At 36.0% G+C, this 72,089-nt stretch overlaps 4 protein-coding genes across 5 annotated transcripts; 2 read left to right on the plus strand and 2 right to left on the minus strand.

Moving 5' to 3' along the window:
• Positions 1 to 10,973: 10,973 nt before the first annotated feature.
• LOC104888608 (3-oxo-Delta(4,5)-steroid 5-beta-reductase) lies at positions 10,974 to 12,402 on the plus strand. The gene has a single exon (XM_010673632.2). The coding sequence runs from the start codon at positions 11,107 to 11,109 to the stop codon at positions 12,226 to 12,228; it is 1,122 nt and encodes a 373-aa protein (XP_010671934.1). The 5' UTR covers positions 10,974 to 11,106; the 3' UTR covers positions 12,229 to 12,402.
• A 5,118-nt stretch (positions 12,403 to 17,520) lies between these two features.
• On the plus strand, positions 17,521 to 19,082 carry LOC104888399 ((S)-8-oxocitronellyl enol synthase CYC2). The gene has a single exon (XM_010673358.3). The coding sequence runs from the start codon at positions 17,521 to 17,523 to the stop codon at positions 18,640 to 18,642; it is 1,122 nt and encodes a 373-aa protein (XP_010671660.1). The 3' UTR covers positions 18,643 to 19,082.
• An 852-nt stretch (positions 19,083 to 19,934) lies between these two features.
• Positions 19,935 to 29,373, minus strand: LOC104888400 (hypothetical protein). 2 transcript variants are annotated; one of them, XM_010673360.4, is made up of 7 exons: positions 29,094 to 29,373; positions 28,858 to 28,939; positions 25,610 to 25,672; positions 24,720 to 24,767; positions 23,948 to 24,007; positions 20,413 to 20,475; positions 19,935 to 20,241 (listed from the first exon to the last, which is right to left on the minus strand). In XM_010673360.4, the coding sequence occupies exons 2-6, from the start codon at positions 28,912 to 28,914 to the stop codon at positions 20,422 to 20,424; spliced, it is 282 nt and encodes a 93-aa protein (XP_010671662.1). In that variant the 5' UTR covers positions 28,915 to 28,939; positions 29,094 to 29,373; the 3' UTR covers positions 19,935 to 20,241; positions 20,413 to 20,421. The 2 variants fall into 2 exon arrangements, with proteins under 2 accessions (XP_010671662.1, XP_010671661.1); XM_010673359.4 differs by having other exon boundaries at positions 28,858 to 28,928; positions 29,094 to 29,367.
• An 8,453-nt stretch (positions 29,374 to 37,826) lies between these two features.
• On the minus strand, positions 37,827 to 46,702 carry LOC104888401 (beta-D-xylosidase 1). Its single transcript, XM_010673361.4, has 7 exons — positions 46,165 to 46,702; positions 42,188 to 42,469; positions 40,504 to 40,673; positions 40,293 to 40,390; positions 39,569 to 39,919; positions 38,781 to 39,194; positions 37,827 to 38,662 (listed from the first exon to the last, which is right to left on the minus strand). Exons 1-7 carry the CDS (start codon positions 46,555 to 46,557, stop codon positions 38,064 to 38,066), a joined length of 2,307 nt encoding a protein of 768 aa, XP_010671663.1. The 5' UTR covers positions 46,558 to 46,702; the 3' UTR covers positions 37,827 to 38,063.
• Positions 46,703 to 72,089: the final 25,387 nt, after the last annotated feature.

Consider the following 72,089-nt stretch of genomic DNA (forward strand, 5'->3'; position numbering starts at 1 on the left):
TTCTTTATGACGAGGTGATCCCTGCCAAAGTGTTTGAAGAACCAAAGCGGAGCATGATCTACGTCTTCCCCACAGTTGTACATACTTGTTTAAAGCTTTTCGCCACTTAACAACAAAATCTAACAGGTCAGGTGTCACTTTTGAAGAATGGTGTCGTTTTGGTTCCGTGACTCTCCCAAGTACTCAGCACCACCCAAAAGCACACGAAAAAAGGCAATTTACCCGTATATGCCAAAGATTTTTCAGCATTTGGGAACCCTCAGCCATGGGGCGACACTACTCATGGAGCGCTTCTTGACCTAGACATTCCGGAGGCTCATCGTCGTGAAACCTATCTCGCAGCTTTCCTTTCATGCTGGATTTGCTCTTTTGCCCTTCCTTTAAAGAATCAGGGTCATATTCGTCCTGGGTTTTCAAACCTGCATCATACCTTGCAAGCGGTCGTGAAATTTCCTTAGCTATTCCTGTCCTTGCGAGCATTTATAGAGGCATGGGAGAGCTTTGTATTTCCTCTTCACCAGGCAAACATCCGGGTTCATTTCCTGCGCATTTTGTATATGCTTGGATCGCCAGCTACTTTCCAAGCCATCGCTCAACCGCACATGTTTCAGTTGGTGCCCGTATGATTAATTTTCACGGTCATGAAGCGCCTTATCTTTCAATAGCTCAGAAGCAAGGTCTCTTATCCGATCGAACAAGTCAATTTCTTGGCTTGCTACTTTTGTGAACAGAAGCAGGGATGAAGATTTCATTGATGATAACATGCAATCCCGTCAGACCGCTGGACTATTCCTTAGTATGAGATCTAGCTTTGTAACCTTGAGGCATGATAATTGCTTCGTGATTCAGCAGTACAACCCTCATAGGTTTAGTCGACAATTTGGTTTTTACCAAGATTTGCCTGGCGAGCTGGAGATCCAAAGATTTCCCAGACAGGATCGCTTATTTAGCCTATTCAGCACGAGTGTTCTCCTTGGGACCAACTCCTCTTTCCTGATACCTGGTCGTTGTACTAGCATCCAAGCTCGGACTACCCCTGCCTTTGTATCTTGGTGGAAATCGGTCTATTCACTAACTTATTCGTTGCGCCCTTCGAGTCCTCCAGATGTCTCTAAAACTCGTGGCCAGAGTAAGTTAAGAAAAAGAAAGGTGAATGATTCTCCTAGTTCACCAAAGGAGAAAGCTGCCAAGATTCTCATCGAGCCTGAAGAGAAAGCAAGCTGAAGGTCAAGCTAACAGTCATTGTGTACCTCCCCTTCCGCGTGAAGTTGTTGCAAAAGGTGGTAAAGACGAGAAATCGGTTTTTGACACATCTTCGGTAATGGCTATGATGAGGAATCAGATCATGAGGAAACACAGTAAGTTGCTTAATGTTCTACCTCATTCTCCTTTTTCTTTTGTTTTTGATTCTTACATCCTACTCTTTCTTTGTGTATTTAGGATGACCAGAGTGAAATGGACATTGCTGAGGAGCTTCGAGCCTGCAACAATACATTCGCTTCTCCGGATCAAGAGTTGATTGAGCCTCCATGATCCTGTCATAGTCCAAACTGCCGCCTGCATTTTGATGCGTGATTCTAGCGACATTGTTGATGTCCCTACTGTTTCTGCTAAGACGCCCTTCAAAATGTTCGAGATGTGATCTTACGAGCAGACGACATGCTGCGAGCTATATGGTCGATTCCATTAAGAAGAAGCTATTAGAAACCCCTCTGGATGAAATTCACGACTTAAAGAAGGAATGTGAAGAACTTTTCCAGTATATTACAAGCAAAGGTATCGATATTTCCTTCTTACAAGGGCTTGCTGAAAAGTACATAGAGTGTGGCTTGAGATTTCGTTCTCAACAAAAGGCGCATGCAGAGAAACCTGCTTTGAGCGTGCTTGAGCAACAACTTTTGACAGCAGAATCAGACTTGAGTAGTGCTGTGAGTCGTCGCCAAAAGGAAGAAGAACGAGTTCGGACACTTGAAGGAGAGATGAAAGACATCCACCAAAACCAAACTCGATTGAAGGCAGAACTCGCAGAGCTGACCATCAAGGAGAACAATCTTGTGATAGTCATTGCAGATTCAAACACCTTCTTGAGGAGCCGCAACAACAGTGAAAGTCTTGACAAAATCACATACTTCTCTTGAAGAACGAGTTGTCGATGTCAAGCGAGTGGAGACTGAGCTATCGGCAACAAAGGAGTGTCTTGATGAGGTCCATGAGGCGTTGAAGACCTGCATGGGAACCTAGATCACTCTTTTCTTCCACTCCTTTTTTTGTTAGTTTTGATTTATGAGACTAGTGAATTGTCTTAGTTTGTTATTCCATTTCTTTTGTGAAATAGAACACATGACCATTTGACTTAGTAATAAAGAATACTTGCAATACACGTTTGATTCTCTTATAAGACAAATGTCTGAATGTTTATGTTTTATTTATTTTTTTAAACCGTTCACAGTTTATACTCTTGCGGGCCAGGAGTATTACATTTTTTATTTGGTTTTCGCCGTTCACAGTTTATACTCTTGCGGGCCAGGAGTATTACATTTTTCATTTTGGTTTTCGCCGTTCACAGTTTATACTCTTGCGGGCCAGGAGTATTACAATGAAGGGTATTTTTTTTTTTTTTTTTTTTTTGGTGGGGCTGGACTTGAAGTATAATGACTTCTTCAAGCTGCCTACGTACCTGTGAAGAAGAGGAATTCACTCCACAAGTTCAAGCCAACATAGTTCGTATAACACTAATTTTTTTTGTGTTTATTATATGAATATGCAGTTTATACTCTTGCTTAGGAGTGTACATGGTGAAAGACTTCAAGGATAGTAACGCTTCAAGAACTTCCCGTTGATAGGGCCTATGCGCAATCCATCAGCATCAACAATCTTGTAAGCTCCATTTGTGTATACTTCCTGAACCACATACGGGCCATCCCATTTTGAGTCGAACTTGCTCCCTGTTTTGCGAGAGACAATGATGGGCCTCTTCACGGCAAGGACCATATCTCCAACTTGAAAAGAACGTACTCGCACCTTCTTATTGAATGCACGTGTCAGACGGGCTTGGTAGCATCCAACTCTGTTGTGCTTCAAGTCTTTTTTCATCAAGTGCTTCTAATTCTGCCAGCCGAATCTTAGCATTTTCTTCCGTCGTAAGATTTTCTTGAATGGCTATCCTCAATGATGGGACTTGTATTTCCAATGGCAATACTGACTCTACTCCATACACGAGTGCATAGGGTGTTGATTGAGTTGGTGTTTTATACGTAGTACGATATGCCCACAATGCTTCACCAAGCTTCTCATGCCAATCTCGCTTATGCTTCGATACAACCTTACTGAGCAAAGTGCAAAGTGTTTTGTTGAAAGCCTCAGCCAACCCATTAGCAGGAGCGTTATACATCGAGGACTTACGTTGTGCAAATTTAACTTCTCACAGAGACTTGTCATCAATCTGTTGCAAAATGGTGTGCCATTGTCTGTGATTATATAACGAGGTACACCGTAGCGATATATGATGTAATTTCGAACAAAATCAACGACATTTTCCTTCTTAACTTCTCGAAGAGCAACTGCTTCTGCCCATTTGGAGAAATAGTCTGTGCCTGCGAGGATGTAGGCGTGGCCGGCCGAGGACTTTGGTGTGATTGGACCAACAACGTCGAGACCCCACGCTTCAAATGGCCAAGATGTCACAGTAGGATGCAGTGGCTCCGGAGGCTGATGAATGAAATTGGAATGATACTGACAAGCTTCGCATCTTTTTGCAAATTCCATGGAATCTTGAACCATGGTTGGCCAAAAATACCCCAATCTTTTGATCCGATCGTGAAGCTTTGGACCAGCTTGATGGGCACCGCAAACTCCTGAATGAGCCTCTTCTAATGTTTTGATCGCTTCTTCGTCTCCAAGGCACCGCAACCAGGTTCCAAGAAATGAACGTCTATAAAGCGTCCCTTGTAGTAGATGAAGCGCGGAGCTCGTCGTCGAATTTCCGTCTTGTGTTTAGGATCACTTGGCAACTTTCCATGTTCTAAGTAATCTATGAGTGGTTGACGCCAATCATTTACATTTACTTCATAAACTGAGACTGCATTGGCACCTTCTTCTATTCCATCTTCAAGAGGTGTCACCACCCATCGATTGCAAACCGGGACTGACATGCTTTCTTCTGCCCCCAGTGCCAATGTGGCTGCAAGGTTAGCAAGTGCGTCTGCCATCTTATTGGCACTCCTTGGAACGTGCTGTAATTTGACGCTGTGAAATGTCCCCAACAATTGTGAAGCATGTCTGTGGTAGGGTATCAAATCCTCTTTCTTGACATCATAATCATTAAGCAGCTGATGTATCACCAATTTGGAATCTCCATAAACATCCAGGTCCTGGATCTCCATCTCTTTGGCCATTTGAAGTCCAAAAATAAGCGCCTGGTACTCAGCGACATTATTGGAACAAAGCTCGGTAAGAACAAAAGAGTACGTGAGGATATGTTTTTCAGGAGAAATAAGAATCACTCCGGCCCAGCACCATCTTGTCGCGCAGCGCCATCAAAGTACATTTCCCATGGTGGCAAGATGTCGATATAGAAGACTTCCTCTCCAGGTAAATCGTCTGAGAGTTCCCAATCTGACGGGGTTGGATGATCCGCCAAGAAATCCGCCAAAGCTTGCCCCTTAATCGCCTTCTGAGAGACGTATACAATGTCATGTTGGCTTATGAGAATTGCCCACTTCGCGATTCGTCCGGACAATACTGGCCTTGACAAGATAACTTATGGGATCCGCTTTGGAGATCACCCGCACGGTGTGTGCTTGCATGTAATGCTTCAATTTTTGAATGGCAAAAATCAACGCTAAACACATCTTCTCAATGGGAGAATAATTCAGTTCTGCGCCCACCAATGTTCGACTAAGGTAGTATAGACTTTCTCTTTACCTTCATGTTTTCTTGTGCACATAATGCCCCCAATGATCTTTCTTGAGCTGCGATGTAGAGAATGAGAGGCCTTCCTGGAACTGGTGCCCCCAAGACCGGAGGTGTAGATAAGTACTTTTTGATGCTTTCGAAGGCCCTGTGACATGACTCGTCCCATTCGAATGGAGCACCTTTCTTCATAAGATGACTAAAGGGATGGCATCGCCCAGCTAAGTTTGAGATGAAGCGTCGGATGTAGGCTAGCCTTCCTTGGAGTCCGCGTAATTCTCTAAGATTTCGTGGAGGTGGCATGTCTTGGATTGCTATGATCTTGGATTGGTCAATCTCAATTCCCCTATGTCTCACAACGAATCCCAAGAACTTACCAGAGGTGACCCCAAATGCGCACTTCATAGGATTCATCTTTAACTGATACCTACGCAATTTCTCAAACACGTTACGCAAGTGAAGTAAATGATCGCCTCGCTTCTTTGATTTGACAACAAGATCGTCGACATAGCACTCAACCGTCTTGTGCATCATGTCTTCAAAGATCTTTTGCATTGCACGTTGATAGGTGGCTCCTGCATTTTTTAAGCCAAAGGGCATCACCTTATAGCAGAATATGCCTTTTGGTGTGCGAAAAGCTGTTGCTTCTTGATCTTCTGAGCCATCAGGATCTGATTATACCTGCAGTGCAATCCATGAAAGACAAGGCTTCATGGCCGGTCGTAGCATCAATCATTATTTCAGTGACTGGCAACGGAAATCATCCTTGGGACACGCATCATTCAGGTCCCTGAAATCTACGCATACACGCAACTGACCATTTTTCTTCCTCACAGGGACAATATTTGCGATCCATGTAGGATATTTGACTTCACGAATGAAACCTGCATCGATGAGCTTATTAACTTCATTTTCAATTTCAGGTATTAACTCAGGTCGAAAGCGTCTTGAGGCTGCTTCTTTGATGAAACCCCTTTCTTTATGGCTAAACGATGCTACCACTCTTGGATCTAACCCGGGCATCTCTTTATAGCTCCATGCAAAGACATCTTTATACTCCATGAGTAGCTCAAGATACGCCTTTTCTTCTTCGTGGGTGAGCAATGCACTGACAAAAATTGGTCGTGGCTCATCTGGAGTGCCAAGACTCAACTCTTTTAGATCATCGACTGTGGACTGACCTCCATCTTCGAGTGTTTTGGGGCCTCGGCCGTTTCCACTTCCTCATCTTGGCCTTCAGCTTCACAAACCGTGACATGATTGCAGGAGGCGGCCGTTTCTTCATCTGACCCTTCATTTTGGACAATAGAGGGCTTTTGATTTGTGAGAACTATGGTGTGGCCTCGCACAGTAAGAGACTTGCCCATTTTTACCTCTAAAGTTGAGAAACGCTTCATTCGAGATGGTATGGTACTTCTGACCTCCTTCTCCAATTTGAATTCACCTTCCACCTTTACTACATCCTTCCGTCGCCATTGTTGTTTGGAATTAACTTTGCTTTCTCCAATTCGACTGAAGACAGATTTCTTGCACTGCGTGTCTTTTCCCAGTCTGTTGAAGACGCTTCTTTTAGATGAATATGGTGTTGCATCCTTGCGCCTTCCAGCTAACCGTTGAAAGATCGACTTGACGATGGAGACTTTTCTCGTCCTTCAAGCCTGTCAAACACCGACATTGTGGTTGAATCGAAGCAGGTTTAATCCTGTCAAAGACAGATTCCATCTTGATTGGCAAAGTATTTTCTCCTTCACTTTCCTCCAATTCTTCAACTGCAATGTATTGTGTTGCTTGTATTGGTCTTCGTCGTGCTGTTATTCTAACCGGCTTAGATTCCGTGAATCCCAGGCCAACCTTCTTCACAAAAACACGCTCTCCTTGCTTCTGGAGATTTTGCTGAGTCTTGCTGAGGCCATAAGCTTTAGCTTCTATGACCTTCCCCATAGGCTCTGGATTAGAGAAATCGTATCCAGAGTTCTCCATAAGCTTATACGCAACCGGATCAAAACCTTCTTTTCTCGCGCTTGGCGTTTCTGATGATTTCTCGAACCCCGGAAGTGGCACGCTGCTTATTTTTGAGTCGCTTATCTTTGCACTGGTAAAGTCATTCTTTCAGAAATAACTTGTTTTCTTTCACCCTGCGGGTACAGGTTTCGTTTTTGCTTCGTTGCCCCCACATTGTGCAAAAGGAGATTGACCTTTCTTACGCCTCGACATTGGAATATAGCGCAGCACTGGCGCGTTGAGGTAGATTGGCTACATCTTCTTTCAAAGAGACCTTCTCATCCTTGCTTTCATCAATCTCTATGATCTCTGCTACTGCAAGCTTCTTCGAATGAAACTCCGCCTTGATTGGCTCTTGCTTGACAACAACACTCTTTCCTGTAGATGCAATCTCTACTGGCATGACCTCTTGAGGCTCCTGCTGCTCAATATAGAACTTCGCATCGGCAAAATGTGACTCAGCTTCAGAGAATGGGTTCACATCTGCACTTACCTTTCTTTCGCCATTTCTATAGTATTTGAGGCATTGATGCAAGGTTGATGCCACAACGCCATTTTCATGCATCCAGGGCCGCCCTAACAACAAGTTATAAGATGTCTTCGAGTCAATCACATGGAAGACTGTGGTTGCCATCATCTCCCCTATAGACAAATCAACTCTGATCATCCCCATGGCTCGTTGACCTCCTAAATTGAATCCTTGTATCATCAAGCGGCTTTCCGACAAATCCTCCCTAGTGATCTTCAATTTCTCCATAGTAGCCTTAGGCATGATATTGACTGCGGACCCTCCATCAATAAGAATGCGGTTGATCCTTTGCTTTCGAATATACCCACAAACAAAGAGTGGTCTGTTATGGGGTTTTGACCCCAACATAAGATCAGCATCTGTGAATGCCAAGGCTGCGCTGCATGCTGCACACGGATCAGGATGGTTGTCATAAATTCCTTGCTCAATATTTTCCTTAGATGTATAATGAGTAGGATTTTCTATGGCGCGTGCAAGAGCAAATCGCATTTCTTCTGGGAGGGAAAGAGCTTGTCGCCATCCCATACGTGAAGGAACTGTTTCCAACAATGCAAGAATTTTGGCGTCTCTTACAGGATCATTACCATGATTGAGATTTTCTTTGGGAAGATGGCTTTGTCCACCTTGCTCCTTTCCTTCTTCTCCACGTCACAGGTCACCATATTGACTGAAACTTCTTCGAAGTATTCTTCAGGAAAGAATTCGTCTAAGGTGATGGGCATTCGTGCCTCCTGTTCAAGAAGATCAATAGGTAAGACATCATATTTCCTAGTTGGTTTTGCTCCTTCTTCACCTTAGAGCGTCTGGGATGTTTCTTCTTTTGATGTCGTTTTCTTTGTCGAAGAGGTTGTGCTTTGGCTCACCTTCTTTTTTGCTTCCTTTTGTGACTAAAGTCCAGCCTTCTTCTTCTTCATGAGGCATGGGAGCCAAATCCGAATACTCGTGATGCAATGTGCACGCGAAATCCACCACTTCCACCATGACTGGCTCCAGACTTCCGAACTGAATGAGTCTTATTTGCTTCACTTGGTCGTTGATGGGAAGGCTTCCAAAATAACTGAAGCATGATTTGATTCCACCGTATCATCAAGATCTAGAACAATCTTCCCGTCATTGGCAAGTTGCATGATCTTCTCCTTCAGTGTGATGCACTTCTCGATAGGATGACTTACCAAACGGTGGTAACGACAGTAGTTCGGATCAGATGTTCTCCCGCCTCCTCTGGTCGCTTGAATCGGGCAATTCTATAATTCTCTTCTCGAGCAGATCCTCCAACATTCCTGCTAAGTCAGAATCTGGGAAGGGATACTTCTTAGCCTGCAATTCTTTCAACGTGAGTCTATCTTTCTTACCATTCTTAACAAATGACCCTTTCTTTTGTTCATTTTTGGTTTTGCAGATATCTTCACCGGAGCAGACGTAGTGGTGACTGCAAAAGACTCCTTTGCAGAACTCTTGAAAGGCTTGTCATTCTTCTTGAAGTCCTTCTTCTCCTTCTTGTACTCTGAAGAACTTCCTTACGGTTGGCGATAGTAAGCTCCATATCATGGGCCCTTGTTGCCAATTCCTGGAAAGATTTTGGTTTGATACCCTGCAAAATGTACAAAAGATCCCATTTCATACCTTGAATGCACATCTCCACAGCAGAAGTTTCTGACAGGCGATCCTTGCACTCTAGACTCAGAGCACGCCATCGATTATGTAATCAACAACAGGCTCGTCCTTCCATTGTTGCGTCTTGGTTAACTCTGTCATGCTTACTATGCGACGCGTACTGTAAAATCTGTTCATGAACTCTTCCTCCATCTGGTCCCAACTGCTGATGGATTCTGGTGAAAGATCTGTGTACCAATCGAAGGCGATTCCCTTAAGGGAACGAACAAATTGCTTAACAAGCAAATCTCCTGTGGTCCCAGCATTGTTGCAAGTCTCCACAAAATGTGCTATATGCTGCTTAGGGTTTCCCTTGCCATCAAATTGTTGAAATTTTGGAGGTTGATAGCTACTTGGCATTTTCATCTTGTCAATCCGCTTGGTATATGGCTTTACGTAACGATAATTGCCATGAGAATCTCCAACCAATTGCATTTTGAGCGCACTGGCTATCATATCCTGGATTTTTGAACACTTACTGCATCACCATCGGCTTTTCACCCTTCGAGCTATGTTTGGATCCGCGGCTTTGATTGCTGTCGGCATCCGAATCACTTTCACTAGGGCGTTTTCCAAGCTTCTTCTGCAAGGCAGCAATCTGGGCGTCTTTTTCTTCTCCATCCTTCATCATCCTTTGTATGAGATTCTTCATCTCGACCAATTGTTCTTCAATTGTTTTGGCTTCATGTACCATGACAGTAGCAACGTCGGGCTCTTGCATTGCTTTGAACAGATGCAGAATTGACGGATGTGATGAGGAGGAGAAACCACTGTTACAATCATCATCATCGTCGGGCACGTTCCTTGGTTCAAAACAGGGGATTCGAGGAGAACCCTTCGAGTAGAGCATCATCTGAATCTGACTTCTCATGTGTGAAAGGTTTGCATTGAATACAGCAACTTCACGCGCTCCAAGGAAAAATGGCGCCATGGATGATTCCGAAGTGGATGAAAGACTTGGTTTAGTGCGCAATTTGGTAGGTATAGATGCCGCGCGCAATTGAAGCAGCACTCCTGATAGCAGCCTTCTTGTACCCCTAGTATGGAAACCAAGGGTTACATCATCAATAAAATCACCCAGAGTCATGGATTTTCGCTGGAATTGATCAGGATTCTCCACATCAGGATGAGAGATGTTCTTCTTTGGTGTCATTGCTTGGAAAAGATTTGAACTTTGTTTGGAGAAAGAGATGAGTGGTAGAGATGTCCCACCGAGCGTGCCAAAAATTTGTAAACACAAATTTTAGATGTCTGCAAAATGGAATCAAAATATGTGAACAAATGATAATTTTATTAATGTAAAATTATGAGTACAATCTCTAAATTAAATATCCACTGATTATCTCCACGAATGATTTGTTTTCTTGAATGAGGGCTCCGGCTTGATCTCCTTCAAGTATGTTTTTTAGAATAGAACGGCTTTGATGCTTGTTGTTCTTCTTCTAAATTGGATGATTTGATTTGATTTGAATGCGTGGAGTAGGAGAGTTTCTGAACTCTGGAGCAGCTTTCTCTCTCTTTTTAGTCTTCTCTCTTTTTTTTTCCTCTGACAAATGAGGAGGAGCTCTCTATTTATAGAGTTAGGAGAACCCTAGGGTTTCCACTTGACCTGCCTCTTGGGCCTCACAGACATAGTCCAACTTTCATTTAATGAGTCCAAAACTCAATAATAAATGATTTAATTAAAAATAGGCCACGTTTAATGGTGAACCCAAATTAATTAATTTAGAAGATCATTTATTAATACAAGTCAACATTTGACTTTAATGTGTGACATGGCATATAATAACAATTTTATGCCTACACATACAAAGTTACAAACCTCCAAATTGGCTTGGCACTTATTGCAATTTGCGACATGTTTACTTTGTGATAAATTAATAGTATTGATCGTGCACTAGTCTTCTTTTTCGTTTCTTCCATTAAATATTATTCACTAATTCACTTCCTCAGTTGTCAGTCACTTCCTTGTTCTACTTCACATACACAAAACCAAAACTCAAATTCCTCACATGTCTACCACTCAAAATTGTGCATTAGTAGTAGGTGTAACAGGCATGGCGGGCCTCAGCATAGCCCAAGCCCTACGCAATCCAACAGCCCAAGGCGGCCCATGGTTAATCTACGGTGCAGCCCGTAGGCCCAAGCCCACTTGGTTCCCCTCCTCAGCCGTTGACCATTACATAACCTTTGATGCGGTCAACTTTGACGACACCTACACCACTCTCTCTCCTCTCTCCTCCCAAATCACCCATGTTTTTTGGGCCGCTATATACGTGGGCCAAACGGAGGAAGACAACATCAAAATTAACTCTATTATGTTATCCAATGTCCTTAAAGTTCTCACGGCCCATACTCGGCCCATTAAGCTCCGCCACATCACCTTACAAACGGGAACTTCACAATACATAGGCCCAATCCACTTTACGAGTCCATCAGATGCAGCCCAACATGAACCTCCGTTTCATGAGGATATGGGCCGGTTACCATATCCAAACTTTTACCACGTGCTTGAAGACGTGGTGAAATCGTACGGTTCAGATTTAACGTACTCGATCCATCGACCGTCGATCATCATAAGCGCATTGACTAGAAGTGTTTACAACTTCTTACTAACATTAGCAGTTTATGCGGAAATATGCAAGTATCAAAATGCACCATTTAAGTATCCTGGAAATAGGTACACGTGGGAACATTTTTGTGACATGAGTGACGCACGTGTATTAGGGGAGCAACACGTGTGGGGTGCTACTAATGAGAAGGCTAAGAATGAAGTGTTTAATTGTACAAACGGTGACGTTTTTAGTTGGAAGAAGATGCGGGGTTTTTTGTGTGAGGAATTTGGGGTTGAATTTGTACCGTTGGATGAAGGAGGAGGGTTGTTTGATCTTGTGGAGGAGATGAAAGATAAAGAGAACGTATGGGATCGGATTGTGGAAGAAAAAGGTTTAGTGAAGTTGAAGATGGAGGAAATTACTTGCTTTGCTGCAGTTCAGACTGTGTTAAGGTTCAATTTTCAACTGGTTAGTAGTATGAATAAGAGTAAGGAATTTGGTTTTTTAGGCTATGTTGATAGCTTCAAAAGTGTGAGGTTTTGGATTGGAAAGCTTAGGGACATGAAAATAATACTATGATAAAGAATTGGAATAAAAAACCTGTTGGGGAATTCTCAATGGTTCCATCTAAGTATTCACTTTAGTCAATCGTACACAATTTTTAATTGGCTTTCTAATGGTACGTATCATAGTACGGTAGTAGTATTGAGTTGTTGAGTGTTGTGAATTGTGATCAAACCGTCAGTTTAATAACCATGGTATGATAACCAAGGATGTCTTGGCCTAGTGGTTAAGATTGAGGTGCTGTGAATAATAGGTCACAGGTTCGAATCCCCTTCCCCTTCTTTGTACTTTGTACTGCCTTTGTGGCTCATATGAATAAAAAGATAAAAATAAATAACCATGGTATGATTGTAGAAGATAATATCAAGAATCATCGTTGATATTATCTTCTTGATTATAGCCTTGATATTATCTCCCTAATTATTATCCTTGATATGATTTGTCGTTTTGTCCTTGATTATAGCCTTGAGATATTATAACATTAGATGTATATCTTAATATCTTTGTATTATTTACGTTTATAACTTACAACTATGTATAAAATATCCCTTGGTATATTTTTGTATTTACTTAATTACCTGTGTAATGTATAAATAGCAGCTCATGAATATAATTAAGTTTTCTCATAAACTGTACAATGATAACATAACTAATTGTTAGAACACTATCTCTAACCTCTATAGTGCAATTTGTAATGCGTAGAGTTATTACATGCGTTTTTAGTTATTGTATTTAGTTCATTTGGACGTGATTTCCTTATAAAACTGAGTGTGTTGTTAGAAGCCAACACTAACCAGAGTAAGCTCAAGTGCTAAACAACTTGATATCGTTTGAGGAAAGTATCGAGTTCAAGCCTCATTGTATGCAGAAACTCTTGTTGGAGACTCACCCATCATGGCCATCAAAGCCAAGTGTGCAACCTGGACCGGACTCGGGTGTAATCGGAGCAAAGCTCCGATGAACCAGGTGGGAAAAAAGAAGAAGTTAGAATTGAAGCAAGCCAGCTTAATTTTATGTTTGAATGTGTGAATTTGATTAACAAGTTGAATATCTCTGTTGTCGCATAACTTCCATTTATTTCAAAACCCTGCTCACTTCTACATCTAAATATTAGCAAGAATTGCAAGAAGAATTGGACTTTCTTACTCGGATTCTCGCTCTCACGTTCTATCAGGCTGATTCTGGAAGAACGCCATTAACTCTTTGTGAGGTGCAGAGCAGTTATCTGTTATCTTTCTTGTGAATGTGTCACTTACTTATAGAAAAAGAGGAGGCAAATCATTATGATGGACTATGGAGCTCATCTAGCTATTGAAGCAAATCCTTTATAAATAGTAGTTTGACATATTTCTCTTGAAAGTTTTCTTTGTTATATTGATTTGATTCAGATGTCTAGTATGTCCTTACAGCTCATATCATAGCCTATTTTTATTGTAAATAGCATATGAATAAGCTAGTGGCCTAGTGCGCAAGGAAAGGTAAAACCTTAATGGCCCGTTTGGTAGTTGTTCATAAATGGTGGTAATGGGAATGAATTTGTGTGTAAATTTGCGAAAAATATCATTGTTCATTCCCATGGTAATGCTAATGGGATATTCTATATGGTGGCCTCCAAGTTTCACTTTTTCTACATGGTGGCAAAGCAAAAAAAATATTATACAAAGTGACTCCTAACTTGAGGAGTTTCTACATAGTGACCAATTTTTAGTAATTAATGGTTCAATAACTAAACCCTATCTTTTCTCACTTAGCCCAACACCTTATCACTACCAACCAACCACCAGCCATGGCCACCACCTTCTTCTTCCATAACCATCCACCGCCACGACCAATCTCTGGCACCGCCTTCTTCTTCTATAACCATCCACCGCTACCACCTTCTTCTTCCACAACCAGCCACTGCCACCACCTTTTTTCTTCTTTCTCTGCGGATTCTCTCTATGCGAATTCAGGTGGGTGGGTTTATGGGTTTGTGGTGAAACCAGATTTGTGGGCGGTGGGTTTTGTGGGTAAGGGGTTTCAGCGGTGGGTGAATATGATTTGGTTTCGTAAGTTTGTGAGGGTGGGGTTTCAGGGTGTGGTTTTGCGGGGTGGGTTTCCGGGTCGGTGAAGAAGCTGGATCTTTGGCTGGTGGGCTTCGGCAAGGTGGTGGGTTTCCTGGGTAGAGGGTTTGTGGGCGTGGGGTTTCGTCGACGCGGGTTTGCCGGGGTGAGTTTCGTGGGTGGTGGGGTTTCGTCAGGCGGTGGGGTTTGGGTTAGGGTTAGGGTAGTGGGGTTTGGGTCAAGGTGGTGGGGTTTGGGTCAAGGTGGTGGGGTTTGTGTGTGAAGCTGGGTGATTGGGTTTCGTGGGGGTTTTCGGGGAGGTGGGGTTTGGGTGGGAGTGGTGGTTCTTTGGATGGGTAGAATAATGGTTGGGTGTTTGTGGTGATGGTTTGGTTGTTTTGTGGTTGAGGTTAGAATAGGCTAGCCCACTAAGGTCACTAGGTATAATTTCTCAAAGTTGAAGGTCACTTGGTATAATATTTTTTTTGACCTGCCACCACATAAAAAACTTAAAAATAGGAGGCCACCATATAGAATATCCCATAAAATTACACTTAAAATTCAGTCCCATTACCACAATTTATTAACGACTACCAAACGAGCCGTAAGAGGGTCAAGTGTTACGAGCCTAAACATTATATTAAAAGTTGATACATTAACCTTTGCGGTACAAGATTTTCATACAACATACGCATTAATGCAAAAAAATTATCAAGATCGGACTCCAAACTCCTACCAGTCCTAATTAAGATCCTCCCTATTAATTACATATAAATCTAACAAGGCTATTATGTGACTGATTACACTTCTTACTTCTATGATTGTCGTGATCATTACCACTGTAGAACGTACAACTACAATCATGGGTCAAGGACATAATCCCCATACACTTTCTCAGCTAAGTTGTATTCTTTGTTCATGATTTTAGGTTGTATCTTCTGCACTCAAGAGTCGAGACTCTAGCATTTTAGGTTTTAAGCGTCTTTTGATTATTGTATCTGCTTCATTTGAACCTAATTTCCTTAAAGAAATGAGTACGTTGAGTTAGTAGGCTATTTTTGTTTGAATGAGTGTGTATCTGATAGGTGGTTTTTAAAACTAGTCAAATATTTTTGTCGTCCCTATTTTTTTTAAGAGGCAAAAACTTCTATTTCTTTCAAAGTCTCAATTTTACATATTACACTAGTTATTCATTTAATATGTTGAATATTCTTAGGGCCTGTTCTCTTCGACATAAAACAACTAAATTGAACTGAACTGAATTGAATTGAACTGAAATGAATAGTGATATGTGAGAGTAAAAGTATTGTCTAGAGTTGAATTGAACTGAAGTGAATTGAACAGAACTGAACAGAACATAACTAAATTGAACTGAACCGAACTGAATTGAACTGAACTGGAAATAAACTGGGGAAAACAGACCCTTAGACTGAGAAAAAAAAAAGCAGAAGAGAAAAAGAACAGTATCAATTAGCCAAAATTTTCTCCAAGTGAAATATTGATTGCTACTAGCTAGCTAGAAAGAGTACCTTTTTTGTTTTCTACTGATTTGTTCAAGAACAATTGACGTAGGCAGACTAGCGGAAAAGTTCGAAAAAGATTTGCGGAAAAAGGCCTGAACTGTTTTGCGGAAAATGGGCCGTGACGTATAGGCGTTTTAGGCCATCCGGGTCCGTTTAAGGCCCGAAATAAGCTTTTTAATTATTTCCTTGATTTCGTTTTAGGGTTTTGCTTAACGTATTTAAACATTATTAGGTCAATGTTTGGAGGCAGTTTTTGACTTTTAATAATATCACAGAATTTATACTCTTTCTGGTGGATTCCGGAGTTTTTACAGATTCATCGCTTGTGAATCTGCTTGTTCTTAATTCGAGATTAATGCTTGGTAATCTCCATAGTTTCCGACTGCGTCAACAATTGTATATGAAAAGTGAAAACTACAATTTCCTAGTCAGTAATATGAAAATAGAATTAATACACGTAACCTTGAGGATATTAAATCTACACAATGAACTAATTTAGACGTACTTTTTACTATTTCTTTCGTGAGGGTTAGAATTTCGTAAGCAAGTGGAAGACTTGCCTCTCTTAAATGTGTCGGAATATAAAACAAATGGAGTAATTGGATCCAAAGACTTCAAATGCTAACAACTACTAAAAACAATTTTAGCATCTACTTCTAATATGATCGTTAACCGGCAACCGCTATTATAAAAACTACTTTTACCCAATAAGCAATGAGAAACTCCAAAGTTTCAGTCTTGGAGTGTCACCGATAGGTGGTGAGAATCGTAATTTGGAGTTATTGAATACTTCCTCCGTGTTTTTATTCTTGCTACATAGAGAAAGTGGGGGGTTTTTAAGAAAGGTAGAGAGAAAAAGTAGGGGACCACCACTTTTTGAATAAAAAAACATTTGTTAAGGAAAAAGTATGAGTATTTTAAAAGAGAAGGTGGGGACCACCAACTTTTTAATAGTATTTTAAGATTTTTATGGTGAAAAGGAATCCATTTATGGTATGTAGCATCTATTATGACATTTCCATTTAAGGGAAATGTAGCATCTATAAAAAAACGGAGGAAGTAGATAAATAATACAATCTTTTTTATCACTCAAAAAAAAAAATGGTAAGCTATTAATTTTTTTTTTGATTGGCCTAATAATTATCACCCCTTGTCTCAACGTAGATCCTCCATCGTAAAATAGACGGTTAAACTTTTTGAGTGTACAAATACGACAAATATTTATTTTGTGTTAGTAATACGACAAACCATAATCCACCCACCTAATGTTTACATACAACCTTAAAATTGCCTCCGCAGTTATTACGATTTGTGAAGTGATGTTTAGAATTGTAATACTTCCTCCGTTTTAAAATAGATGATACATTTTGACTAAAACGCTTATCGATGCACTACTTTGACTACTAATATCTTTAATTATGTATTAGAGTAAAGTATAAAATTTTGATTTTCTGAAAATATACATTAAGACAAATCCAACAACATATTACATTATAACATTCGATTTTATCTAATACCAGTAGTAAATAATGCATGGTCAAACCTTATTGAATAGTGAAAAAGTCAAAATGTATCATCTATTTTGAAACGGAGGAATTATTGTAGTTCCGTGTACTTAAACTATTGTTCTTCGTTTGCATTATATATTAATCACTTCCTAGTTCCTACTTTTACTTCATTAATGATAAAGCTTAACTTCAATCTTCAACACACAACAAAGCAAAAAGCCCATAATTCCTCTCATGGCCACCACTCAAAACTGTGCATTAATAGTAGGTGTCACCGGCATGGCGGGCCTTAGTATAGCCCAAGCCCTGCGTAGCCCAACAGTCCAAAGAGGCCCATGGTTAATCTACGGTGCAGCCCGTCGGCCCAAGCCCACTTGGTTCCCCTCTTCAGCGGTTGACCATTACATTACCTTTGACGCCGTCAACTTTGACGAAACCCACACCACTCTCTCTCCTCTCTCCTCCCAAATTACCCATGTTTTTTGGGCCGCCATTCACGTGGGCCGAACAGAGGATGATAATATCAAAGTTAACTCTGCTATGTTATCCAATGTCCTTAAAGTTCTCACGGGCCATACCCAGCCCAATAAGGTCCGCCACGTCACCTTACAAACAGGCACTTCACAATACATTGACTTAGTTTACTTTATGGGCTTTGCAGATTCGGCCCAACATAAACCTCCGTTTCATGAAGATATGGGCCGGTTACCATATCCACACTTTTACCACGTCCTTGAGGACATGGTGAAATCGTACGGTTCAGATTTAACGTACTCGATTCACCGACCGTCGATTATTATAGGTGCATCAACTAGAAGTGTTTACAACTTCTTACTAACATTAGCAGTTTATGCGGAAATATGCAAGTATCAAAATGCACCGTTTAAGTATCCTGGAAATAAGTACACGTGGGAACATTTCTGTGACATGACTGACGCACGTGTACTAGGAGAACAACATGTGTGGAGTGCTACTAATGAGAAGGCAAAGAATCAAGTGTTTAATTGTACAAACGGTGACGTTTTCAGTTGGAGGAAGATGTGGGGGGTTTTGTGTGAGGAATTTGGGGTTGAATTTGTGCCTTTGGATGAAGGAGGAGGGTTGTTTGATCTTGTGGAGAGCATGAAAGATAAAGGGGAAGTGTGGGACAAAATTGTGGAAGAGAAAGGTTTGGTTAAGACGAAAATGGAGGAAATTACTTGCTTTGTTGCATTTCAGTATGTGACGAGGTTTAATTTTCAGATGGTTAATAGTATGAATAAGAGTAAGGAGTTTGGGTTTTTTGGATATGCTGATAGTTTCAAAACTGTGAGGTTTTGGATCGGGAAACTCAGGGATATGAAGATAATACCATGATTGAGATTTGGAATAAAACTTGTTGTGTCGTTTGAGTGAGTGATATGACCTAACACGATCTTTTTGTTTGACGAGTTTGGTTAGAGGTTAATTTTCATACACAAACACGACACGACAACATGTTTTGTTGTTAGACTATTTTATTTAATGGAGGCTTGTGATACTTTAAGAAAATAAATTAAGTGGTTTGAGCTGTTGTATTTATGGATTTACTTTCATACAACAAAATCGTGTTTGTAAAATAAGTTAAAACGGGTTAAACGATCATTTTGATATATGGGTTGGTTTAAGTTGTGGATTGCTTATGGTTTAAGTTGACTGTTCATGAGTCGTGATATTTTTAATAAGTAGGCCGAGTTAAGATCATAAGCTTAACATGGAGGTGCCATAACTTGAATAATATTCCAACTTGCCTCAGGCAAATATCATGTATTGTCATTAGTTATAGATAAATTTTGATTAAAGCTTACAATAAATGACAAGAGAAAGAGCCTCGTGGTCCACACATTGAGTTCAAATTTGTTAAATTGGTCACCTAACGCAGGATTGTCTTCTTTAATTTAAACACAAATTGTAAAGAAAATGAAAATCTATAAGGTGTCGATTTACAAAGGTCGACCGTTCACAGGTTCAAATGGCTCATGTTCTAGCTACTCGTGCCAGACAAGGACAACTACCAAAACTCCGCACTTAATTGCTTTCTTGTTTACTTTATTTCATGTACGTTTGTTTGATGTCCAAAAAAAAAAAAAAAAAAAAAAATCTATAAGGCTCCCGGCTGCATACTAGTACTCCCTCCGTTTCAATTTAATCTACACACTTACACTTATCAAGTATGTCAATGCAAAACTTTGAGTACATATATTTTTAGTTTTTGTATTTGATAAAAATATAAAAAGTACATATTAATAAAATACATGTTATGATGAATCAAACAAGATCCCACATGACTATATATTCATCCACGTATAAATCACAAATGATGGTCAAAGTGAAATTTGTGAATAGTGTAAAATGTCAAAGTGTGTAGATTAAATTGAAACGGAGGGAGTATGAACTAGCATGTGGTTTGGATGTTTTTTCTTTTCAATTCACATTATATATGTACTATTTTATTCGGAAAAAAAATCGCATTATATATATATATATATATATATATATATATATATATATATATATATATATTCTATATGTTGAGACTTCTAAACTTTATTAATTTTGGGAATTAAGAAAGTGTTCTTTTTTTTTCCAATCAGACTTCACATCAGAGATCGATACATCTATTCACAGGATATACTAATTGTTATCCATTAAACATAGACAATTCAAGAATTATTAACAATGCTGAGTTAACTCCACTAATTTTTCGTATCTATCTCTAATGGATAAGTAACCCATTGGATAGACAGTTTTTTCCTCGGAAAATTTAATTTACACCAACATTCATCCCAAAGGAAAAACTAGCAAAAACGTTTTTGTATATATAAAAGACATTAAACCATATATATAAGCTAGCCGCCTTATTGATTATTTAAACGCTTGTATTCATAATTCCTTCATAGTGGGCTGTGCATGGAAGACTAATCTACCTGCATTACCCTGCATACAAACAATTCAAACATCAAAATCAAGTTAAGAGGTACTCCCTAATTTATTTATAACTTGGAGGAAATTAAGAGGTACTTATTGTTTTATAATTTGGGAAGAAAAGAAGATCAACAAGAAAACTCAAACATATGAAATGAAAAAAAAGAGAGAGGAGAAACTCACATAATTATCTCATCCAGAGGTACATGCTGGTCTTCGAGGAGGTAGTTGCTGGTGAGGTGTTCTCTGTTACAAAATATCAATTTATTAAAATTTAGACATAATTTTCCCAAGTGATAATCTAGCATGAGTAATTTATTTTCTTTTCTTATTGATTTAACATTTAAAAACAATTATTTATGAGAATTATCATATCTCTTATATAATCGGGGAATTAAATTAAACTTGGAAGTATTACACGAACACCCAAGGATTACAACTAATAAACTAATAAGTAGTAAACATTGAAATATAATTCTTCGAAAAACAAACATTGAAAACTATAAAATGCATGATTTTGTCACGATTTTCAAATTCATAATGTTTTAAGGAACTTGTATGATCTTTATTCGTAATTATAACCCTTGGTAAGTAGTAAAAACCTCATAAAAGTTATTATAAGAAGTATCTAGCACATAGCTACTGTTTTGTACTACTTTTTAAGAATATGGCTACGGTTATGTGCTTTGGACATGAGACATATGTAAATACATACCTAGTTTTTTTTGGCTAAGGAAGCATGACCCTACACCAGGCATAAATTAGGGCACAAAAGCACTAAAATGTATAATAGACATGGTAGCATGACATGACTCCTAACAACCATTTTGTGCATTGGATGTCGAGACGAAGGCACAACCCAACACGATATGGAAAGTTATTATGTCAAATTAAAATACACTTCAATATATAGGCTAAAGTCTTGCAATAAACGTACCAGCAAGTTAGTCTTACAATCTTTTACTATATTAGATCATCCGAGTAGTTAGCGAGTGTACCATGTATATGTTAGGAAATAGTCAAGTATTACAATCTACATAATCTTCCCCTTTTGTATAGCATAATTAGTTCCTATACTTTAGCCTTAGATTATGATAATTGTATGTTTATTTGTATATATTGACTCCTAATCATAAATGAAAATCGAAGGATGATTTCCTACATGGTATCATATTAGGTTTTCCTCCCTGTGTTAAACCTAGTCGTTGTCCCTGCCCCCCTCTTTTTGGTATCATGTATTATAGATGGCTACCTATCTCTTGAATGTTCTTCCTTCCAAGGTCCTCAAGTACAATTCTACCACTCACATTCTTTTCACTAGCCTCAACTTACTCTCATCTCCGCCTCTTCGGGTCTTTGGGTGTCTATGTTATCCCCTCTTTCCCTCCTTCACTATTAATAAGTTGCAAGCTCGATCTAACCCTTGTTTTCTTGGGATATCTGTCCAATCATAGAGGGTACAAGTTGTTATGATTTATCAAGTAAGAAAATCATCATCTCACGCCATATTATCTTTGATGAACATAAATTATTTCTTTATTCTCACTTGCATCAACCTATTTCGCACTCTTATGATTTCTTGGACCATGACCTCTCCCCTTACCTTGTGCAATACCTGCACTCTTTGCCGCAAACACAAGCACATACTCACGCTCAAAACCCCATCTCCTCCTTAGCAGCCCACGACCCATCGCCCACCCCTCAGGCCCTCACTGCTCCCTCCTCTACTTGTGTCTCGCTGGCCCAACCCATTGTTGCGCCCTCTCCTTTCCCATCTCCCACTTTACCTACACAGGCGCACATCGCCTTGATTACCTCTCTACCAGTCTCCCTAATGTCGGCCCAAATTCCCAACCTTTCTTGCCAAGCAGAATGACCACAAGGAGCCACCATGGCATTTTGAAACCGGAACGGTTCTTTAACTTGAGCACCTCCACTTCTCCTCCTATTTCTCCTCTTCTAAGAAATCCTATTCCATGCTCTCAAAGTCCCGAATTGCAAAGTTGCCATGACTGACAAATTTAATGCTCTAATTAAAAATAAGACGTGGGAGTTAGTACGTCGTCTAGCAAACGTGAATCTTATTCGTTTTATGTGGATTTTTCATCATAAAAAGAATTATGATGGCTCTTTTGAAAGCTATAAAGCCCGTTTGTAGGTGATGGCAGGTCTCAACAGGTTGGAGTTGATTGTGAGGAAACTTTTAGCCCCATTGTTAAGTCGGCCACTATACAGATTGTTCTAAGTATTGCACTATATCGTTCTTGGCCCATTCATCAGTTGGATGTCAAGCACGCATTCCATCATGGCAATCTTAATGAAAGAGATTATATGCATCAGCCTATGGGATTTTGAGATCCTGATCTTATATGTCTCTTGACCCCCCCGGTGCCTCGTACCAGCGGTTTGCCGACTATGTTCATACTATTGGCTTCTCACGCCATATGTGTTCACTCCCTATTTATCTATTGTCGTGGTTCTGACATTGCTTATATTATGGTCTATGTTGATGATATCATTCTCACATCTTTCTTTGATACTCTCTGAATATCTATCACTTCTCTTCTCAGTGCAGAATTTTCTATGAAGGATCTTGGTCCTTTGAGTTATTTATTGGTGGTGTGGCTTTTATTCGTACCTCATCTAGTATATATGTTTCTCTGAATTATGCAGCTGACATCATAGAGTGTGCAGGCTAGACATCCTGCAAGCTGACTCACACCCCCGTTGACCCAAAGGCCAAACTTGGGGCCTCTACTGGTGATTCTTATTCGGATCCTACTCACTATTGCCAGCATGTCGACGCTATATAATATCTCACCTTCACTTGGCCTGACATTTCATATGTTGTTCAACATGTGTGATACACATGCATGATCCGAAAGTTGAGCATATGAATGCTTTCAAGCGCATTATTGTGAGCTACATTCAAGGTACTATTGACTTTGGTCATCATCTGTACAAGTCTTCCCTTGCCTCTCTTATCTCTTATATGATGCATATTGGGGTGGGTGTCCGGACACTCGCCGCTCCACATCCGGTTATTGTATATTTCTTGGTGATAATTTGCTCTCTTGGTCCTCTAAACGACAACCTACTTTGTCCAAGTCGAGCGCCAAAGACGAATACCAGGGTGTGGCTGATTTCGTTTCTAAATCTTGTTGAATCCGCAACCTTCTTTTGGAGCTCCTTTGTCCCCTCCACAAAGCTACCTTAGTGTATTGTGATAATGTTAGTGTCATATACCTCTTTGCCAATCCATTTTAGCATCAGCACACTAAATATACTAAATATACTGAGATGGACATTCATTTCGTACGTGAAGAAGTTGCCTATGGAGAAGTTCATGTTCTTCATGATCCGCCCCGTTACCAAATTGCATACATTTTTACTAAAATAAAGGTCTTTCGCGCATACTCTTTGATGATTTCAGGGACAGTCTAAGCGTACGATAACCTCCCGCTTTGACTGAGAGGATGTGTTAGACTATGTATATATTAAGAAATAGTCAAGTATTGTAATCTACGGAATAATCTTCCCTTTTTGTATAGCATAATTAGTTCTTATACTTTAGCCTCTGATTATGATAACTGTTTGTTTGTATATATTGACTCCTAATCATGAATGAGAACCGAAGGATGATGTCCTACATAGAGATTATATAGAACTAAATTAAATTCAAATTTTCATGCACTAGCACATGAAACATATATACTACCTGTAATTTTGGGCGTAGGGACTCCACAACATTTGTTGCTTTTTGGCTCGCTGCTCCTTGCTGAAATAATTATAAAATAATTTAAAAAATAATACTGGACACCAGTATGAATTGTCAAGTATACCAAAGTCCAAACCATCACAACGAGTCTTCAAAATCCTTTTAATGTGAGTAAAAGATTGTCATTGCTCTACCTTTCTTTTGAAAGTTGAAAACATTATTTTATGAGGGCTTTTCTTTCATGGTTATGCTTATGCATGCACTTTGTTTCATAGTTTACATAATTGCATCAAATTCAAGTTGTAGTTGTAGTGTATTACAGAAATACTGAAATTTAAAATGAAGATCGTATAAAAAGGAAGGATTAGGGCAAATATAGGGTTTCATAGTTTTCTAGCCCGGAGCTAGCTTGTACAGATGTGTGGTGAATTTTCTTTAATATATTTTTTACTAATCTTGTGTAACTAAAGATACTAAATAAATTTTGGTTATTATTCGTTCTTTTCTTGATGAAACACACTCACTATTAAATTGATATTATATGTTTTATCGTTACGTATATATTCTCTAGTCTTTTCATCTCATACTAATCTTAATACATCAATATGCGCAAAGTTTTATGAAAAAGATAAAATGAGCTACAAGTTTTAGTATTTTATTGTATCACTTGGAATATTAATGATTCGGAATCATATTGTCGATTAAAGAACAATGTGTTAACTAAGAGTTTATAATAAAGAGTGAAGACATTGCCTAAAGCCATAAAAAATACCTTACAAAGAGCCCAATCCGCTGAATCAAAGAAAGCACGCTCATGATCCTATTTAAAAAACATAATAACACCAAACTTATTACTCTCAAGACAATTTCATACAAAAATAAAAGGTAAGGTCCACAATTTAATTGCATTGTATCCCACATTTCTTGAAAATAAAAATTTCACTTGCAATTATGGAGTAATGCATCTCTTGTTCTCACCCTTTCGCAATTATGAAGCAAGGCATTGCAACACGAGGAAATGCAAAGCCTATAGTAATATAGGCCATTTTCATTGCGCCTCTCAAAGTGGCAAACTAGTCGTCACTACGTCGAGAAGTATAGTATAAAGTAAATTTCGACTAATGACAAAGAGAATACTAGTAATAAGTACTCTATCCGTTTTAAAAAATAAGGCATTCACGCTTAACAAAAATTTACTTTGACTATAAATATTATTCATAATATGATAAATAAAATTTATAAAAATTATACCGTTGGATTCATCCTGAAAAATACTATAATAACATTAATTTTTCAAATTTTTTATCCATGTAAATGGAGACTTTGAGAGCAATTAATAGTCAAAATTCGATCTCGAAATCGTGCATGCCTTATATTTTGAAACGAAGGGGATATAATCATATGTCATTTTGACGTTCAATCATGTAAATTAAATTCTTACAAACTTAATCTCCTGACTTTTCTTGCGAATGAAAATAATGAATTGTAATTTGTAAATTTCTTTTTATCTTTCATTGGAGAAAAATGGCACTAAAAGTCTAAATTACTACTCTACACACTACAATGTACACTCATTTACTTTTTTACTTTAAAGTTTAAAATTTCTTATTTAGAAGTAAGATAAAAACAAGAGGTCTACTTTGCTTTTTGCTACTTATTTACCTTTGAGATAAGGGGCTTCTTCTTAGGCACAAGCCCTCCATATTTCTTATCCGCAGATGAAGGCTGCAATACAATAATCAAACCATTTCTTACCATATGTTCAAATAGGCTATTAATTGATAATAACATAAAATATATTTCAACAATTCTAGATAGATTATTTATCAAATCCCTATTGATTTTTATTCACAAACTTCACATGCGTAGACCTAAAAATAAATAGAAAGTACTAAAGGGACTGAATTTATAGGAGTACATAGATTATTATTATTAAAGAAAAGAAAAAATATACTCTTTCTGTTTTTTATTCTTTCTCACCTGGAATTTTGACGCAATTCATATTCAAAAAGAATCTTTTGAAATTTTCTCAATTTATAAGAAAAAATATAGTCGTTTGGGTCTTGTTTGATTCGTGTCAATTAGTACTTAATTATTATTCAAACTGTAATAATGTTTACTAATATATAATAAAAGATAATTAAGTTTAAAGACGTGCATTAGAAGACTCGTATAGAAAAGTAAGAATGATAAAAAAAAAGAATACAAATTATTTTATTTAGCTTTTTCAACTCCAAAAAAAAGTTGATTTTGAAAACTGATAGCAAAAACTAAAGACTAAAGGCTTATTTGGGATTACTGTTTTGTTTTCAATTTTTAGTTTTACGAATCTCAATTATATACGAGGTATATAAACTTAAATTAGTTATACTTATACTAAATATGTTAGTTTCAACATTTGGCAAATTAGAAACTAACAAATTTTATGATTTTCATATTTTTGTTTTTAAATGAAAACGGGAAGGTGAAAACAAAAACGATAACGAACCAGTCCACATTTTCTGATTTCGTTTGCTTTGTTTTTCGTTTAAATAAAAACTTGAAAACTGAAAACAAAAAACAATAATAAACACACGCATATTATACAAATAATTTTGATGTATATCTTGACCGGTTTTATTTATGCTCATTTTAACTTATACTTTCAACTTTCTTATATACTACTCTTAAACATACTTGTATCATTTGCCTTAAAGTGATAATAAAACAAACATAGCAATTGCCGACAGTTTGAAAGACAAATGAAGATAATATTCATTAAAGTAAATCAACTAATAATATGATGAAGTATCAAGAATTCAAGATTCATGAGGTTTTGTGATGACGTAATTTGGGTGGTGTAAAATGCAAATGTGCAATCATGGGCTATGTCGTGTCAACATCATGATGGTTAAACATGGGGCCTATGTGGGCCCTGCTACATGTGATCCTATATTTCCCCTCTTCACCATCATTGGTCCACTAATGGCCCAATGGTGCATGATCCAAGTATCGAATCTACTTAGAGCACAAAAGATTAAGATTTAGTGATTATGGGCCCATCTTTTGAAGTATTGAGAGAAACATTCTTATTACGTCAAATATTTATTTTAGATATTTTAAAAAAATAATGATGTGAAAATGTGATGCAAATTTACAAGATTCTAAAAGCACTGAAAGAGGAACGTATTAATTAATAACGTTTTTGTTCAAAACATTTAGAGCATTTTCTCTTTGATATATTTATCTTGAATTTTTTAAATTTTTTAAAATTTTTTAGGTCTTCTCTTAATTTTTTCTGAATTTTTCTTCGTTTCTCTCTACTTTTTTAAAACTTTTTCTTAACTTATCTAAATTTTCTGAACAATTTAAAGTTTTCTTAATTTCTCCAAATATTTCTTAGTATATCGAAAATTGAATAGTTTTTTTTTTTTTGAAAGATCGAAAATTGAATAGTTTGTCCAACAAATTTGTGAGATAGGACTTTCTTGTGGAAGCAAAACATGTGAAACAGTGAAAGGAACAAAATTGATGAAATAAGTAAGATAATCGTAGCAACGACACATAAGTGACAAGTACAACATAGTGGCAAAGTTTAAGCATTCAGATCTAAATAATCCTCATGATTCATGCAATCATATTTAGTAAAGAATAATAATTAGTGGCACTGTATAAGTGATCAATCATGTTGCACATTACATTTAGGGAAAAAGAAAAACCAATAGTTATGCCTCATCTTTTTAAAAAGAGTTTCAACTTTACACCAACTTTGAAATAGTTTTTATATAGGAATGTCGTCTATCAAAACAGTTGTTTAAGGCTTATTGTCTGTTTAACATACTAAATGAAATTAAGTTATCATTATGAGGCTTGTTTCTTTTTTCTCACTTTTAATTTCTCCGCAAATACCGTTATGTTGTCACTTGTTTAACTAGTTATTATGATTTATGTGGAACTACTTTAGGATTACACTATTACGAGTCAAGCGATAGTTGGCTCTTCAAACAAGAGGATATTTGGGTCAGACGTCAGTCCACGTCATTTTTTCATGTACTAATATATGTATGGAATATCAAGAAAGTGAAACATAAGTTTATTAATATTCTAATTGATGATGTTAATAGGTGTTATCGATCAGCTCTCTCTCCTTCTCATAATTTTTTTTTGGAATTGGTAAAAAAAATTAGCATAAGATTTACTAACTTAACCAATTTATTAATAATATCTTGCCAATCTATTACCTTGTGTTTACTTTGTGCATGTACATATATACCTTGTGTATCTAGCTAACCGTTGACGTGCTATACAGTTGACATATTCCATTTTGAATAGAGATTAGATGAGCTAATTAAGAGGTTATGGCATCATTCATGCGTTCACCTCAAATGCAAAATGTAGAATTATGCATCAAAACAATTGACAAAGTAAAAACTAAAAGTTAGCAATCCCTACCAATAATCACCTAAAAAGACGTTGGTAGTTAGTTGGTGTATCACCTAATTGCAAAATCATAATACATGACATTGCTCTAGTGTTCAACTATTTCAACTACAATAATCTCCAAAATTATCTAAACAATAATCAATCAATCCATACATCTCGAAGACATAGTTATCATGATCATACTACATCTATTATATGATTTGTTTATCACTTTTGTGAGAACGAACTGTCACCATATGACTATATGAGCCACGAAAGTGGTACAAAGAAGGGGAAAGGGGATTCGAACCTGTGAACTATCGTTCACAGCACTTCAATCTTAACCACTAGACCAAGACATCCTTGACATAAAAGTCGCATATGTCATAGTCGTTTTACATTAATATCTTTTACAAAAGAGTTGGCATTCATCCAAAAATCAAACGAAAGAATAGTGAAAAAGAAAAATTAGGGAAAAAAAAGTTAATTAATAAGATATGATTATTTACCTCATCTACATGTTGCGTGGTTAAATACTCTTCTCCTCCTCCATTATAATCCGCCATTAGTTCAGCTTTCCCTGCTCCATACCTCATTTCCATTAGAGAAAATGGTAGAGAAGAAAGAGAGGTAGAAGAGAAAAGAGAGAAATAAATAATGATATTCTATAAATTAAACAAAACATACGTATATTTGATTAATTCAAATTAATAATAAGAATTAGATTACAAAAGATCGAAAATACCTTGAAATTGTCTATGAAAGCTGGAAACAAAACTACTACAAACAAATGCACAAAGGGACGTGAATATAAGTGGCACCCAGGCACTTGTGACTTGTGGTATTAAATAGCACTACACAATCACATATATAAAAGAGATGCGTGTGATTATAAATATAAATAAAAATTACTATATACTATATAGTATATTTGATTAGGTACATACATTTTGTTTTCATTTTTGTTGTTGAAGGTTTAATATGGGGTTTGGTATCAAATATTACTTTGGTAGTAGAAAAAGGAGGAGAAGATGCAAAGAAAAAGGTAAAGGAAAAGACTAGTAGAGATAAAAAGAGAGATTTTGATGAGGATATGAAGGAAAAGATGGAGTAAGATAGTTAGATAAGAATATACATCAACAAGCAATCAATTTTTTTTTTCTAATTTAGTGTATAAACTATAAAATAAGATTTGCATGCACTAATTTTAGAAGGATTAATATTAGGGAGTTTGGTTAGAATTTGGTGGTTTTGATGAGAATTTTTATCATACATTCGGGTGTACCGTGCTCATGTTACACCCAAGATTATTTATTTGCTCATTGCTCATCTGAAACCTCCAAATGAACATAATTACATATTCACATAAGTAGAGTTCCAAAAAAAGCAAAAAATAACTTTGAGTGTATCATGCACATGGTACACCCGGGTGTATCATGAACGCACTCGGTTCTGATAGTTTAGAAAGAATTTTGGGTATTTTGCAAATATATATTGGTTGGTATATCAAAGTCAATATTAATTAAAATCCTAAAACTAGGGTTAGGTTGCTTAAATGCTTTTGTGAAGGAGATATTCAACTTAAACACGCCGACACTTTTAACTAGTCCTTAGCAATTTTAATTTGAACACGTTCACATTTTAGAGGTGGAAAGGTCCATAATATATACAAAGTTCAACCTAATTATATAAATAAATTAAACAAGGTCTATTATACCTTTATTTTGGTTGGCTGAGGGTATTGTCAAGTTGTTGAAAGTGGACACTTACCTCTTAACGGTAGGGTTTGATTATTTCTCTATTATAAAGCTCTTAGATTTTGATTTGTTCAAACTTGTATATGACAGTCATTTGGTGTGGCATAATCATTTACTAGGCTTTTGAGTTTTTAGTTTTAAGGGGTCCACATATTTGATATTTCCATGTTATTGTAGATTTTACAACGAATGGTTTCTAACTCTTTTTAGACAGAATAATAAAAACTAAACGTTATAGGTAGGACTGGTTAATTGATTAGGTCAGTTCAAATTCGTGTTCAGATTTATAATAAACGGGTTGAATATGTTTCAATTCAAACATAACCCGTTTATTAAACGGCTTGTAAAACTCAACCCTAGTCAGATCTTTTTATTAAATGGGTTACGCATATAACCCGTTCAATTCATTTACATATATATTATTATCAAATTTTTATTGTAACTTATTTTCAATATGCATGATTAGATTTTCTTTTCAGTATTTGTGTTCCACAATTAACATTTTAATAATTTTCACCATTCAATGAGTTAAACATGTCAATACAGGTTAATTTCGGGTTGAAATTTTCAACCTATATAACCCATTTAATTAAGAGAACGTATTGTGTCGGACTCGTCCGACCATAATCTTTGGTCGGACAACTTTCAGGTGGTTCCAATTTTTTTTCAGTTAGTCTTAATTTTTTTTCAGGTAGTCTTCATTTTTTCAGGTAGTCTTTATTTTGTTTTCAGTTAGTCTTCTTTTTTTTTTTCAGTTGGTTTTTGTACTTCAGTTAGACTTACTTTGGGTTTCAGTTGGTCTTTATTTTTTTTCAGGTAGTCTTCATTTTTTTCAGGTAGTCTTCATTTTTTTTCAGGTAGTCTTCATTCTTTTTCAGGTAGTCCAACTGAAAAAAAAAAAGTCCAACTGAAACAAAACAAAGTCCAACTGAAAGAAACACAAAGTCCAACTGAAAGAAACACAAAGTCCAACTGAAAGAAAACAAAGTCCAACTGAAAGAAAACAAAGTCCAACTGAAAGAAAACAAAGTCCAACTGAAGGAAAACAAAGTCCAACTGAAAGAAAACAAAGTCCAACTGAAAAAAAACAAAGTCCAACGGAAAAGAAAACAAAACACTAACCTCTGTTTTCTCTCACTTTCTCCTTCTTCTTCATTCCTCTTAGCTGATACTCCATACATCATCAGTCTTCGGTTGTTTCTGTCTCTCTCTCCTTCGTGATGCTGTTGTTGTTTCGTCGCTGCTGTTATTGATGCTTTTCGCCGCTTCTTTCGCCGGAGATTCTTCTCTTCTGTCGTTGAGTAGCCACCTGGTGCTACTCCTGTTGTTGGTTTTTGTGGATGGTTGCGGTATCGTCGTCCCTGCTTTGCTCTCTCTTCACCCGCGCTGATGTGGTGCGGTGCTCGGCGCCACCTCCTCGCGTTGTTTTCGTCCACGTCTGTGCTCAGTCGCCGTCGAAGCTTCGAAACCCTTCTTCCCTCACCAATGATTTTATCCGTCGAGCAAGGGCTTCTCTTAGTATAGCACTTCTTGTTATTGTTTCCGTGCTTTCTGGGTTCGACTCCGGGGTGTTGTTGCTGGTTTGCTTTATGGCTTCTACTGTGTTCGACGAGAACCCGCGCGCGTTAAGTTGGACTCAGTCAGTCCGACGGAAACTATTGGGTCAGACGGTCTAACCCAATACTTTCACTTTAATTAAACGTGTAAGTCGTGTCAACCTATTTAATTAAACGGGTCAAAAATCTTAACTCAAACCCGCTTATTTCAGGTTGGGATCAGTAAAATGAGTTAGATCAGTTTTTCCCAACCCTAGCTATAAGTTCTAGATATAAGAGAAATATAAATGATGTTATGTGATGTTGTTGTAATGGGATTAAATTATAAGAGCAACCAGTTTAATCGACAATACATGAATATAGGTACTAGTACTTTTTGCTTAACTTATTTTTGTTAAAATTATTTAGACGGAACATATTTTTGCTAAATTTAATTTATATTTACTGAATTTAACTTATTTTTGATGAACTTTTATTTACTGAACTTATTTTTGCTAAAACTTAAAGTAGATTTTGTTGAGCTAAACTTATTTTTCTTGAACTTAACTTATTTTTCTTGAGCTTAACTTATTTTTATGGAGCTTAACTTATTTTTCCTTAGCTTAACTTGAATCGACCCTAACTTTTTCATCGAGTTGCTTGTGTAGAAACTAAAATCGCCACAAGTGGGGTACAACCTAGAGTCCAAGACAGCCAAATTGGGCCACGATTATTCCGTGCCAGGCTTATACTGTCCGACTTTTGTCATGGGCTCCTAGCCGTTTATTAATAAGTTGGGCGACCACCGGATGATGTGGACCATATTCATGGACTAGCAATGACAACAGCATAGTATTTGTTAGGGCTATTAAACATTAATATTATATTCCATATAAGTAAACATATTAGTGTGATTATATTTTCCATATAAGTAGAACATTATGTTCATAATCTCTTTAAGTTTTTTTTTAAGAATATTATTTAGCAAATTTTTACCATGTTTGGTAAATGATTTTTTTATTGGCTTTTGAATTTGGTCAAACAGCCAAAAAAAGTGTTTAGTTATTGGCTTTTTGGTTGGCTAAAAAGCTGGCTTTTAAGTCAAAATCAAAAAGCTTCATGGAGTAGCTCTTTGGATTGGCTTGTGGCTTATTGGCCCACAAACTCTCTAATGAACCGCCAAAATTAATTTTGCCAAACACTTTTGCAAACAGCTGACTTAAACAACCAACTTAAAAAGCCAATACATACAGTCAATACTTCTAACTAGTCAACAAGCCAGCTAAACCAGCCAACAGTCGATTGCCAAACAACCCTTTTATCTTCAGTATATGAAGAGTTGTATCTTTTGAGAGAATTGTTTTCTATTTTATGTTTTCTATAATTTGTATATAAGAAACACATAAATCATGATGCTAGGTGTCTTACATATTTTATTCATATTTTTACTCTTTCACGAGTTTGAAAATAGCACAACTAGGATCCTGAAATTGAGTTGACTAGAATAAGATTAAGCATTCTCATAGCTAAGGACTGATTAAGTTTGGTAGCAATTAGTTTAAAACAAATTGGATTCGAAATCGGATCTTTTTTTTGACACATGTTTAGGTGTTTAGCAAGTAGCTTCTGTAGCTATAATATCAAGTTATACCTAACTCGATAAACATGTACTAATAATCTAAGACTTTGTAATTTTGGATTGAATTAATGGAAATTCAGTTCAATTTAGTTCAAACAAGTTCAGTACAATCAAGTTCAATTCAATTAACTTCAAATTTGTTAGTTTACTTTCACAATTTCAATTTATAAATCTAATATAGACCAAGTAAATTCAGTGCTCCAAACGAATTGGGCATAAGCATAACATAGTATTGATGCAATCTGAAATTAGCATGTACATAAATTCAAAACACATGGAGTAATAGAATGATGGAAAAATTGATTTTATCATTCCCAACTATGGGCGCCCTGATAAAAACAGTCCCAACTTCAATTTATTATTGTTCAGTCCCAACTTTTGGGGGTATTTTACAATAACGGTCCAGGTTGACCAGTAACCGGTTAAAGAGGTCACCTCCCCTCCCCTGTTCTAACCCCTCCCCCCTACCACCTCCCCTTCCCCCTCCCTTGCCACCTCCCCTCCCCTGCTCCAACCCCCCTCTCTCCCCTAACCCACCACCCCCAACAACCCCAGCCCTAACACCCAGCCCCCCCTCCCCGCCAGTCGCACCGCCCCCTCCCCTTCCCCGCCAGTCGCGCAACCCTCCTCCCCTCCCCGTCCCTTCGCGCACTCAGCCCCCGTCGAGTCGTCGGTCTTCATCTCCTCTCACTCAGCCCCCGTCGAGTCGTCGCCTCCTCTCAGAGTCTCAGTGTTCGCCTCATCGCCGTTGCAACGACGTTTGTGGGGGAAGGGGAGGGGGGGTTGTGCGACGGTTGCAGAAGAAGGGGAGGGGGTGTTGCGGCAGTTGCAGGTGAAGGGGAGGGGGCTGCGGGTAGTGGGTGTGGCAGTTGCAGGGGAGGGGACTGCGGGGGGTGGGGGGGTGGTGGCTGCGGGGAGGGAGCTGGTGGGATGGTGTTGGTGGTTTCGGGGAGGGGGCTGGTGGGGCTGGTAGGGCCGGGGTTGGTGGTGGGGTGGTGAGCTGGGGGCTTGGGTTGTTAGGAGGTGGGGTTTTTTTTTTTGGCAAGTTTACCTGCTACAGCAGGTTAGAAACCTGTTGGGACCGTTATTGTAAAATACCCCCAAAAATTAGAATTGAACAATAATAAATTGAAGTTGATACTGTTTTTATCAGGGCGCCTATAGTTGGAATTGATAAAATTAATTTTTCCTAAAATGATTGATAGTTTGGTATGCAATATTTTTAGGGCGTACATTGTTACTGTGAGCAAAGTTATAAAATGAGCCAAGAAAAACATGTGCGCTTGGGGCCGAGGCGTTTGCCTCATGTCTACTATTGTCTAGTACTTCTTTGACAATTGTTCTATTTCATCATGTGTACTTGTTTTGCATGTCTAAATTGATAAGTTGTACTCTACTAATATTATTGATATCTATTTTAAGTGGGGTATTTATCCAATGAATAATTTAATATTGTCCTGTCTGTGATTTTTATTGGGTTGTTAGTAGAGATGACAGTGGGTAATGGACCCTATCTAAATCCGTGGATCCAAATTCATTTTTTACGAATCTAAATCCTCAAATTTTGGACCTTATGGATCCGGGTAGGATCTGGATCCTCCTTGGAAAAAAGGAATCTAGACTAGGTCCTAAATTATTACCCAGATCCAGATCCGTTTATCCGTTTTTATAATATTATTATTATTTAATATTATAATATTAATTATTACATGTAATAACGAATTTGCTTGAATTTCGAATTATTGTTCTGATTAATGTGCGAATTTACTGAATTATTGAGTTCGAAAAATAGGTTGATAATTGTTAATCTTTTAGAAATAGTTGATTAATCTACAATTTGATAATTAAATAGTTGTAAATGGAGTAGTAGGTCTCAGAGGAGTGGTGGAATATTGGCTTGATGTTATGCTTTCACAGTGACTTTCATTTTGCAGATTTCATTCCCAATGTATAATTTGTCTGAATGTATTATGTAATATGTTCAATATATTATGTATATGAGACTAGTTTGTAACTTTTATATGGTGGTGGACTCCTCCTTGTCGGGTGTGTTTAGGCACTATAAAAACTTCGCCCACCTAGTGGGGGAATACCTAGCTTAGAGTTAGAGGCCATCACCATCACTTTGATATCAATAAAATTATAAAAAAAAAAAAAATAGTTGTAAATGGTTGCAATGGTTATTTTTCAGAAATTGAATGAAATTTTTGGTTGATATTAGATGACTTTTTTTGTTTAAAATCTTTAATTATTGTGAAAATTAGGGTAGTTTGAAGAAAATAGGCAATGATCCATTTTGGACCCGTTTAGAACCCAGATCCGTAGGATCCATACAGCTATGGATCTGGATCCTCATCCTTATTACCCAATGGATTTGGATCCTTGCCTAAAAAACGGTTCTGGATCTTAGAGGACCCTGTATCCATTGCCATCTCTAGTTGCCACCACCATGTAAGGTGGAGAGTTAATAGATTTTTTTTTGAAAAAATTAACATTAATTCATTGATTCAAAGTCATACGACATCTACCATAGAAGTAGAAACTAAACAAATACATATCAAGATGAAATAAATACAATTCTAATATGACAAAACCACGATCATTGAGTAGATTTAACACTTCTGAAAATCCTAGTTTTTCACATCGCTGTCTAATGCAGCCTTCTGCAAGGGGGTATGTCGATCTTTTGTAGTTTTGAAGTAAAACTGGATTAAATTCAAGTGATATCTGTTGCAACTCCGCACAAATTTCGATCAACAAATCAACATCTTGAATTACACAAATACTCAAAAAAAAAAGTCTCCAAACTCTCATATGGAGAGAGATAAAACCCAATATTTGGGTAGAAAAACTTTCTATTAGATATAGACTCAATTTATTAGAAACATAAGAAAACTAGTATCAAAACTCAGAGAAAAAGAGGCTTACCACCGCCTAAAAAGGTCGTGGTAACCTTAGGTGAAAAATTAGGGAAGGCGGAAGTTTTTTTTAGCTTAGTGGTTTTACTTGAAGAGTTAATAGATTATATTAGGGATATTCCATTTGGTACCATTATACTTTTGGCTTTTTCATTTGGTACCACTATTTTTCAGATATTCTACATGGTACCACTATAATTTGATTTTATTCTCTATTGTAGCATTCAACTAAGTAAAGTGTTAATTTAAGTTAGAATAGGCTAGAGTTTTACTTCGATGTACATGTTTTAATTTGCGTTAAGGTTTTAGTAATCGTTTTAGTCGTTAAGGTCAAAGTTGAAGTCATATTTGACAATAAAAAGACATAGAATATTATGATCATTTTTATGAAAATTTTGACTGAAGAATAGAGCTTTAAGAGTTAAAACGACACCCTGAAATCTTAATTTATTACTTTTTGCAACTGCAAATAGAAGCATGCAAACACAAACAAAATCGTATTCTTGTTCAACCATTAACTAACATTTTACTTAAAAAAAAATGGTATGATAAAAGTTAATATTAAATTAGAGTGGTATCATGTGGAATTTTAAAATAACAGTGGTACCAAATGGAAAAACCAAAAATTCAATGGTACCAAATGGAATATCCCTATTATATTAAAGCAACAAGGAGAATCCCAACAATAGCTCAAATTATAGCTCAAATCATTAAATTTTTCAGAAATCTTAATCCGAGTTTCAAATAGGAAAATCTCAAAATATGATCAATTATAATACATAGTGCTGATTTAACTTATAATTCTAATACAACAAACTTTTGTTACCCCTTGTCAAAAAAAAAATAAAAAACTTTTGTTACCTAATTCGCAATTAAGAACAGCTCAAACTTATAATCAGAGTAGTACAATAAGCTTAAATCAACCATCTAATTTTCACATGTCATTCCAACGGTTCTTAAATCATGCAAAATTCCAACTTGTGTTTAAAAAATGGATAGACAATGTGTGCCTTCATTCGATCTCCAGATATCGCTACAATCCCATGATTAACACCAAGGATGTTTTGGCTAGTGGTTAAGATTGAGGTGCTATAAACGATGGGTCACAGGTTCAAATCCCCCCTCCCCTTCTTTGTATTTTGTACCGTCTTTGTGGCTCATATGGATAAAAAGAAAAAATCCCATAATTAATTCCAAAATATCTTATATTCTTGATCACCAACTCAATGCTTGTAATGTACAAAAGCCGCCCGTTTGGTAGTTTGTCATAAATGGTGGTAATGGAAATGAATTTGTGTGTAAATTTGTGAGAAATATCATTATCCATTCCCATGGTAATGCTAATTTATCTTAAAGTGTCCACTTTCCTTCTTGAATTTTCCTTCCCATCCAATACCACCTTGTAGGTGGTAATGAGTGTAAATGAAAATTGCTTCCCCTTGGAGACAAAAATACAAGTTGATGGGTGAGATTGCTTGCCCATGGAGAGAAAATACATCCCCATGGAGATTTTAGGGGTGCTTGCCTAATAAAATTACGCTTAAATTTCATTCTCATAACCGCAATTTATTAACGACTACCAAACGGGCCGAAGATGTTAAGAGCTTATGTTTAGTACACAAGGTAAGGTACTCACTGCAAATTATATTCTCATGTTTGATTAATATTATAGCAATACATCTTTCAGTAACTTACACTTGTTCAAGAGACCAAATATTTAACAAAGCAAACCAAAATAAAACCGTAATTATATTCCTGTACACTTTTAAATTCTTCTATGTATAGGTGTATAGCATCAATTACTCTTAATCAACACTTGCAACTAAATAGTATAATTTCTTACATCTCTTTTAAAATGCTAAGATCTCAATTTCCTAGATCAACTTGAAGAGAAAGCTGATGTTTTATGTCATCTCCAATATGAAGAGTATGCTCACCCATTTGGATTCTTCTAATTCCAAACTCATCAGCTGTACTAAGATGTTTGCAGACATGTATGTTCATCCTGACTCGTTCTAGCGAACCTGCTAGCACGTGGACCTTTTTAAACCCAATAAGATGCTTCTCGGATGCCTGTGCCCCACGTGGCGGGCTCGAGAATACGAGGACCGTGTGGGACCCGTCCGCCTCGCCCGTGTTTTTTACATCGATGTGGAGGCTTAAGGAAGTTGTGGTGTCACATTTTGTGTGTAACACTCTTACGGCATTGTTGCTCAATGTGGTGGTGTTTGTACTTGTATAGTGTTTGGATAGGGGTACCATGACTTTTGTTGGTGCTTGGGCCAAGGATTGGGAAAATCTTGTGTAGCTTAACCCAAATCCAAAAGGGAACACAACTGGCCCTCTATAAAAACGGTAGGTACGTCCGGGATAACCTCTTACTGGGTTGGCTCGCATTGCTAGGTCCGTCATTGCAATCTTTGCTACATAGTCTTGGGGATACCATGTATTTGGTAGCCTTCCTCCTAAAAGAATAACGAGATAATAAATTAGATAAATTATTATTTTAGCATAATCTATGTAATTTATTTATAATAATAAGAAATATTATTGAAGAGAATAACTTGTTAATAGTTTGTTAACCTGGATTAGTGGTACCAAAGAGGACATCAGCAATAGCAGTACCACCAGCTTGACCAGGATAACCAACCCACACAATGGCACTAATTTTTGGGTCAACTTTAGCAAAGGAGACATCCACAGGCCCACCACACATTAAGACCAAAATAGTTGGGCCTCTTGAGGCTCTGGCCACTTTTGAAATTAATTCTTGTTGGTGGCCCGGTAAAAGGACCGATGTCCTATCACGGGCTTCAGCCTCAATTGATTGGTCCAAGCCCATTACTAACACTGTTGCATCAGCATGAGTTGCTGCTGCTATAGCTGCACCAAATTGTTGGTTGCTACTACAAGCAACTCCTACACATCCTGCTTGGTGGATCGTTTTCGCATACCTTGCTATACCTTGTAAGGGAGATGTGTACCCACATGCAACACCTAGGATCATATCAACCATGTTATTACTTATTATCATTTGAGATACAAGAAAACAGTCGCCAAATCTAGTAGACTTTGGATTACTGGGTGAACTATGATTTTATGTAGTGGCGGATGTAAGTTTATAAAAGAGGGTTTACTTGACTCCACTTGGAGGAAAAATAATATGAGAAAAAATTCAAAAAAACCTAATTTTTTATGTATAAATATAGATAAAAGTGTTAATTAGTAATAAAAGGGATCTCACTCAACAAAAAGACCCCGTTCTACATTAGTATAATCGTCTCGACTCTTGGGTACTTATGACTAGTGACCCCGTGCATATAATTTCTAGATCCGCCACTGATTTTATGTAATATGTTACTAGAACTTACCAGCGTAGTTACCGATCATGGTGACCGTGGCATCGGCATTAGGCCCAATAACAGCAATAGTACGGTGGCGGGCTGTGGACAAGGGCAGCGAGCCGGGCCGGTTTTGGAGAAGAACTATCCCTTGTCGGGCTGCCTGAAGGGCTAGTTCTTGATGGGCTGGAGTGCAAACATCTCTTGGACCTAAGTTTCCAAAGGGTTGGGCCGATGGTTCACCATCAAACATGCCTAATCTCATTTGGACAGTGATAGTGTTGGTTAAGGCCTGATTTACATCAGCCTCTGTCATTAGTCCTCTTTTTATGGCACCTTCCGTGTGCACTGCTAGGAAAGGCCCACAGTCCAAGTCTAAGCCTGCATATAATAATAATATCAAAACATATTAGTTCCTCGACATTATCTCAAAAGTATGCTCCTACATATAATTGATACATAACAGGTTTAATCAAACTAATTGCAAATGAAGAAAAATAAAGTCTCTATTATATGATGATTGAACCATCATTTGAAAGAAAAAATGTTCAAAAAGATAGGTAAAATGTTAAAAATTATTTAGTCATACAAATAATAATGTTTAAAAAGTAAACAATATTTATATAATAAAAAAAATTCAACAATTAAGAAATTGGAAGAGTTAAGTGGACCGAAAATAATCACTTGGTTAAAAATGCCTAATAGGAGACGAATTCTATATGTACATTAATTTACTTGTGACTAAATTACTAACCAGCTTTGATCGTATCAGCTGCTGCTTCTTCAGGAGTTCTGGTGTAATGTTGAGAATCATACATTACACCAACTGAATCACAATCAGATACAATATACCTAATAAAAACATCAAACACAGTTGATCAATCCAAGGAGCATTGCTTGTTACTTAAAAGATTTGAGAGAAAGAAATTGACACATTTGATGAGAAGGGAAATTTGGTTAGTTACCCATTAAGACGCCACTGGCCACGAATTGTGTTGCGAAGTATATCAGGGTCAGCACATGTGGGCTTGCCATTGACTTGGTTGTAAGAGCACATTACACTCGCAACTTTTCCCTCTAGTACACAGGCCTTGAAGGGCACATTATATGTGTCCTCCAAATCTTGCTTGCTCACCTATGCACCCATTTAATATTTTGTTACAAAACTTTCAATAGCACATATAAACAATTTTTTTAGATTATTAAAACACAATACTAAAACTTATTGTGGAAGAAATATTATAACTATTGAATTAACGTAGAATAACGGAGAACAATTCTAATATGTAGAACTTGGAAGTATTTCTTAGTTATTGAAAATGGAGATAACTAATGCTTAAAGAAAATTAATACTTTCCCGAATGATTTAACCGTGTACAATTACAAGGATTTGATGAATACAACATTAAAAATGTTGAACATAGTTGATAGTCCTAAGGGTCATGATAAGTAGCTCAAGTAGAAATGTAAATTTTTAATAAAAACGACTAGACATACTTTTATCATGAACCTTCAAACTTAATACAATGTTGAAAGATGATTTTATTAATATTCGTGGCAAAACTTTATTATTATCAATATTGTTAAGGTGATCAGTGATCACCAATTAAATTCCGTAGTCACCCGTCCATATATTAGGAATTAGGATCAAAAGTAATTATTGTGCGACCAATCAATTAAAACAAGACTAACACAAATACTCAAATCTATAATCATGTCTAAATATTTGTTGAAATACTTTCTATCGTCTAATTAGAAGTATATGTTTATCATCGTTTTAGATTGTCATATTTTAACGACACGGCGTTGCGTGCAAGAATTGTACTGAGGTTAGCTCATTATCACAATTATCCATCCACGCCATACATGTCTTGCATCAACGACTGTTACGACTCCCATCCTTTTCAAGTACTAGTACCACAAATATATACAAGTATTGATCAACTTTAGTTTTATTATAAATTTCTCACCAGTCACAGTTTCTTATAGAAGTCTGGTTATCACTACTCAATTCTAGCATTCTACTACATCACTTACGTAGTCCATTTCACTTACTTTTTAATAAGACAGACTTACATAAGACTTATTATACCAGCTACGATAGTCCATTCCACTAATATTGTATAATAAGTAGTCCATTCCACTAATATTGTATATAATATTTAGTATAAGACGGACTTACATAAAAAAATTATATACATAGTCCATTCCACTAATATTGTATATAATTTTTTTTACCCACCTACGATAGGTGGGCAGCTATTCAAACTTAAAAAATATATATATATATATATATATATATATATATATATATATATATATATATATATATATATATAATTTTTTATTTGGTATGAAAAATCCAAGATAATAAGGAATATTATAGATTAATTTCAAATGCACCAATAGAAATAAGGGACCACTAAATTTTTATAATAAAACGCTATATAACAAGATAAATAGATAATGATAGGGAAGAGGATATACAAAGCAAGAAAGTAGATGTCATTTAGATTAGTTGGTAAAGTCTAGTGATCGGAAGTATTCGAGACCTGTAATCGAATCTCGTTAATATCACTATTGTGCTTAGTCGCTCATTTACACGAGAAAAAGCAAAGCAAGAAAATAAAAAATAGAGAAAACACTTACTCGGGCATTAAAATGGAAGCGATCAACACCATTCCAATTGTCAAGATCATAAGCTGTATAATGTTTGCAACAAGCAGCAACTTTCAACCTGTTCTTGTTATAATTACCTTGAAGCCCTCGAACATAACTTGCTGCATATTTAGCTGCTAAACTTGGGTCTTCTCCAGGAGTTTCTTGACCTCTACCCCACCTTGGGTCACGAAATATATTCACATTTGGACTCCAATATGTTAACCCTCCTGTTCCTCCATTATACATTGCTCTTGCTTCATCTGACACCACCTACATTATTACCAACAAATTTATCATCATTCAAACTCACCTTTTCATGTAGTGCATTGTTTTTAATCTTGATTCATACTTTTTTGTTCGCAATTAGTTGTCACATTATCTAATGAATACCCCATCATAGCTATAACGAAATGTCACTTGCTTTTTCGATAGTTAAACTTGATAAATTTTGACCATATATATGTCCTAAAGCTGATCATTTTGGCCCGACCTGACTTTGGGACGGATTTTAATTTGGGCAGAATTTTTTGGCCATGGTCCGACCTGATTTTTTTTCGCTTTGGACAAGACAAAAATAACTTTTCAGTCTATTTTTTTTGGCCCAGGCCGATTTTTGCCCGAAATAATGGCAATTGGGCACAAAATTTTGGCCCAATCCGACCAATGGGTAAATTTGTTTACCCGGCCCGGCCAATGATGACCTCTAATAATATATCCTGACTAGTATATAAGAAAAAATATAATAATAGTTTTGATGAATTTAAAGTATAAATTTTGTTAACTTAATATGATAATTCAAACCCAATTGAATAAAACATGTTTTTAGAGAAATATTCAAGCTAACATATACTCCCTCCGTCCCATAATATAAGTCCCTTTTCCTTTTAAAGTGTCCCAAAATATAAGTCTTGTTTCTATTTTCAATCAATAATTATACCCAAAATACCCTCATGAAAATAATTTAACTCCCAAAAAGTCCTCATAATTTCAGCTTCCAATGCACCATTATTAATGATAAAGTAGAATCTCATAACCCATTAAACTCCTCTACACATTAAACTATGTAATATTAATGTTAAGTTTTTATTTTTTTGTTAAAAAGAAAAAAACAATGTAAGTATCCCAATAAAAATGAATCTTTTTATTTAAATAAAACAAGATTCTAGTTTACCTTAATTCGTGTGTAAAAACAGAATCAGGACTTATATTATGGGACGAAGGGAGTACAAAGTTTATTATATGATGAAGTGAGTATAAATAACTCCATTGAAGGTAAAAATAATTTTCCTTTCAATAATCTTTTTCTTAGGGGACATACCGACATCATATTATGTGGATGTTACAAGGCACGTTGATTTATTCATTTACTTTTTTCCTAATGGCCAACAAAAGAATTAAATGAGGTTAGTAAGAACATTAAAACTGACGTAACAAAAATTAAAAAGGAAAGGCCAAAACTAAAAGAAGAAGATATTCTACCTATAGTAATAGTATAGCATAAACAGAGTTTGTCTAGGCAACCAACCGTTTGAGTCTCTTAGGAGACTCAAACAGGGGCAATTTGGTCATTTCAAGCTTTGGAAATTTCACTCGCGTGTTGTTTAGTACCAATGCTAGGTTAGATTGGTACCATTGTCCGAAAATTTTGATACCAAAGTAAGGTTGCTTGGTACCAATCCTGATAACAATGTGATACCAATACCAGGTTATAATGGTACCAATGTGTAACTTTTTGAGTGTTTGAGTCTTTTTTGGACTCAAACAGTTGGTTACCAAGGCTTTCTCGCATAAACACCATAACTAGAAGTTGTTGGAAAAGCCAAGGAAGTACACAAATTACTCTATCAGAAAGAATATGGAAATACTATTAAATAAATACTATGTATTGTGATTTGATGGAGTAACAGATTTTTAAAGGCTTGACAGAAAAAGCTACCGAAAATACATTTAAAAAATAAAAAGGATAAGTTGGGCGTGCAAATTGTATAGTCATGGAAATTCAGCCCACATGCGAGTCACTATTGCCAGGGGGGAAGTTGTAAATAATTTGCTTCATCATTCATCAGCTGTCGAATGTAATTATTCCATCCGGTCTTTATTAGTTTAATCGTTTCTTTTATACAAAGTTTTAAGAGAAATCATGTTGTGGGATATAAAAGGAAAAATAAACTATTATTTTATGTTAAATTTAAATGTATGTGTGATCGAAAGTTAGTGGTCCCATTTTAAAAATAAAAACAAAAAATGGATAAACTAATAAGGAACATCTCAAAAAGAAATATGGGTAAACTAATAAAAACCGGAGGTGCGTAGTACTTTATCAGTTTTTGTTTTAAATGAAATATAAAGCGTTAATATAAAGATTTAGGAGTGACGACTGTAGAAAAATAGATAGAAAGAAAGAGAAAGACTTGTGTAATGAAGAAATATATCGAAAGAATTAAATACCAAATAAAGTAACTATTATTTAATTTAAAACAGCATAAGATAATAAGTGTTTCATTTATGTTGAAACTGACGAAATATAAAATTATATAGGTAAAAAACAAAAAAGCATTGTATAATATTTACTGTGAGATTGTGACTTATAAAACAAAGCCAAGACAAACAAATGAATAAAAAAATTCATAAAAAAAAAAGAAGCAAATGAACAAAACATGATGGATGGAGTAATGATAATTTGGTGCCTTTCAATGTTGCCAATCATCAAGTTTCATAACTCACGAGCTCTGGTTTTTTCTGTTCTTTGTTTTGACCCTAAAATAACTTTCACCTTGTGTGACAAAAAATTACCACAACAACTACTCGCTAATTAATGTGGATTACATGATTGTTTCTGTTGCAGATATCTTTCTAAATTGATGTAAAACATAATGTTAATGCTTTAATAAAAGGAAAATGATATACATAGCCTTTAAGGACTCTTTTAATTATACGTCATAAATGTAAAACCTTAGGAAATGTCGTACTTTTTTTTCATATGTGTTTTAACTTTTGCACACCCATATGATAAGGATAGAGTTGAGACCAAAATAGATATTAACATTTCTTCCAAAACATCACGAAAGATAAAAGAGTTAACAATTTTTATAAAGGGGTAATTTATAAGAAAAATACTTTAGCTTGTTAGTGGTGGAATTTTAAAAAGAATCTATTACTATAAATTATAATAAACAATATTTGATGGATTCTTCTTATCTAAATCATTATTTACTTTGTCATGAAATTTCTCGATCAATACAACAAAGCATCCATTAAGACACTTATGCAACGATAATGACTAAATATAAGCATCTAATATATTTGCTAAAATCATTATAGTGTATATGTTACTATTTGGCTTTAAACATAAGTCAATATCTCATACACATCTCAAGAAATGAAAAGGTTGTCTTTTTTCCTACAAAATATGTTTGATTACATACAAATATATTATATATAAGATTACTAATAATTACATATATCTTTCAACCAAAGTGAAACATAACGTAAGTAATAATAATTAATTTTAACCGGTTGTAAAAATTTGCTAAAAAGCCAGGAATGATCAAAGATCAAAATATTTACCTCCGCAAAAATATGAAACAGAAAATAAAGCCACTCCTACTGCCTACGAGTCCGGATTCTCTAGAGTTTTAGTGAAACTTTACAAAGTATTTTTTTTTTTTTTTTGTGCAAACTACTACAAAGTTAAAGATGAGTTTATATCTGTCAAAATGAGTGTATTACCCAACTATATATCTTGATGTAAGAAAAAAAAACTTTTTTTATACTTTATACTGTCTTCGTGGTTTATATGATTAAAAAAACAAATATATAAATATATAATCATATATGTAATAAATATACGTTCGTGGACCCATTTTTTTAACGTTTTCATAATTACTAATAACTTAGTTACAAATTTAGAGATTTCTGTTATAGAAAATATTACTCTTAACGGGAAAAAGCCCCTGTAACCTCACCTGTCCAATAGCTTCCCAAAGAGAGGCATTGAAGGAAGCAGCCGTGGTAATGACTTGTGGGAAGCTGGTGGCGCCGGGAAAGGCGCCTTGAAATTTAGTCCCTGGCCCGACGTTAGACACGCCATGTAACGCCTCGGACCACCACTCGTAGCCTTGAATACCAAGGCGCGGCACTCCAGCCGCATTATTAACTAGTAATTTAACCTTCTCCTGCAGGTTCAACCTCCCGACAAGGTCTTGAACCCTTGCGTGTATCGGGAGGTTGACCCTGCAGAAGCGCATGGCCCGGGTTAGACCATTCCTTGGATCACAAGCGAATGGCACCCGGGCCTGTGCGCTAAAGTTAAGACAAAAGAAAAACACTAAGATAAGAAAAAAGTTGTTACGTGACATTTTTATTGGGTTGGTGATTAAGGAATAATACAATTTGTGTGTTTGTGTGGAATTGTGAGGAAAATATATAAGGGGTATTTATAAGAGTAGGTTGCGTAGAAAAATAGAAGAAATGATATAGTAAGAGGTTTAAGGTTCATGATTGGTTTTCCACGTATTAGTTGAGATACTTATAGAAATATCAATGGAGGATGAAGTTTTTGCAAGTTGTGAAAGAAGAGAGAGAAAAATATAGTGAGTGAGTTGAGTGAGTGAGACAGTATCACACGCAGTTGGCACTTGTGTTAGATTAGTTTGAAGTAGCAGAAAAAATTAACACATAGGATGCACTTTTGCAGTCCAATGGAATAGTGATGAGGATTATTATCTAATTTTTGAAAAATTTATTTTTGGCACAAATGTCAATATTGGTCCCATCTTTTGGAGAATTATTATTAGCCTTTAGATGCTTTTTAGTCGTCCATTATTTCATTTATGGTTACAAATTTATTCAAGATTCATCAACTACCATAAAAAGGATATTGTTAGATGAATTTGTCCATAATATTATTGAGTCTACATATTGATATGGTAACCTAAGCAGCATATGAGATGGTTATTATTTGTCCTGTTCTAATTTCTACTATAGAATTCACACATTACATGTAGACTAATTGATAGCGTACGAACGATCATCTAATAATAATATGTGTCCAAGAGATTAATACAAATAATGAGACGAGTATGTAATATAGGATTTATTTATTTATTTTTACTTTATTGATGGGATTTAGCCTATGGTTATTTAGGTCCTATTCTTTTGGGCCGGGGATACTTTTAACTTAGTTCAGTTTTGATACCTTCTTCTAAAAAATTTTACTTCAGTTTAGTTGGTCCAAAAGAATAGGGTCTTAATACGTAGTATTAAAATAGATTTTGGTTGATAATTAAAAGTTGATATTTATCAATTATTATATATGTTTGTTGTTTATTTGTCAAATGTTTTGATCATGTTTAATTTATTATAATCTTGCTGGATGAAGCTGATTTTTACCGGTGAAACATTTTATAGTGTTGAAATTGGTATAGCAAGTTGAAGAGAAGAGGATTTCTACATATTCATATGAGCATAGTCTAGCTTCTTAATTACGTACTTCATCTTGCACCAAATATATGGTGACGGTCACGGACATAAAATTGAGGACATGTAATTTTCAATAAGTAATGACGGTAAGTATTGACTAAAACATTCCTAGTTAATTCTCCTAATAACTAGTGTTCTCACATATAAGTTGACGATGAGCTTATTATTTAATAAGAAGTAGCTCAAAAGTGAGAATCAAATTATAGCTTTTGTTTAGTAATGACTATACTATGGCTGGCGATATATGTATGTGTTACCTACGTTGTTACTCTCTTTATGCTAGCTGCGTGAAAATTGCTATGAGTGTGCATGTGTGGAGTGGTTTGCAATAGGTTGGTGTCATGATAATTGTTATTTGACCTAAACTAGGCAACCGCCAGTCAATAATAAGAAGAGAACGTACGTTTAAGTAATCACATTCTTTAGTACATTTTAGTGTCTAGTTTAATCCATTCATTATTAAGATTGCTGAGTTATTTTCTAAAATTGTTTGTTGTAATCCGAGATTCAAAGAGAAACAAAGGAATGAGAAGAGGAGAGACGACTAGATTGGGTTAGAATGAGATGGAATTGACTTATTAGTAGATTGTAGAGTATTGTCTAACTTTATTATGTTAGAATTAGACCGTCCGTTCTAATAATTTTTGTAACATAGAGAATCTATTCGATATGTATCCGTAAATATAAAATTATGTTATTTACCAAACTTTCTCCACAAAATAAGAGGTATATTGACCAAAAATGTTTGCTATATATAATATTGTTTGTAAGGGCAAAATAATATTACCCTATGTATCTTTTTATCTATCGTGTTTTGACTGTGCGAATAAATCATTTGAGTATTTAAATTGGACCCTATTCAGGTGAAGAGTAGAGTCTATAGGGCCCATTGTTGTTAGAATCGCGATCCGGCCTACGATGCGGTTCTAGCAAAACGATCCAGATTGTAAGCAGAATCATAAAGGTTGGTAGAAATCCAAACAACAAGATCAGTAGGATTGGAGTAGGATCGGACGATCCTATATTTCACTTAGATTGTTGCAGAATCAATCAAGATCGGAGTAGGATCGTCAGGATCGGAGTAGGATCGGAGTGAGATCGGTCAGCATCGGTTAGAATGGGAAGATTTTACTTCTTTTCTTATTAAAATGATCCCTAAAACAACTAACTTTTTCTTATTAACTTTGAAATAGCAGGGCCCACGAGTCTACCTACAACTCCACCAAGGGACCACGAGTCTACATACAACTCCACCATTAGTATGATTATCTCCGCTTTGGGTCTAGCTCGCACGAATTTGTTTTTGGGCTCCTTCCCATAAGGTCTCATACTAATGTAAGTCTTTTGTAAACTCTTATAAACTAGGTAACTATTTCTTATCTCCGTGATATGCGACTCGGGATGTATACCTAACAGAGTCGATCATTAAGGGGCACATATTGGATCCAAATGAAGATGGTCATATTCAAACCTATAGTTAAAAAAAAAAATCGATTTTAGCCCTATTTATAATCATCAAGTTGGTTTTAACGTCAAAATCTAGTTTCATTTTGCTCCTATCAAGTCAATAATATTATCAGATTTATGTATTCCTTTGATATGATATTTGACAAAAACTAATCTACCGTGACTCCACCACTTCACAGTTGGTAGCTCTGCAAAATTTACGTGAGAATATATCACCTCTGTTTTTTTTAGTTGCAACGATTTGACATAAAGTAGAGAGAGAAAATGTCTAATCGTTGCAACTAAAAAAAACAGAGGTAGTAGTTGACATCTTTTAAAAGTTTTACTTTAAAAATATATGACATATATTATATATTATATATAATATATTATATATATATATATATATATATATATAATAGGGGAAGGATCCGCTGAAAACCACTCTTAGGCTGAAAACTGAAAACAAAGTAACTTTTAACCCCTTTAGGGTAACTTTTAACACTTTTAGGGTAACTTTTGTCAGTTTTGGGGTAACTTTATTATATTAAGGATAGTCCTATATATTTCAAGGGTAACTTTATTTATTATAAGAATAACTATTACCATTTTTAAGGTAACTTTTTACTTTGAAATATATGTTAGTGAGAGGGGGTAACAAATAGCTTTAAAACAGCAACTAATCACAATACTTTGGCAACTAATAACAATACTTTGTATGAATTTCGCCAAATATATGTTAGTGAGAGGGGGTAACAAATAGCTTTAAAACAACAACTAATAACAATACTTTGGAAACTAATAAAAAACTTGACATAGGGCAACTTTTAAGTTTTCAACAAATTTACACCAAAATCCACCAAAAATTCACAAGTCAAAAATCAGATCACGAGTACTGATATACTTCCGTAACAGCTTTACTACTGCAGCACCGCTGTAAATGAATTTAGTAATGGTTTTTGTCTTATCCAAAGTTAGTGTAATTGAATCAGTCATTGCAATCTTGTCTAAGATAAGGGAGATGCAATGTGTAGCACTAACTGTCCAGAAAAGTGACCTGTACTTTTCAATCAGCTGCTTACTAACTTCCTCTAAGCTATCTGATGAAGTGTGCGCAACAATTTGAACAACATTCTCAATGCCGACTTCCTCTAGAACAGCTTCGAGCAACACTTGCAATGCGTTATCCTCTTTGTCGAGGGTGAAACATCTGCTGATCTAAGGTAAATGGCCCCCTCAGGACAATCAACTACAACATCGATCAAGCTCCTACCCAAATGATCAGTCCACCCATCAAGCAGAAAACCTAATATGAACAATCAATCAGACACAATAATAATTGTATAAATTCGCAAATGAATAAGAGAGAGAGAAAAAGAGGGCAGAGATCAGAAAAAAGAAGAAAGAAGAAGAAGAGCAGTGTCGACTGCTGTGAAGCTCGTTGCTATGACGGTGTTCTTCGTTTTCGCCATTGATTTGTTCAACCCACAAGTTTCTAGGGTTCGAATTCAAGCATTAGAATACATTAATTCATCTGAAATGGCAGATTTTGCCTTTTGAATTATGCATACCTACCATGAATTTGATGAAGTTCATAGAAATCAAATGGTGAGAGGAGAGAGAATTTGAGTTTTTTTTTTCACGGGGAAGAGGATGAAGGGGGGGTTTATTTTGGATTTTATGAGGGGAGGGACAAAGAATTCCAGCCCTTAGATCATCTTAGTAATATTATTTGATGGTCCAGATCTCGTTTTCAGTTTTCACATTAATGAGTGTTTTCACAAGATCCTATTCCTATATATAATTATATAATTATATATATATATATATAATATATATATATATATATATATATATATAGGAATGGGATCTTGTGAAAACACCCATAAAGCTGAAAACTAAAAATCTGAGCCGTTGATTATAAGATTGACGATTGCACATCAACACTCACACGCAATCTCGCTGTATTTCCTTTCACACAACTCACCTATCTGTTTCTCTCTCTTCTATTCTTCTGAACTCTTACTCACCTTCTGTTTCTCTTTCTTCTGTTCTTCTGAATTTCTTCTAATCTCTCTTGCTCTCACTATTCATCTTCCCTAAAAGAAAACCTAGAAACAAATCCATTATTCAATTGTTCACATTTCATTAGAGCTCTCTTCATTCATCCCTAAATTGCGATAATTAATCAAATCAATAACAACATCAGTTAGAAAATCCTTTAATTTTCGAATCATGAAAAGAAGATAATCGTGTTTCAGAGAATATAGGAGAGAGAAAATCGCCGGCGAGAGGGTTGCTCACCTTCCTGAAGTGAAAACCATGCTCTGGAAGATATGAAGGTGATGTTAAGTCTTCTCTGTATGCATCTTCTTGTGTATGATGCAGTGGTTGGTTTGATTGATCTGGTGGCAGAGCAAATGTTCAAATTGTATGATTTGGATTAGTTTTTTCTTTTCTTATATTACTCATTCTTTAAACTTGTGATTTGCTACTTTTAGCTTATTTTTGCTCAAATTTGCTTTAGTTGTTTGACAAATTGTTCGTGTTTTCGCATTTTAAGGTTGAATTTCTTGAATTCGCTATTTTCAGCTCAATTGATATTCAATTCTGGTCTTTTTTTTTTTTTGATTCGTATTCAATTATGGTCTAGTAGTTTGAGAATTCGCTTGTGTTTCAAATTTTTAGCTTTTGAATTCGCTATATTTATCTCAATTGATATTCAACTTTTTGTTAGATCTAGAAGAGTTTGAATATGTTTCTTTATCTTTTTCTCCATCTTAGTCTATTTTGTATGTTTATTGTTTATATTGTTGCTTACTCGTATCAACTTCATCTCTGTATAGTTGCTATGTCATAACACTTGAGCAGTTCTTTTTTGTAGTCTTTTTGATGTTAGAGATGTTGAACAAGATTTCGGTCATGGTGTGATGACTGCTGGAGAGTTTGTATGGCCTGAAAGAGATGAACCAGGACCCGATCAGATGCTTAAAAAAAAAGAGCAATCATTAAAACTTAAAAGAGCAATCTAGTGTAATTGCAAACGAACTTTTGGACTCTAATTGCTGGGCAAATGAGGGAGATGTTATGCAGTGTTATTTGTCAAATTATGTGATTGTTGTCGGTGATTTGAATTTTGACTTGTGAATTTTTGGTGGATTTTGGTGTAAATTTGTTGAAAACTTAAAAGTTTTTTATTAGTTTCCAAAGTATTGTTATTAGTTGCTGTTTTAAAGCTATTTGTTACCCACTCTCACTAACATATATTTGGCGAAATTCATACAAAGTATTGTTATTAGTTGCCAAAGTATTGTGATTAGTTGCTGTTTTAAAGCTATTTGTTACCCCCCTCTCACTAACATATATTTCAAGGTAAAAAGTTACCTTAAAAGTGGTAATAGTTACTCTTATAATAAACAAAGTTATCCTTGAAATATATAGAACTATCCTTAATATAATAAAGTTACCCCAAAACTGACAAAAGTTACCCTAAAAGTGTTAAAAGTTACCCTAAAGGGGTTAAAAGTTACTTTGTTTTCAGTTTTCAGCCTAAGAGTGGTTTTCAGCGGATCCTTCCCCTATATATATACTAGTTGTTTATGCACGCGATGCGTGCGTCGACAATCTTATGTAGGTATATAGAAATGGACATGTTTTTTATCTAATATTATTTTGGTAGTGATGTAAATTATTGAGGTTCTTTTGTAAATGTTATTATCTTTTTAAATTAAAGGTGAATGATAATTAACTGTTCAATACCGTCACTAAAAATTTTGGTCGATGATTTAATAATTTCTTTTCAACGACTTTAGTATAGTTCGTTAACAATTATAAATATTAATAAACCATATTGTTTGAACTTTGTAAATGTGAAATATTATGTTATCACGATATATTGCTAACTTTTTTTTTTGGTTGAAGATTTTAACTGATAATTGATTTCGTGAATTGATTGTGTCAATCTAGTTTGTCAAGTTATTAATGGTATTGCATATTCTATTTTGACCTACTCATATGGCAAGTCTCATTGATTCTCATTTTTCAATTTTTTATAAAAAGATACATTGTTTTAAATTATTAGAGGGTATTCTAGTCACTTCAAAAGAGGATACCACACCTCCTCCCTTGACTTATATAATAGATATATATATATATATATATATATATATATATATATATATATATATATATATATATATATATATATATATATATATTGTACGCAACTATTGAGTATTGACTCGACATTTGCGTGGCTTCATATGAACTCTCAATATATAGGATCCCAAATACATCTAACTATCTAAGGTTTACCGAGCACTCCTATGTTCCTTGACAAACAGAGCCTATTCAAAGAGCGTTCACGAGTATACACTATACTTGTAGACATATATAGGCAACATAACCAAACATCGTCCATCCCCCAATGAAAAGAAAATTAAAAATTATATCATCCTTTCAAAATATAAAACGAATGTGCAATATTTGATATTTAACTTTGACACAGTTATTTACTCTCAATTCATAATAATACAAATGATAAGAAAATAATATTACTATATAATTTTTCAAGATAAATCTAATGGTATAATTTTATAATTTATTTATTATATTATAAGAGATATTTGTAGTCAAAACAAATTTTCGTAATATGCGTGACAGTCTTATGGAGTATTTTGAAACGGAATGAGTACGTGTATCTTATTTAGAAGTACATATCATTATGGATTGTTTCATTTTTAAAAAAAATAAATGATGAAATTCTCTTGATCGAGTATGTAACTAATACAAGTTATATGTTTCTTTTTATATAAATGCTCTCTATCTCTTTCAAAAAAAAAATATAAATGAGATTTTACCTTTGAAGGGAAATGTTTTCAATGGGGTTTATAGAATTTATGGCAAAATGATACGTTTTCAAATTATCTCTATTATATAAGGGAAGGGGGAGCAATGGTGTCCTCTTTTGAAATGTCTATTTTGCCCTCCTTCCCTTTCTAAATTACAGATTCACTTATAAATCAAAGGGGCTTCAAATCATAGATTTTTTTTCATAATTATAACAATCACTCACAAGTCAACTAAAATCATAAAATTGCATAATTTACATTATGCAAATCACTAAAATGAGGAAACTTTACAAACTACAACCTATGAAAAAAAAGATTTGAAATCAAAGTGTCCACTTTCTTTACAATTTATGAAGTATTGTACTTAATTCAAAAATCAACTAAAAAATTATAATATTAGAAATCAAAAATAAATTCAATAAAATTTCTATGTTGTTCATAAAATTTAACTTTGCAAAGTAAAAAAAAAAACAAAAAGAATGAGAGACTTAAGTGACAGAAACTAAACCAATTAAATTTTACAACTAAAAACAATTATACTTCGTATGTCTAATGTTCAAATTTTGACTCTTATGCCAAAGAAAATCGAGTTTTTGTTTCGAAAAAAATTCAAGCACGCATCGCGTGCAAAAAATTCTAGTAACCATTAATTAGAAGAGTGTGTTTTAGGTGTAACATGTTACACCATAACTTAATGTGTGACATATTTAACATGCACATAATGACATAGACTCCAACAAAAATAACATGAATCTTATGTCATTTTGTTATTTATATAATGTCATTTGAGTTTTTTACAAAAAAAAAGTTGGTTTTTGGGTTGTTACATTTTTTAAAGGTATGGAGAATACCCATAAAAGGAGGGGAAAATTAGGGATCCTTTTTGCGAAGGGTGAGAAACGAAAGTTTGAAACTCTGTCATAGAAGTGGAAGGAGGATCTTACAAACACTAATAGGTCTAACTTTGATCCTCTTTTGAGTTGTTACATGATATAATAGTTATATCTAAGGATTTGTATATTTAGAAACAGGAAATGTAACTACATACGTACGACTATACGAGACTATACAAGAAACAATATAATGACCGGAAATCTACAAGTGGACCAAGTTAAACTTGGCCTAATGGTAAGGAAATAATCTTCCCACCTCAACTCAAGGTTGGGGGTTCGATCAATCTCCGGCTCTCCGCTATGAGGAGATTTGGGAGAAGGTTTTCCCTTACCATCCCCCACTCGCACGGCCCGTTTGGTAGACGTTAATAAATTGCGGTAATGGGAATTAATTTTAAGTGTAATTTTATTAGGGAAGCACCCTTAAAATCTCCATGGGGAGGCATTTTTTCTCCATGAGCAAGCAATCTCACTCCTAAACTTGTGTTTTTGTCTCCAAGGGGAAGCAATTTTCATTACCACTCATTACCACCTTACAAGGTGGTATTGGATGGGAATGAAAATTCAAGAAGGAAAGTGGACACTTTAGGATAAATTAGCATTACCATGGGAATGGACAATGATATTTTTTACAAATTTACACACAAATTCATTTCCATTACTACCATTTATGACCAACTACCAAACGGGCTGTCAAAGTATTTGTCCGCGACTCCAGATCAAATTAATCCGCGAGAAGTTCGGTATGGGAAGAATCCTTCATCTTACATGAAGAAAAAAAAATAAAAAAAAGTTCACGAGTGGCATATTAGTGGTAAATTAGCTGAAAAAGGTGATGAAAGGGCCAAAAAGTGGCGGCACATTTTACCATTCCTGATGAGTAGTATTTTCCCATGCCCGTGAGATGTGGTCAGTAGAAAACAAACTTCTATCACGGTTTTACTGACTTTCTAGCCATTCAGATCCTTCTGACTTTCATTGAAAGTTTGAGAAGAACATCACAAGGATAGATAGAGTATTTGTTTAACTTATTTTGTTTTATTTAAGTAATACAATAACGAGTTTAGACAAGCTTAAATAATTTCATATTAAGTAAATTAAGGTCTCGTTTGGACTTATTTTTCAGTTCAATTTAATATGATTCTGTTTAGGATCAACTTCTTTCAATTCAACTCACATTTCAGTACAGTTCAGTTAATATTAACAAAATTCAGTTTTAAAAAATAGAGTTTAAGACAAGTTTAATATAATGATACATATTAAATTTCAATACATCTGAATTACGTCAATTTAAAGTTTGTCCTCACTCTAATCAAATCCTAGGTAGCACAAGTATAAATTAACGCGAAGCACATGGGACAAAAACTCAAACATGATGATCTTTCCAAAGTTACTACTGTTGGCAAAAGTTTCTCCAAGACTCCAACTGTATGATTTATTTTTTCTCCTCAAGTTGGTTTTTTTTTAAGAGAAATTTCATTAATTGAATGCCAAACGGCATCTACAATAGATATTTAAGAAAAAAGACACAATTAAACGGTTAAATCAAATTCGTCTCCGTATAAACTACAATGAACTAAATCGAGCAATACAACGCAGTCCCCTTGTATCTGCTGAATCAAGCAGCTATTGATGAGTAAATTTTATCATTATGGCATAGTTTGGGAAGAGTATTCTTTTTTTTTTTTGACGGGAGGGAAGAGTATTCTTGATCGATCCATGTTAACCGCATCCGAGATCCCAAACCTTTCTGTCGAGTCTAGAACTTCAACCAACGAGAACAATTACTCACAAGCAATCCCATAGGGCAGAAGGAGATCTCCATAATAGAGAATAAAAACCCCATAACATAGTTTGAAGACATCTCATAAAGAGATACTAATTTATTCAACAAAACAAGAAAAGGAACTGAAAATTGAAAATAAAAGGAAAAAATGGGTTTACCATGAATGAAATCATCCATGACAGCCCCTAACTAATGAGAAAGGGGTAGGAGAGGCTAGGATTTTAGAGAGAAAAAAAAGAGAGAGAAAGGGGGGCGGCTTTCCTCAAGTTGGTTAGTCATTGAAATCAACTGGCACATAAGCTCGTGAGGGGGAGGGGATGGGGTGGCGGTGGCAGGGGATGGGGTGGGGTTTGTGCTGGGTTAGAGGGGAGGGGAGGGGGTGGGGGTAGGGGCTGGGTGGAGGGTAGGAGGTGGGTTAGGGTTAGGGTTAGGGTTAGGGTTTAAAGATGACAAAATGATATGGCACAGCTAAAAGGCTTGAGATCTTCTCATTCACAAATCACGTATATAATACAATAGCATCCTTTAGGCAAGGAGGAAATCAAGGAATATCAAAACTAACTTCCCTAAAAGATAGGAAGGAATATACACAAAAATATCTTATTCCTAAGATAACTCTAACACCCCCCCCCCTCAAGTTGGAGCATGGAGTGACGAAATGCCCAACTTGGACATGAGAAGATCAAACTGGGTCTTTCCCAAAGCTTTAGTGAAAATGTCAGCCAACTGTGCAGTAGTAGGAACATAGGATGGAGAGATCAAACCATCCTGAATAGCATCTCGAACAAAATGGCAATCAACCTCAATGTGCTTCGTTCTCTCATGGAAGACAGGGTTGTTAGCAATGTGGATAGCAGACTGGCTATCGCAAAACAAGGGAATAGCCTTGGGGTGATGAACACCAAGACTCAGCAGGAGACCTTTGAGCCACTTAAGCTCACAGGTAATAGCAGTCATGGAGCGATACTCGGCCTCGGCGGAAGAGAGAGAAACAGTGTGTTGTTTCTTAGTCTTCCAGGAAATAGGAGATTGTCCTAAGAAGACAAGCCACCCAGATAGGGAACGACGGGTGAGGGGGCACGCAGCCCAATCAGAGTCACACCAACCCTGAAGAGTGAGTTCACTAGCAGAACTAAGCAAAATTCCATGACCTGGGGTACCTTTCAAGTACCGCACAACACGTAGAGCAGCTTCCCAATGAGCAACATGAGGAGCCTGAAGAAACTGGGAGAGAATGTGAACCGAATAGGCAAGATCCGGTCGAGTCACTGCTAGGTAGATGAGACGCCCCACAAGGCGACGATAACGCTCAGGGTCATCAAACAGAGCCCCAGTGTCATGACCAAGGCGATGATTCTGCTCCATCGGAAAGCCACACGGCTTGCCCCCTAATAAACCAACCTCAGAAATGATATCCAGAGTATATTTCCGCTGACAAAGAAACAAACCAGATGCGCTACGAGCCACTTCAATACCTAAAAAATACTTGAGGGGACCCAAGTCTTTCATCTTGAAACAGTCACATAAATAGGCTTTGAACAAAGAGATAGCAGCAGAATCATTCCCTGAAATAATAAGATCATCCACGTAAACTAGAACATTCAACTGAGTGGAACCCCTACTGTAGGTGAAGAGAGAGTAGTCAGAATAAGACTGTAGGAAATCATACCCCTTCAAGGCAGTGACAAGTTTAGCAAACCAACAGCGAGGTGCTTGTTTCAGACCATACAAAGACTTTCTGAGGCGACAGACAAGGGCAGAATCTGTGCGACCAAAACCAGGAGGAAGTTTCATGTAGACTTCTTCCTCTAAATCCCCATGTAAGAAAGCATTGTGAACGTCCATCTGATGAAGTTCCCAGTGCTTAGAAGCAGCAATAGCCAGAAAAGCCCGAACTGTGGTCATTTTGGCAACCAGAGCAAACGTCTCATTATAATCAAGGCCAGCTTGTTGATGATTTCCAAAGACCACCAGTCGGGGCTTAAGTCGTTCAATGCTCCCATCAGAATGATATTTGATGCGATAGACCCACTGACTACCCAGGGCCCGTTTACCAGGAGGCAGGGGTTCAAGAGTCCAAGTGCCATTGTCCTCCAAAGCCTGAATCTCAGATTGCATAGAGGCCCGCCAGCCTGCATCTTTCATAGCTTCCTTAAACGACCGAGGTTCCTGTGTAGAAATTAGAGCTGCAAGAAACTTTCGATAATTGGAAGAAAATTTATCACAATTTACATAGTGAGCCAAGGGATAGGGAGTACCTGAAGAAGAAGAAGAAGGATCGGGAACCGAGGAGGGAGGATCCATACCCGAAACACGGACACTGTTCGTAACATAATCACGGAGACGAGTGGAGGGAAGCTTAGGGCGATGGCCGCGGCCCATATCTGTAGTGGATGAGGAAGTGGGGTCGTCAGAGGGGGGACTGAGCTGGGAATTTGTAGAAGGCGGGCTGGGCTGGGCATTAGAGTAATCGGGAGTGGGCGAGGAATTTTCGAGAGCTGGGCTAAGCGAGGAATTTTCGAGAGCTGGGCTAAGGGAGGGATTTTCGATATCGGGGCTGGGCAAGGAAGTGTCGAGAGTTGGGCTGGACTCATGGGAGTCAAGGGCGGGATTAGAGGGGAAAGAACTGGGCCCGGTTTTGTGGGAAGGGGGGCTAGCGGCATCTGGGCCGAAGGCAGTAGAAGAATTATGAGGAGGAAGGGAAGTAGAGGCATCATTTTGTGGAGCTGGGCTGGAGACAGCAGTGGGCCGAGAGGAAGAGGAGAGATTTGTGGGCTGATGAGGCACAGGAAAGGAGGATGAAGGGAGGGGATAATCATCAAAGTCCCAATGAATATCTTGAGAAGAAGAGACCAAGAGGTCGGGAGAGACATCAACTTTGGTGGGAGTGAGAAAAGGAAAAATGTGATCCACAAATTTAACATCTCGAGACATAAAAAAAACTTTACGCTCAAGATCATATAATTTCCACCCTTTTTGACCAAAAGGATACCCAATGAAGATGCATTTTCGAGAACGACTAGCAAACTTATCCCCGTTTGTTTTTTGATTATGAGCATAGGCAAGACACCCAATAACACGGAGGGCATCATAAGAAGGTGGACGACCAAATAGACATTCAAAGGGAGATTTTCCATGAAGAAGTAAAGAAGGAGTATGATTGATTAAGTGAGCAGCAACTAGGACACATTCCCCCCAAAAGAAAATAGGTAGATGTGATTGAAATCTTAAGGCACGAGCAACATTGAGAATGTGTTGGTGTTTTCGTTCTACTCGCCCATTTTGTTCAGGAGTGCCCACACATGAGGTTTGAAAAAGTATGCCAGAAGATGCAAAATAATCAAGCAGACAAGCAAATTATGTGCCATTATCACTTTGAACAATTTGAATATTTTGTGAGAACTGTCGTTGAACCATAGCAACAAAGGACATGAGCATAGTAAAAACCTCAAGTTTATCAATCAAAAGACAAGTCCAAACAGCTCGAGAATAGTCATCAACAATAGTAAGAAAGTAACGAGCACCACTAGAGGAAACATGACGATAAGGACCCCATAAATCACAATGAATTTTTTCAAATATACGAGATGTCTTATTATCACTAGAAGGAAATTTAGTACGAGAATGTTTTGAACGAAAGCAAATCTCACAATTAGGATCCAAATGTCCTTTATGATTGCAAAGTGGAGGAATAAGTTTAACTATTTTTTCAGACGGATGACCAAGACGTTGATGCCACAGGTCCAGGATAGAGGTGGAGGAAGAAACCGCAACATGATGAACAATATCAGTGCTCCGAAAGTAGTAGAGGCCATCCATCCTAGTCCCCGTTCCAATCTGCTCCTTCATGGGGCCCTGAATGACACACATAGAGTTAGTAAATTGGACAAAACACTGCAAATCATCACAAAGCTGAGGAACAGAAAGCAAATTGCAGCTCAAATTAGGAACATAAAGAACATTTTTAAGAGTAATGGCGGAGGATAAACAAACCGAGCCCACCATAGTAGACAAAACGGTGGCTCCATTAGGTAGCCCAACAGGACAATCAAAAGCATATGAATCAAGCAACCATTCAGCAGACCCCGTGACATGATGAGTAGCCCCTGTATCGATAATCCAAAATTTTTTATCAAACTCACCATTCAAACGGTTCGCGGGAACCTGAGTATTACCAAATAATCCGGCTAGAGCCTTCCACTGGTCAGCCGTAAAAAGAGACGAGGAGGCCGAGAGGCTGCTGCCAGGTGAAGCGGAAGAGGTCGCCGGAGAACCAACGCTGCTGACTGCGGCGTTTGCGCGAGCTTGAGGAGGGCGACGAGAGGCCGAAGAAGCAGGACCCTTTGTGCGATCCGGATAACCATGGAGTTCATAACAATGAGCAACTCCATGGCCTTTCTTGTGACAGTGAGTGCAAGTGAGATGCGCCCAGCAATCCGAGGAGTCATGACCATTCTTGTGGCACTTACCACAAGTAACCCGAGCACCCGAAGAAGAGGTAGAAGACCCGCGAGAAGAGGGGCCCGAGGAGCGAACTGAAAAACCAACAACCTCGGCCGGGTTCGTAGAAGCCACAACAGGCGTTTGTGAAAGCCTCACTCGCTCGTCCTGGACAGCCAGGTGATAGGCACGATCGAGTGTGAGCAACGGGTCGGAAGACAGAATATTGGTCCTTAGATGAGCATAATATTCAGAATAGAGACCCATTAAAAACTCATGTAATTTTGCGGTGTCACAGCGTTGAGAATACAAATCAGAGACAGTGCACTTAGAACAACATGAGCAGCCAATAGGAGGTTCAAGAAGGGAGAGTTCTTCCCACAAAACATTGAGCTTGCCATAATAAGTAGAAACAGACATTGTTTTAGTTTGTTCACAACGTGAAATAGCAGATTTTATTTGTTGAATTCGGGGGCCATTAACACTGGAAAAACGATGTTTAAGATGATCCCACAAACGACGAGCCTCACGATATTTAGTTAAAGTACTTTTTACCTCAGGAGTGATAGTGTTGGTGATCCAGGATACGAGCATGGCATTGATGGTGAGCCAATCAGACTCAGTACAAGGAGGAAGCGGCGAGGTAATAGTACCATCGACAAAGACGAACTTGCGTCTGGCTACGAGCGCAAGTTGGACGTCGGCAGCCCAATCAGCATAATTGTCGAGTGTGAGACGGGTGGGAGTAATGAAATCTCCGGGACGATCTTGAGGACCAAGGAAAAAGGGAGAAGAAGCATCTATTTTTGGTGGAGGAGGAGGCTGCTCATCGCCGGCCATGGCGGTAGAAAAAAAATTTTTAGGGTTTTGTTAAACCTGCTCTTGATACCATGACAAAATGATATGGCACAGCTAAAAGGCTTGAGATCTTCTCATTCACAAATCACGTATATAATACAATAGCATCCTTTAGGCAAGGAGGAAATCAAGGAATATCAAAACTAACTTCCCTAAAAGATAGGAAGGAATATACACAAAAATATCTTATTCCTAAGATAACTCTAACAAAAGATTAGGGTTAGAGATTAGGGTTAGATTTTTGGATTATGGTTTAATTGTGGCAAAATTGTAAATGATGCTAATGGTGAGTTAATGGCATTTAGAAAAAGAGTATCTGGTGCACGTTTTGAATAGTCAGGGATATACGGTGCATTTCTGAAACATTAAAGGTATATTGTGAATTTTGTAATTTATCGGTGGTATTTGGTGAAAAAATCGAAAAAAATACAAACATTCTAGATTCGCGACTACTTTTGTTTAAAAAGAAAACCTACAACTACTACTTTTGACTCTTTGTGTTGGATTTAGAACCAGTACAGTATTAGGCTTTTTCCTTGCAGAAAGAGAGAACATTTTTTTCTTCAATGTAGAAAGAAAATGATCAACTTCCAAATATTTCATACACGTAAACTTGCACGTCCTTAGCTACAGATGACTTTTTTCATCACATAATACGGGCATGCATTAAATGGATGCGATCATCTAATTTGATAATTAGTGAGCATGAGCCAATGCCAGTCTATATATATACATGATTGATCATTTGACCTAATCTGATTAGCCAGTTAGTTGACGGGAAAAAGTTTATCAAAGGTGTCATCATATGACGAGACGAGAGATGAATAATCTTGCTTTGCTATATATAGCTATAACTAACCACTTATTATAACGGAATTATCTTTTAAAATGAAAATTAGTACTTTAGCCTGTACGATACTCCGAATCAGTTATAATTATTAAATATATTATTATTCATAAATTTCATAATTAATATTATTATCTTTTCGGAATATTTTGTCTAGCTAAAATTGATAATTAAATGTTATGGCATGGTAAGTTGTTTAAAAAACTTCAAAGGAAATGGGCCGGGGATAAAAACAACAATTTTAATAAAATTGGAGTAAGAGAATGTTATTATTTATTAATAAAAGTTTTAGATATCAAAAGGCTTATCAATGTCTTTATAATTACATATAATTATAAGACTTTATTATGTTTTACTTTGAAACATTAAAAGTTCAAGTTGCAATAGATTAGTGATTAATGTCTCAAATTTCATTTCAAAGGTCATGTGTTTAAATAATCCTAGTAACTATACATTGTTAATATTTTTAAATGAGACTATAAATATGTGTATTATAAGCTTGAGAAGTGTGTCATGTGACACTGTTCCTTTGATATGAACGCCTTTTAAAATATTGTATAGATTGGACCTTTCTTTTCCATTAGTGGATTAAAAAGATCCAATGTCCATAAAGAATACAGAGAAACAATACTAATTGATGTTTGATCTTTTTTTTTAGATAATTATGAAAAAAGAATTGATGACAGTATTTGATAAAAGAAGTTAGAAAGTTCAAATATAGAAGGTTGAAATTTCGATGGAAGGGATTGATGAAGATAATAAGTGATACCGTAGATTATGGAGTCCGTAAAATGGAGATGTGGAGTATTTGGCTATTAACGATTTACAAAGCATTAAACTTTTTCGAATTGGGTCCTTTCAAATAAAACAAGAAAAAAATTGGCATGTGGGCCCTATGCAAAGGGGCTCTTTTGCACACCCACAACTAGGAATGCGCAGATACTAAGGTCGGTCTGAAATCTGGACCGGATCGATTAGAATTTGGACCAGATCAGAGATCCTGGCCGGATCCACAGAAAATCTCGATTTTGGTCGGGACCGGTGGACCTGAATTTCTTTTATTTAGTGAAAAAAAGCTTAAAAGGTAGAAAGTTAAAAACCTACTTTTTATTACCATTAGGATTATTGATATTAAATTATTAAATTTTAATGTATCTAATTTATAAATATCTTTAAATCAGATAAAAAAAAATTTCTTTTTGACCGTTGCAAACCTACTACCCACAGCTACGACCCTTACATTAATAATATATTCTAATATAATACCCTACTTTGTTTTTTAATATTCGTAGCGTTGAATGGGCACAAGGACCAAAGAAAAAAGAGAGACATAAAGAGAGAAAAAAAGAACTCACATATGCTAGAGAATATATATTGTCAAAAATATCAAAGAACTTCCTAAAATGAAAATGTTGCAAATATTTAAAAAATGGAAGACGTATATTATAGGGTTTTTTGTCCAAAAACCCCTTAACTTTTGGGCACTTTGCGAGAAACTACCTTAAATACACAAAATTGTCCAAAACTACCTGAATTGCACAAAACCGTTGTTGACCACTACCTTACCCCTGTTGACCGTGGTTTTCAGCCCCGAAAAACCACGTGCCGAGCATGTTCGGCGGTTTTTCATCCAAAAAAGTCCATCTGAGTCCTGGCCACTACAACCACCCTACCCTCACCCCTTTTCCAGCCTAACCAACCACCCCCACCCCTGTTCGACCCTCCCCCAGCCACCCTCGCCCCTTTCGCCCCCAATTCAGCCACCCCCGCCTCTTTTCACCCCCAATTCAGCCACTCTCGCCCCATTTTCGCCCCCAATTCGAACACCCCCGCCCCTTTTCGCCCATAATTCGAACCCCATTTCGACCATACCCCACCCAATCTGAACCCCATAGGGTGGTTTAGGGTTTAAAGGTGGGTTGGGTTAGATGTCGTGGCTTAATTTTGGTGAGGACGGGCTGGGTTCGTTAGGTGGTGGTGGTGGTGAGGAGGGGTTAGGTTCGTTGGGCGAGGGTGGCTGGGGGTGGTCGAAATAGGGTCGGGGTGGCTGGGGGAGGGTCGAATAGGGGTGGTGGTGGTTGGTTAGCCTGGAAAAGGGGTGGGGGTAGGGTGGTTCTGGCGGCCAGGGCTAGGATGGGCTTTTCTTTGGTGGAAAACCGCCGCACGTGCTCGACACGTGGTTTTTCGGGGCTGAAAACCACTGGTCAACGGGGGTAAGGTAGTAGTCAACAACGATTTTGTACAATTCAAGTAGTTTTGAACAATTCTGTGTATTTAAGGTAGTTTCTCGCAAAGTGTCCAAAAATTAAGGTGGTTTTGGACAAAAAATCTTATATTATATATAAAGCCAAAATGACTCTTTGATAGGATAACTTTCACTCTCCGGAAATTAAATACCCTTAATATATTTTTAAAAGCTTTCCAAATAGAAAAATTAGTACATATTCCCAAAAGTTTTTCGATTTATATGAATTCGCGAGAATAGGTCATGGGAGCACGTACTCTTAGGTACTATTATTTGTAGGAGAGCAGACGATATAACTCATATAAGCTGATTAAACTATAGTACCTACCATCTTTACTTTGTAATACTCCTATACTACATAAAACACTCATAATAGTATATAAAACAATAAAAGTGGAGGTCTCATCTATGATCTATATACCTACAATAGTTAGTGTATTTGTAAATTCACGATCATTCAAATACTTCTATCAATTAAAGACACCTGGTCATAGATTCTTGTATTAATTCAGCTTTGCAAACTATCTTTGTAAGTGACATATTAGGACCACCCCTCGTGTGGAGGGTATCCTAATATTATTTTTTCTTATCTATAAAAAAAAAAAAAAAAAAAAAAAAAAAAAAAATTAAAGATACTTGTTAAAAAATATGTAGTTTTTTTAAAGAAAATTAACAAGTGTAGATCTTATGCGAGACGTAGTCATTAATCGATGCAAATGCAATTGTATATCTAGATGAAGGCGACAGGAGTGAGCTTTCAACTGCCAGACTAACCGATGCAACCTGGCCCATGTTGCATTGTCTGTAATGAAAGCTGATCCAAAATTCAGGATTTGGATTTTGTATCAATCCATCCACATAATGCAATGCTAAGTATTCTTCAACACGAAAATTAAGCATCAAAAACTAAAGATGGGACTTCGCCTAATGTGGGCCTAACCTTAGCCCATACAAACATACTTCCAACTCTTAATTTTTTAATTGCACCTTAGAGAAGGCAAGTGTTATAAGAGACCCGTGTGATGACTTGAGAAAAGGGATAGACTTAAATCAATGGAGATACTTAAATAGAAAGAGACCACAAGCTAGGTGGTGCTCTCTTTTTATCTTTTTATGTCGTATGTTTGTTTGTTATTAATATATTATGAGTGCGTATTGGGTATAATATGTTATATCATAACTCATTATATAACAAAATCTTAACTGTATATATAATAACATAAATTTGAACAAAAATAACATGGACTATACAATTAATAACATATTCTAATATAATTAATTTCATGTCATTTGAGTTTGCTCTACTAAAGAAGCACAGTTACTTCCAAGAATCTCTATATATTTATTTGTCGATATGGTGTACATATTAAAACGAAAAAAACAATATATTATAAGACTATTTGCCTTACTTACTGATAAATCACCAAACATGGTTTATCTTTTATTATAGCATAACAATAGTTATAATGGGAAATTTGGGTCCCTCCAAATTAAATAGGAGATTATTGGAAATAGATTTAGATAAGATGAGAATGAAAGGAGATAATAAAAAGATGAGTGTTAAAGAAAGGCCATTATCCACCTCCACAAAAGGCACATCCATGCATAACGGCTGATTTATTTGCAAGGAAAGCCACCTAGTCAAGAAACTAATGAAGAATTTCATCCACCTTTGATCACCTTTATGTCAATTACTCTTGATAAGTTAGACATATATCGTGGGTTATAGGACAAGCTAAGGTTGTTGACAATTGATAGATTCATTGCTTAATTTTTTAAAAAACTTTTATGCTTTGATATGAAAACTTAGCAATAATATCATTCATTGCTTAATTTTGAATATTTTATGCTTTGATATGAAAACTTAACAACTATATCATACTACTATATGTGTGTACACTAATTAATGGTAATCTATAATGAGTCTCATACTCAAAATTCTCCATTTATATGTCATGAAATGTATACAATATGCATGCTCGATGTGAGTTGTATGTAATCTTATATGTTTGTATCAATTTTTTTGTTTAATTAACTGTCACTCCCAATCACTAGATTTGTGAACGTTCATAATATTTTTGACGTAAAAGCATATATTCAACAACAAAAATTATTAAAAGAGATGGTCTAATTTTAATATAAAAGTAGACTTAGTCACTAAATGAATTAAATCAATCACTAAAAGAAATTAACCTAGTCACTATGGGGCTAATTCTCTTTTTAATATTGAGCATAGTATTGCTTAATTTTAATTCAAAAATAGGCGGTCTTTTACAAGACAAACTTAACTGTAAATCGTAGGATAAATTTGAATGATGACTTTATATGTAAATTTTCTGTTAGACTCTATGTACTTTGGATAGCTTACCTCCTTAATTATAGCCTAACATAGTAACATAATACATAAGAGTATATTTCTACATTTGTCCTCATCCATTACTAGATATTGGAATTTTCTCAAAAGTTCAATATCATTGGTCAATTTGATTGTATATGACTTTTCATCCATTTGAAAAGCCAATAATGCATTTTATAATGGTTTAAATTAAGTGATTATTATTTAATGATACCAAAAAAATATACACTTCCTAAAATTTTGCAATATCTCAAAAAAGTTCCGATTTTTCTGCATAGAAAATTGTTTGATGAATCAATGAAAAATTACAGTTTAGATATGTTCAATCTTAGAACTAAACTAAATATATAATATTATTCCTTAAATAATACTCCTTTATGTTTGTTCATATTTCTTCTTCCTACTTCGATTTTTTTTCTCTCTCTAGATCTAAAAGATTCTAATTAAATAGGAGAAAGAAATAAAAACAGAAAGAGTACTCTAATTCAAACATTTATGACAAAATCACGTATTGATAAGAAGTATTATTATTTTAGATGTCATAGGCAAACTCACACCTAAGCAAGAACCAAATATATATAATTCCTCCGTTTCTAAATAAGTGCAACATTTCTTATTTTCACGTTTGCCAATGCATTATTCTAATCATTAATATCTTCAATTATCAATAAGTAAAATTTATAAAAAGTTGATATTAAAAAAATTCACATTCAGACGAATCTAACAAGATCCCACATGACTATGTTTTTCCTAAACGCTAAATCACCAAAGCTAATTAAAGTTTAAACTGTGAATAGTAAACACTATGCAAATGTTGCACTTATTTAGAAACGGAGGAAGTATATAACTTGGCCTAATACCTTCTCTCATATTTTGTAATAAGTAGCTATAAATTAGTAATTCCTTGTGTTTCCAAACCTAGCTTGGCTGGCTGCTGATGAATTCCTTGTCGTGTAACAGAATTCATTAATAAACATATACTCCTACTGTCCTACAGTATACATCACAAAATATTTGCATATATATCCACATCATTGATAAGGAGAGAAGATACATTTGCCAACTAATTAGTTAAAACATTAAAAATATATAGACCAAAATAAAACAAAATCTTATCACCTTTTCTTTTCCAATTTGCATGGGAACCTTAGACTTATGGTGTGGCGATGTGTGTTTTGCTCTATCACGTACTACAGTAGTAGTAGTAACAGCATTTATTAGATCAGGTCCATCGCTTTTACACAATATTTTTTTTATTAGGAAATTAAGTCAATCCAAGGGCTAACCCCTACAAGGCTACTAGCCTGTAGAAAACACCAGCATATTGGCTGGTAAGGCATGCATAACATGCAAAGGAAATACCCCAGCATTTGCTGAGAGAGTAAGGATCGAATCCCTGACCTCAAGGGTCAAGGGAAGCGCTCTACCCACTTGAGCTAACTCCTATCCTTGCTTTTACACAATATAAGTAGTAGACAACTATAATATGATATTGGTTTTTTAAAGATAATATTATTAATAATATAAATAAGAGATAGCACGAGATTTGATCTATTTATTAGCACATGCAGTGCCGTCTTGCATCTTTTTGTGGATAATAAATAATCTGAGAGAATATTTTCTAATTGGATAGATGACTTGTATTTTAATTTTTAATTTTTGAAGGTTTACAATTTGTAATTCCTTAAATAAAGAAAGGTCACATGCATTACCTCCATAAAAATATTCCTTCTAAATGGCTCTATACTTGAATATGACAGACATCAATCTTAATTTGAGAATCTTTTTAAAACAAATTCTTTATATTGACCTTCCTATTAGACATAAATCAAGTAACCGATATATGTTAACCCGGTAGGAACTACAAATTATTTATATTGACCTCCTTATCGGACATAAATCAAGTAATCGATATATGTTAACTCAGAAGGAACTACAAAGGGGGTGAATTGTAGCGTGGAACTTACTATCTAAATGATGCTGAATTTAAAACATAAGCAATAAAGAACTTAAAGCGCGAGAGATAGGGAACCTCCTCTGTTACAACCTATTATATGCGCAAGTTCCACTCGAAACTCCAACTCTCCCACAAGTTCATGTAGACTTAACTCTAAGTCCTTTAAGAGTTCCTACAACTCTTTACAACAGGTTTACCCAAACCCTTCACCTCTAGATAGACTTCACCCCAACTCTACGCATAAATAACAAGAACTTACTCAAGTTCCTAACTCGAACTTGATACAAGAATTCACTTAAACCCTTTACCAAGTTCCCATTACAAGAGTTCATTCAAACCCTTTAACCCCAAACTCAAATACAGACGCTTGATAATTAGGTGTAACTCTAGTATATAGAAACGGAAGAACTATAAAGGAACATGGCACTCGTATGAACTTGAAACTCATAGGAACTGACTGAAAACAAGGAATAGAAAATATATTTCTTTTGTGACGCTATTCCTTAAGCCAAACCTTATGGAATGACATAAATCAGATACTATGGAAAGATATCAGTCAGGATAGTCAGACAACTTAAAATGAATACATAAGCCTCCATTTATATATATATAGTACGCTCAAGACTTGAGCACTACTTCACTTAATATTTCTCCACTAACCCATGATCAGTTAGTTGGGAGAAACTTTGGGAAGAAGCAGTCAACTTCTTGGGCACAACTTATGTCACGTTTATAATAAAGCAGTTAGAGTAAAAATAGGAAACAAAAGAAAATTAAATAAATACTTGGAGAAAAAACAACGTTTTATCAAAATATAATCCAAGAGATATTTTTCCAAAACTCACTTTTTTATTTATTTTCTCATGCAAAAATAGTTTACTGAAAACTTTTTTCATAAACATGACATAAGTACATGAGTTCATGTGCGTACAAGAACTAGCGTCAAGTTCCTGTAGTCACAAAAACTCATTATAAGTAATATAAATCTAGGCTTTTTATTTTTCAAAAATTAATAAGATTAAATAAACTAAAGATATAAGATCGGTATCCTAAACTAAAACCGATTTTATTTAAAACTATTTTATGTAAAACTTATCTTTTATTCAAGAACTAAAACTTATCCTAAAACAACTAATGCATATTATTTGAAAACAATTAATCAAGTAGATCGATATTTATTTTAAGAAACAAACTCTAAATAAATCCGACAGATTAAAATATCAATATGCAACCGACTCGCTGACTCTTAAATACTTTTGACTCTAACTTCCACGAGTTCCTTTTGACACCTTGTTCCATTACCTTTCACGTTTCCATATGCTTACATGAATCCTAGAAAATAAACTCATATTTTCTGCCTTCATGCTCCATGTTACTCCAACTCAAGAATCGCATGTTGATAGCTCCATCTCTGGAACTTCGACGTGCTAGTTCCTTTAAGGAACTTCTCACTTATAGTTCCTAATTAGGAACTGCTTGTTTCAACTATGAAACTTCAAGGAACCGCTCTCACTTAGGAACTGCTCCCACTTAGGAACTGCATATTCAATGTTCCTCTTAGGATATAACTAGGAACTGCTCTCTTTGTGTTGCTGCTAAGAACTCTTTTAAGAACTTTGTTTGTGCCTGCTTCTATATCATTTTTCTTGAAGTCTTCATGCTTGGTTCCATCTTAGAAACTTACATAAAGTCGAGCAGCACATCTGTATACTCAAACTTCTTCTCTCTTTGGATTTCTTCCTTAGGAACTTCACTTATTGGATTTCTTCTAGGAACTCCTCATGATATGATATATCTAACCTTCCATGACTTGTTTTATGTTAATGTAATATGCACATCTCAAACACACATGTTAGTTAGATTATCATCATTTGCTTACAATCATCAAAATAATACATGATTCAACAATATATTTAACAAGGATGAAGTTACAAAGAGTAAGAAATTATTTGAAACTCTCCTCCGATCATTTTAATAAAAATAATAGTGGCTTGTTTGGTTGGCAATATTAATGAATGGTATCCTCAAATATGTGATTTCCTTACACCCACTCGATATCATATTTATAGTGGTAGTGAATAATAACGTGATTTACGATGATAAACACATATTCAGAGATGAATGCCAATTATGGACATTAACATAGGAATATTTGCTAATTAGAGATTGCAAGTTTGCAACTTTTGGTTTAATAGTGGTTGTTAAAGGTGATTTATATCCTATACTACCAGAAAGACACGTACATCATCCTTTTAACATTTTAAATTACCAATTATGTTATCCCCCCTCAAATGTCTTGGATTCGCCTGTGACCTAGAACGCTGTCAAATGAATGTTTAGGATATTTTGTCCATTTTATGATCATCTACAAGAACCGCGAAATCATAAATTTATCTATCCTCTGACTATAGCTGTCGATAGAAATTGACCATATATACCAAAGTACCAATGGATAAGCAGAGACAAATTAGCCATGATATAGATAAGGAACAAAGAAATTCTAAAGCATTTTAGTTCTAAATATGTGCAACTTTTGACTTATAGAGCTGTTAAATTGGTTATAGCGTCGCGTCCAGGTCGCGTCATCTTCGACCAACGATCTTGTCATGGCTCGAGTGAAATTAGAATTTAAATTATCCATATGGTCTGAATCGAGTCAATTCAGTTCAATGTGGGTTCAAATTGAGTTTGTTGGAATTCAAGACAAGGTAATATCGGATTTTTCGATTTT

Source organism: Beta vulgaris, chromosome 3 (genome assembly GCF_026745355.1).
Source record: "Beta vulgaris subsp. vulgaris cultivar EL10 chromosome 3, EL10.2, whole genome shotgun sequence".
In the NCBI taxonomy this organism is placed as follows: Eukaryota; Viridiplantae; Streptophyta; class Magnoliopsida; order Caryophyllales; family Amaranthaceae; genus Beta; species Beta vulgaris.

Bases quoted from the DNA above. Each gene is read 5' to 3' on its own strand.
- LOC104888608 (XM_010673632.2), top strand. From the start codon at position 11,107: ATGTCTACCACTCAAAATTGTGCATTAGTAGTAGGTGTAACAGGCATG.
- LOC104888399 (XM_010673358.3), top strand. From the start codon at position 17,521: ATGGCCACCACTCAAAACTGTGCATTAATAGTAGGTGTCACCGGCATG.
- LOC104888400 (XM_010673360.4), bottom strand. From the start codon at position 28,914: ATGGCGGATTATAATGGAGGAGGAGAAGAGTATTTAACCACGCAACAT. The intron at 25,673-28,857 runs GTAAATAATCAT...ATTGTATTGCAG, and splicing joins CCACGCAACATGTAGATGAG to CCTTCATCTGCGGATAAGAA. The intron at 24,008-24,719 runs GTATTTTTTATG...TAATTATTTCAG, and splicing joins CGGATTGGGCTCTTTGTAAG to CAAGGAGCAGCGAGCCAAAA.
- LOC104888401 (XM_010673361.4), bottom strand. From the start codon at position 46,557: ATGTCACGTAACAACTTTTTTCTTATCTTAGTGTTTTTCTTTTGTCTT. The intron at 40,391-40,503 runs GTAACTAACCAA...TGTTTTTATTAG, and splicing joins GGCCAGTGGCGTCTTAATGG to GTATATTGTATCTGATTGTG. The intron at 38,663-38,780 runs GTTAACAAACTA...TTATTCTTTTAG, and splicing joins CTTTGGTACCACTAATCCAG to GAGGAAGGCTACCAAATACA.